The 72,089-nt window shown below is 40.1% G+C and overlaps 1 protein-coding gene across 1 annotated transcript; it reads right to left on the bottom strand.

Annotated features, from left to right (window-relative positions):
• Positions 1–38,020: 38,020 nt before the first annotated feature.
• Positions 38,021–61,981, bottom strand: LOC120538732 (C5a anaphylatoxin chemotactic receptor 1-like). The gene is made up of 2 exons (XM_039768152.1): positions 61,873–61,981; positions 38,021–39,271 (listed from the first exon to the last, which is right to left on the bottom strand). Exon 2 carries the CDS (start codon positions 39,250–39,252, stop codon positions 38,185–38,187), a length of 1,068 nt encoding a protein of 355 aa, XP_039624086.1. The 5' UTR covers positions 39,253–39,271; positions 61,873–61,981; the 3' UTR covers positions 38,021–38,184.
• Positions 61,982–72,089: the final 10,108 nt, after the last annotated feature.

Genomic DNA, 72,089 nt, shown 5'->3' with positions numbered 1-72,089 from the left:
TATTACTATTATTTGTATTTCTTCCTCTATCTAAATTTAGGATACACTCTTAAAAATAAAAGTGCCAGAGTGGTTCTTCAGAGTCATATCATAGGGGAATCATTGCTGGTTTCCTACAGAACCATCTATGGGAAGGTTCTAGAAAGATCCTCTGAAAGCTGTCCTGTCTGGTTCTGTAGGGGCTACCAGGAGAACCTGGCAGATATTGACTGTACAAGACCCAAAGAAAGCCCTCCATGAGGCCCAGTGTGTCAGAGTCTGGAGAGTAGTTGGGTAAAGCTTGATTGGGAAGTGTGGAAGAGTCAAAGTAAAGAGAAAGAGAAGAGTTATTTGTTACTTTATGGGTCTTTTAATCAGGTGATTTGTTTAATAAAAGATTCCTATCTTTAACCTGAGACTGCATCTGTAGCAGTTGTGTCAAGAGTTGGAGTTTGGGGTGCTAAGTGGCCACCAATGAATGAAATGGTTCTTTGTCAAGCAATAGTTTTTTAAAGAACCACACAACCCAGTAAAGTTCTATTAAAGAATCATTATTTTTAAGAGTGTAGTTGCTGTGTTTCAATGCCAATCTATCTATCTATCTATCTATCTATCTATCTATCTATCTATCTATCTATCTATCTATCTATCTATCTATCTATCTATCTATCTATCTATCTATCTATCTATGAATATGGGTCCCAGTCATGCTGACACTTTTTGACCGTGAGCATGTCACTTCACCTGCCTGTGCTCTGGCTGGATAAGACAAAAGAAATGTAACCAATTGTATCTTAAATGTTATATGTCAGTCATTTTCCAACCCACTACATCCTAACACAGGGTCATGGGAGCCAATCCCAGCCAACACAGAAACAAATCCCAGGCAGGGCGCTAGCCCACCACAGGGCACACACACATCCACACACCAAGCACCCAGTAGTAGGATCTCCAATGTACCTAACCTGCATGTCCTTGGACTATGAGATGAAAATGGAGCACCCGGAGGAAACCCACAGGGACAACATGCAAACTCCATGCAGGGAGGACCCAGGAAGCGAACCCAGGTCTTCTTACTGTGAGGCAGCAGTGCTACCCTCTGCACCACCGTGCTGCCCATGTTACATGTCACCTTGGATAAACATGTCTGCCAAATTAGTGAAATATTTTAATTGATTATTGATTGTTTCAAGCTTAGATACACGTTAGCTAGACCGGCGGCTCCCATCTCAATCCTCTGGGACCCTCAAACTGTCCAGTTTTTACCTAGCTCCCAGCGCACCTGGACCAGGCAATTAGTAACAGTGTACTAACTCTTAGGGCCCCATATGATCCACGGGTGCACAGTCTGATGGGTGCTGTAAGGACCACCCATATTTTGGCCTATATGGACACATTTGGCTCCTATATGAGCTTCCTACCTGGTATCCTGTCCAAACTTTAACACACCAAAAATACAATACAGTCAAAGTCTATACAGCTGGATTTTGTATTGAACTATTGGATCCACATCGATTTCTGAGGGAAAGAACGTAGAGGAAGAGTTGAAAAAGAAGAAGAAGATGAAGACAAAGTAGAAGACGAAGAAAAGGCTAATTACAAAGCACCAGTTCTCTTATGAGGCATCAGATGAACCTTTTAGTGATGCACTGAAAGCAATGAAGACGTCCTTCTTCAACAGACATGCAGATGTAACTTTTGCATCTCTTCGGAAGCAGTTTCAGGCTGTAAGTGAGATTGAGAGGAATGTCCTCATCAACTTCCTTGAGCTTGAAACATCCGTGTGCAGCTCTAGGCAGCTCTCCGAGCTAAAAAAGTCAGACAGACCTAAAGGAAGAGAGCTTGCATCAGAATTGTGTCCATTTGAATTCATTACACTTCTACTGTCTTTTTCAGTATTTATTCAAATTCTCTCTTTTACTGAGCCATTTGCTGCAATTTTCTGTTTGAATTCAGTTTATTTTATCTAATACGTTTTTGCACTAATTGCAATTTGATTTTCTCAGTTATTTATTGTATTGTGTATTTATTTATCTGTTTATACTGTGGATGCTAGAGGTGCTGTTGCCCCGTGTAACCCACCAGACAGATGTCCAGGACACACGTTTAAAAGCACCAAGAACATATTGAAATTGAAATATTTTCTTTAAATAAAGTGCACAAAACACCGCACACTCCACAATTCTCTCATATCCAATAATCACCAATACAATAAACAATTCTCCACACCCTGCAGCTTAGTCACCCAACCTCCCAACTGCCTCATCCTCGGTTCTCAAATAGCCTGGGTCATAGTAACAGTAGGAGTCCCCGGGTTCTTTGTGAGCTCCCCCTGGTGGCACCCATGGTACCCAACAGGGCTGAAGAAATTAACTCCATGCCCCAGAATGCCCTGAGGGAATCCAGGGAAACATTGTCGTCCAGGGGAGCTGCCACCTAGCATCCCGGGGGAGTTAATGTCCTGAAAAGGCTGCTCTTCTCCCTTCTTCCTGAACCTCCGGCCGTCCATCACAATGCATTTTTATGATATTTAAGTGTATTAATAAGGAGCTATATTGTTTTATAGAGTCTAATGGTGGCTATTCTGTGTTTATGTGGTCTGTAGCAGAGCCTAATGGCAACTGGACCTTGTTTTATGTGTCTATCTGCATGTGTGTTGATGATGGTTGGTAAAGGGATGCCAGAAGTGGCCTATGCCATTGAAATGGTCAGAGAAAGCCCTCATTATAAATGCAGAACGGTCCTTTCAATGATTTTACTATCCTTCTGAATAATCTTACCTCAGTGAGAGATACTGCAAGGTTTCTTGTCAAATTTGTGCATGTTGGAGCACACTAATGAACAATAAAGACATTTCTTCACAGTTATTTTAGTTATCTTTACAGAGGATGCCAATAATTCTCTAGAGCACTGTAACTGGGAAATCCGCAAACTTCAATGTGGCACAACTTAGAAGGTGCTATGAATTCTAAAAGACAATGTACGCGCCAAAGAACATTTTGAAAGACAACATACTTTAGTATTAGATTCCACATAATTTATCCATCTATGAGGGGCGTGAAAAAAGTTTCCGCACTTTTATATTTTCATTGGAAACAGTGAAGACGGGAGGAGTAGTAATTGGGCATTAAAAAGTTTGTACGACGCTGGGAAAATTGCATCACAAATGAAGGTGACTATGTGGAAAAGTCATGTAATTTGTTTTTGAAATTCTTAATAAAAAGAGCTGCAAATAATAATATAATAAAATGCTTTTGTCTGTGTGGGTGCCTGATCCACCCAAGCAATCTGATTGGTTAGCTTGGCTTTGGTCTGATTGGTCAGTTTAGTTTGATTGCCCAATCAAATGTGATAAGGACAGGAAGTGCAGGACAAGAGAGTTTTTGTGATACATGAGGATACAGAGGAAAGGAGAAGGAGGAATACTGAGAGCTGCCTTCAAACACAGGAAGTATTCATCCATCCATCCATCCATCCATTTTCTAACCCGCTGAATCCGAATAGGGTCATGGGGGTCTGCCGGAGCCAATCCCAGCCAACACAGGGCACAAGGCAGGAACCAATCCTGGGCAGGGTGCCAACCTACCGCAGGACACACACAAACACACCCACACACCAAGCACACACTAGGGCCAATTCAGAATCGCCAATCCACCTAACCTGCATGTCTTTGGATTGTGGGAGGAAACCGGATGGATTGTGGGAGGAAACCGGAGTGCCCAGAGGAAACCCACGCAGACACGGGGAAAACATGCAAACTCCATGCAGGGAGGACCCGGGAAGCGAACCCGGGTCTCCTAACTGCGAGGCAGCAGTGCTACCACTGCGCCACAGTGCCGCCCCAGGAAGTATTCACAAGAACACAAATGATGTTTTCACAATAGGTACTCTGCGGTGGGCTGGCGCCCTGCAGGGGATTTGTTCCTGCCTTGTGCCCTGTGTTGGCTGGGATTGGCTCCAGCAGACCCCCGTGACCCTGTAGTTAGGATATAGTGGGTTGGACAATGACTGACTGACAATAGGTACTGGGAACCCATTTATCAGTGGTTCTCAACCTGTGGTCGGGCCCCCCTAGGGGGGCGCAAAGTAACAAAAGGGGCTAAGATGTGAAAAAAAGAAAACAAGAATCAAAAACCTGAAAAAAACATCTGTTGAAACCAAAACAAATTAATTTAAACTACATTCTGATACTAGAACAATAAATATAGAGTTAGATAAATGTCGATAAATGTTAAGTAGGTATAATAAAATATGCATCTACATTTCAAAAAAATGTTAGGGGGGGCGCAATTAAAACTGTTATGAAAACTCAGGTCACAAATACTTTAAAGTTGAGAAACGCTGCATTTATCATTGGCTGTAGTCAAAAAATGGATTGCAAGCAACATGCCTCGAAATGACAGTTTCTGAGAAGCAAAATGTACAGAAATGCAACTGAGAGAGGAAACACCGGGCAAGATAAGCTAAAACACATGAGGTTACCACTGAAAAGTGTAAGGTACATGTGAGCCAAGTGATATTAAATATCAAATATTTTTTTTAATTTACTCAAGACAGGTACTTCATGAAGTATAAACAGGAATGTCAATTTGGGGCAGCATGGTTTTGCAGAAGTAGGGCTGCTGCCACCTCACAGTCAGGAGACTGGGGTTGGTGTCCCGCTCGCTCCATTTTGTGGAATTTGCATGTTCTCCTGCATCTGTGTGGACTTCTTCTGGATGCTCCATTTTCCACCCATAGTACGAAGACTTGTAGGTTAGGCAAATTGCATTGCTGTTATGTGTATGTGTCGGTGTCTGTGTGTGTGCTTGCTCTGCGATAGACTGGCACTCTGTCCTGGGTGATATTCCACAAAGTCTGCTTATGAAATAAACACTTAGCTGATTATTCCTTGCTTGAATAATCCTCCTTTTACCCTTGGAGCACAGTCGGTTCCATGAATGCAAAGTGTTTATTGTTAACTCAAGACGAGTTTAGGCAATCCAGGTTTATGTGTGCCTTCATGAGATTTAAGTAAACCCGAGAACCGAATATCAATAACATCAATCATGGTTCAAAAAGCACAGGGGGGAGGGCAATTCCTGAAGACTGAGTAGGTGTGTCTTGAAACTGATGGTATATGTGGTGCATTATGGGAAAGTTTTAAAAAGTCACTCAGTCAGTCATTTTCCAACCCGCTATATCACAGGGGTCTGCTGGAGCCATCTATCCATTTTCCAACCCATTGAATCCAAACACAGGGTCACGGGGCTTTGCTGGAGCCAATCCCAGCCAACACAGGGCGCGATGCAGGAACCAATCCCGGGCAGGGCGCCAACTCACCGCAGGACACACACACACCCACACATCAAGCACACACTAGGGCAAATTTAGAATCGCCAATCCACCTAACCTGCATGTCTTTGGACTGTGGGAGGAAACCGGAGCGCCCGGAGGAAACCCACGCAGACACGGGGAGAACGAGCCAATCCCAGCCAACACTCGGCGCAAGGCAGGGACAGCCCACTTCAGGGCACACACACACACACCCACACACCAAGCACACACTAGGGACAATTTGGGACTGCCAATGCACCTAACCTGCATGTCTTTGGACTGTGGGAGGACACCAGAGTAGACACGGGGAGAACATGCAAACTCCACGCAGGGAGGACCCAGGGAGTGAACCCAGGTCTCCTTACTGCGGCCACCGTGCCACCCAGTTTTGAAAAGTTTAAAGTAAAAACATGCAACAGAGACAGTATAAGTCTTTTCAGCAGTTGGCCAGACAAGTTTTCATCCATAATAGTACAAAAAGGAAATGCATCTGCTTCAAAGAAACCAGAAGTGGCTATGTGGCAATTCATAGCAGGCTGATGTTGAAGTACATTATAGTTCTAAAATTGTGTCATATAATAGAAGCTAAAAAAAGTTTCCATTTAATCACCCTATTTGAATGTAAATGTATCGGCTTCTGAACGTCCAACATTTAAAACATTCAGTATTTAGCAGCAGTATGAAGTGCATTTGGGTGTAATTGAAAATTAGATCCAAAAACATGCTTCAGAAGTTCTAGAACATACAGTATGTTTATAAGCACACATATCTGATGCATTGAGCAACCAGAAAGAAAGGTCCAGCTTCTACCAGTGGTGCGATGCCACAATGTCAGCCTGGAATTTACCCACATCAGAAAGGCTGATTGTACAGATTGACTGGCCATATGCGTCAATGTCATTTAAAAGGACTGACCTGTGCATCGATGCCATGGATGATTTGTATTTTACAGAGACGGCCCCTACTGAAGTCAAAGTCAAAGTCAAAGTCAAAGTGAACTTTATTGTCATCTCAACCATATACAAGTATACAGATAGACGAAATTGCGAAGCTCAGGGTCCACAGTGTAACAACATGATGTGCAAATAGTAAATTAAAAATAGAATAAAAATTTTAAAATTTATAATTAAAACACAAACAAACAAGACAAGACATTGTGCAAAGATAGGACAAACAAGTAGCAGCAATATTGATGTGTAAGATATGTAATATAATAAGTAAATAAATAATAAATAATAGATATAGATAATACAGAAATTATCAGTGTATGATAATAGTTGTTTAAGACGTGTGTAAACAATGACAGGTCAGAATGTTTCATAAATCCTTAGAGGTCAGTATGAGATTTTCAGTTCTTTGCAGGATAGTGGTTTTCATGTATAAAAGTTCTGTTTTGTAGAGGAGGTTGAGGCCGTGTGGAAGGTCCCAGGGGGCAGCCTGGTGTTAAGGAGTCTAACAGCTTGGGGTAAAACTCTCCTGCAGCCTCGCAGATTTGGCTTTGATGCTGCAATATCTTCTCTTGGATGGCAGAAGTGTGAAAAGTCCATGTGAGGGGTGTAAGGGGTCCTGCACAATGCTGCAGGCCTTGCGGACACAGCGTTTGTAAAATATGTCTTGTAGTGAAGGGAGAGGCACCCCAATAATGTTCTCTGCTGTCTTCACTATCCTTTGCAGGCGCTTGCGGTCGGATATGTTGCAGTTGCCATACCAGACAGTGATGCAGCTGGTCAGGACACTCTCTATGATGCCTCTGTAGAACATGGTGAGGATGGAAGGGGGAAGACGTGCTTGATTCAGCCGCCTCAGGAAGTGTAGTCTCTGCTGGGCTTTCTTGATTAGTGATGAGGTGTTATGTGTCCACGTAAGTTCCTCAGTTAAGTGCACACCGAGGAACTTGGTACTCCTAACAATCTCCACATCTAAACCGTTGATGCTGAGCGGGATGTGGGCAGGACGTGATTTTCTGAAGTCCACGATTATCTCTTTTGTTTTGTCGACATTGAGAGATAGATTGTTGTCTTCACACCATGCGGACAGCCATTTCACCTCATCTCTGTATGCTCTTTCATCATCCCTGCTTATCAGTCCCAGCACCGTCGTATCATCCGCAAACTTGATGATGTGATTGGTGTTGTGCGTGGCTGTGCAGTCGTGAGTCAGCAGGGTGAAGAGCAGTGGACTAAGCACACAGCCCTGCGGTGCTCCAGTGCTCAGTGTGATGATGCTGGAAGTGTTGTAGCCCATCCGAACTGACTGGGGCCTCTCTGTCAAGAAGTCCAGGATCCAATTGCAGAGGGTGGTGTTTAGGCCCAACCTGCTCAGTTTTACACCAGCTTTGGAGGGATGATTGTGTTGAAGGCAGAGCTAAAGTCTATGAATAGCATCCTGACATATGTGTCTTTTTATCCAGATGTGTCAGGGAGATGTGAAGGGCAGAGCATATGGCATCCTCAGTTGACCTGTTTGAGCGGTATGCAAACTGAAGAGGGTCAAGGGAGGCAGGAGATTAGTCTTTATGTGTGACATGACTAACCTTTCAAGCACTTCATTATGATTGGTGTGAGTGCAACTGGTCGGTAGTCATTCAGGCATGTCACTGATGACTTCTTTGGCACTGGTATGATGGTGGTCGACTTGAAGCATGTTGGGACTGACGACTGGCTCAGAGATGTGTTGAAGATGTCTGTGAGGACACCAGCCAGTTGACTTGCACATTCTTTGAGCACAAGACCAGGTATGTTGTCAGGTCCTGCAGCCTTCCTTGGATTGACTCTGGATAGAGTCCTCCTCACATCTGTTATGGAGAGACAGAGTGCTTGGTCAGTGGAGGGAGGTGTTGCTTTTCTCGCAGGCTCTTTGTTCTGTGCCTCAAACCGTGCAAAGAAGTTGTTCAGCTCATCTGGAAGGGAGGCATCACCATCACTGCTGTGTGGATTGGGCTTGTAGTTTGTAATTGCCTGAACACCCTGCCACATACGACGTGTGTCTCTGGTGCTGCTGAATTGTTTTTTGATCTTCTGCGCGTATGCCCACTTAGCTCTCCTTATAGCACGAGACAGGTTGGCTCTGGTCACCCTAAGGGCGGCCTTGTCTCCAGATCTGAAGGCTGCATTTCTGATCTTGAGCAGCTTGTGCACTTCTCTTGTCATCCAGGGCTTTTGGTTGGCTCTAGTGGTAACATCCTTGGTAACAGTAACATCCTCTATGCATTTGGAGATGTAGCCAGTCACAGAGTCTGTGTACTCCTCCAGATTGATGGAGTCACCATCCATAGCAGCCTCTCTGAAAATGTCCCAGTCTGTCAATTCGAAGCAGTCTTGGAGAGCTGAAACCGCACCAACCTGCCACACTCTGATGCTCTTGCGGGCTGGTTTAGTGCGCTTCAGCAGGGACTTGTATGCAGGAACCATAAAAACGCTGATATGATCTGAACAGCCCAATGAGTTCTGTTTATTGCACGTACGACATTTGGGAAACCTAAAGAACATTATATAGTGTCACTGCTATGGCATTGGATAAAATGCATTTCACAGAGAATCACATGTACAATGGTCAGGCATTTGCTGTGGCAAAGATAACATTGCAATATATGGCTTCAACTAATTTTTTCTTTTTCTTTTTCTATAGCCATCAGGAAATGCCAAGGGTACTGTGTTGACCTTTAACAATATTTTTATAGACAATCTGAGTTCTGTCATTCATGAGATTTTAAAGAAATGGGCAAGCCATGGATGATCTCATGGGGTTGTTGAAAAGAAAAGGACTTGTAATTGTAACCAGAAGCATCTGTGAGAAAATCATCTTTATGAGTACCAAACCAGATTTGAAATTTGTTCAGTTTTACTGGCAGATCCTCAATTACACAACATTTTGGATGTCTAATATGTCAGTAGTTAAAATAATAATAATAATAATAATAATAATAGCGGCATGGTGGCGCAGTGGTTAGCGCTGCTGCCTCGCAGTTAGGAGACCTGGGTTCACTTCTCAGGTCCTCCCTGCGTGGAGTTTGCATGTTCTCCCCGTGTCTACTCTGGTGTCCTCCCACAGTCCAAAGACATGCAGGTTAGGTGCATTGGCAATTCTAAATTGTCTCTAGTGTGTCCTTGGTGTGTGTGTGTGTGCCCTGCGGTGGGCTGGCGTCCCACCCAGAGTTTGTTTCCTGCCTTGCGCCCTGTGTTGGCTGGAATTTGCACCAGCAGACACCCGTGACCCTGTCGTTAAGATATATCGGGTTGGATAATGGATGGATGGATAAAAATAATAATAAGAAGAAGGAAGTGGTCAAAGTCAGCAGCACACTATGGTTGATCCTAGCAGGTCTTGAATTGGAGCATTTGTTCTTGTGCATTGCTTACTTTACTGTTGGGGATTGACTGACTTAAAATGTCAAACACAAGCAGTTGAGGACACTCTTAAAACACTATCACTGTGTGTCGATGCTCTCCTTTCTCATAGGCTTTATGTTTTTGAAATTTTTGATTGAGCATCTGTTTTGATTTATTTTTATAAGCAGATAAAACTGCCATTATTTTCCATTGGTTATCTGAGGCCTGCTTTTGCAGTGAAGTGTTAATAAAAAAAAAATATTACACTGCTTGTTTAAATAGGAAAAGGGACTTTATACTTGAGCATATTTTATAGTAGTGGTTCTCAGTTTCAGTCCTTGCCATCCCCTATGACTGTAGGTTTTTGTCCAAACAAATTTCACACGCACTGAGTCATTTTACCTTTAAATTATCCCCTTTGTTGAACTCTTGCATACATACCTTGGATCACTAGTGACCTGTGATGTCATGTTTACAGCTGTAATGCATTCATATGATCACTTGGTGCCTCGGCCCACCTGCCAAATTGTCTTGCCTGCCAAAGGTAATGTTATCCCTGATGGAGGATCGCAGGAATCGTGGGGTAGAGGGGTCCTTTCATCGGGTTGGCTGGCCCAGCACTGACCTGCCAAATGAGAAGGGCAGCTTGATGGCTGAGGTCTCAAGGACTCTAAACAAATCCAAATCATATTATGTGATATCATCTACTATGAAAGTCTGCTCCGTACTTGTAAATTTTTTATTTTTATGCTGTATTGAGGATTTGTTTTGTTCTGTGTATTGTATTGTATTATATTGATCCCCTTCTTTTTGACATCCACTGCACGCCCAACCTACCTGGAAAGGGGTCTCTCTTTGAACTGCATTTCCCAAGATTTCTTCCATTTTTTCCCTACAAGGTTTTTTTGGGAGTTTTTCCTTGTCTTCTCAGAGAGTCAAGGCTGGGGGGCTGTCAAGTGGGAGGGCCTGTTAAAGCCCATTGCGGCACTTCCTGTGTGATTTTGGGCTATACAAAAAATAAACTGTATTGTATTGTATTGTATATGATACAGTGTGGACGCAATTCCGCAGATATACCTCATTAACTTCATCCCCAACAATTTAGTAACAAAAATATGCCAAAATAGTTTACATTTATTTTATTGAGGCTAGAGATCTGCACTGGTAATCGGAAGGTTGCCGGTTCGAATCCCATAAATGCCAAAAGGGACTCTGCTCTGTTGGGCCCTTCAGCAAGGCCCTTAACCTGCAATTGCTGAGCGCTTTGAGTAACTGATAAAAAAGCGCTATATAAATGTAATGAATTATTATTATTATTATTATTATTATGATCATTTATTTGCTTAAAACATATAGAGTCGCAAGCAACCCTGAAAGCAGTAAAGTGTCAGTATTTTTTCCTGTGCATTTTAAGTGCTGACTGTGTAAACAGCACTCGAATCAAACATGATTTTTTCAGAATGTATTTGTATCTCAATATGTTGTGATGGAAACTGATACCCAAACCCACAAACACAATCACACCAAGAGTCCTGGGTTCAAATAAAGGTGTGTTTATTATACACAGTACTTCACAAGGTTACAAAAGCACACAACCACATGTTCTCTCTCTCCCCATAATAACTCTGTTCTTCTCAGTGAACTGCCTTCCTCTAGTCGAGTGTTGCTCTACGTCCTCCCAGCTCTGACTCCCTGGATAAGGGAGTGTGGTCCCTTTTATTAAGGACCTGGGAGAATTTCCAGTGCCAGGGCCATTGTTCGATGGAAATTCTTCCGGGTCATGAAAGTCCACTACAGCCGGGAATTTCTTTTCCTTTCAGTGGACTCACATGGCACCCAGTGACTCCAGCAGGGCTGCTCTGCCAGACTACATATTCTGGAATGCCCCACTGGCTTTCCACTGAGCACTGATACCCGGAGCCGCTGCCATCTAGCATGCTGTAGGAGTAAAAAGCCCCCAGTGACATCTTCCATTTCCAGTGGGCTGTTTGTACATCCCTTGTGGTACTTCATTCCGAGTCTGATCCCCTTCTCCTCTCTGGCTGAAATGCCTTTCTGCCTGTTCGGAGTAACCCGTCCGGATAAGGAATCATCCTCTATTCTGGCCGGGATGCCCGTCCATCCCATTGGCCATTTACAATGTCTATTACAGCTGCATTTCAATCTTGTTACTTTTTAAGAGATAAGAAAAGAAATGTTGGGATGCTTATCAGCACACCAGCTGTTGAAATACGCCTCGTCGATGATAACAGATTATGCATCAGAGAGAGACAGTAGTGCAGAATGAGACTTCTCATGCCATCAGATCATGAATGTTGCATGCAGGAAATTATTGAGGCGCAGAACTCAGATGGGGAAGAGAATGACGGTGAAGGAGAAAAAGCAGCACAAGCCACATCACATAAAGCAGCTTCATACAGAAGCAAAAGTGAACAAAAACATTGATTATGTTATTACAGCTCTATTTTTTTCATGTTGCATCTTATTTAAGTAATTATAAGTTTAGAGAGATAAGAGAAGTGGTGCTGAAGCTTCTCATGAAAAGGTCTTTATGCTGGTGTAATTATTTCTCTTTCTTTTAATATATTAGTCTTGATGTAAATTGATGTTTAGCTGTTAAATATGTAATCTCTGTGTTGTTTTATTACATCAAAACATTAAATGTTAATATTTTTGTAGAACACTGTTTTCTGAACTGATGTAGGAATTAGTCTGCTACTATAAGAGATGTCCCTTCGGTCTCAGCTTTCAAGTCCCAGCTGAAGACTCACTACTTCAGTTTAGCACACCCTGACTAGAGCTGCTGATTTACTGTACAGACTGCATCTCTGTTGTTAGTCTTTAGCACTAAAACATAAGTAACATGATAGTTAGAATTTGTTACTAACCCTCACCTGTTCTGTTTCTCTTCTCGGTACTCAAATGTGGCACTTGGTGCCACGACCCACCTGCCAAAGGTAAAGTCATCCCTGACAGGGGGTCGGGGGAATCGTGGGGTAGAGGGGTACTTTCATTGGATTGGCTGGCCCAGTGCTGATTCAGCTGTAGAATGGCCAGTAGGGGGAGGCAGCTTGATGACTGAGGTCTCCAGAACTCTAAACAAATCCAAATCATATTATGGGATATCATCTACAGTTAAATTCTGCTCCATATTTGTAATTTTTTTATTTTTATACTGTATTGAGGATTTGTTCTGTTCTGTGTATTGTATTGACCCCCTTCTTTTTGACACCCAATGCACACCCAACCTATCTGGAAAGGGGTCTCTCTTTGAACTGCCTTTCCTAAAACAAGGGTTTTTTTGGGGGAGTTTTTCCTTGTCTTCGCAGAGAGTCAAGGCTGGGGGGCTGTCAAGAGGCGGGGCCTGTTAAAGCCCATTGCGTCACTTCTTGTGTGATTTTGGGCTATAAAAAATAAATTGTATTGTATTGTATTGTAATTGAATGAATTTTAAGTTGGTTAATTAATCATTAGTCTTACCTTTGGCAATACTAGCTGTATTGATGGTTGCACTGTGCACTGTTGGGCCGAAAAATGCAAACATGCCAAGAATCTGAATTGTGTGACAAGCAAACTTGTGGCTGATCTGCACCATCTGATAAGCGTCACAGGGAACATGTAAATGAACTGATAAAGGGCAATCAGCACATTGCTCAGTGAGAAATTGCTAAATAGGCATTTCATAAGAGCACGTGTGTCTTATAGCTATTCTTTGATACCGGTTGATGTTCACAGCTAAGATGAAAGCTGAGAAACTTGAACCGTCAGCATGTTTTGTTGCATCAAAAAATCATAGGTGAGGCATTTCTTTAAAGCGTAGTGATAGAACATTATGAACCAGATCCAGTCCATGGAATATCAACACAAGGATTTACCTCAGAAAACAAATCAAGACACAGGATTCAGGTGGAAAACTCATGGCAAAGGTTAATGGGGATACTGATGGTGTCACCTACATTGATTTCTTGGAACCTGGGACAACAATCATCTTGGAATATTACATTGTTATAGTCAAAGGTTTATAACAGTGATTAAGATGGATTCAAGAGGACAAATGACATTATACAATTCAGCATGACAACCAGAGTGATCTCTATCCATTTTGTTGCCCTGTTTATGCTTTAGTTGCCTCACATTTTTATGTAATCGTTTTGTTCAACCCACTGAATTAAAGCTGAAAGCCTGCACTTCAACTGCATCTGAGTTGTTTCATTTAAAATTCATTGTGGTGATGTGCAGAACCAAAATGAGAAAAAAGTTGTCTCTGTCCAAATATTTATGGACCTAACTGTATATGGGTCTGAATTTAATTGTCATAAACTCCACGTCTGGTGACTATGGTGGAATTAGTACACATAAATGCACAGCTCCTCTCCTCTTTTCTTACTGAAGCTCTCAGGTGGCCCTGAACTCAAATAAAACTGCTCCATATCATTCTCTAAATGTGTAATATTGACCTTAAGTCAACCAGTGCAATTTGTACATTTAACAAGTGCACAATCTACAGTATATATGACAAGTGTAATTTGTATATATTTGTAAGTTACTTTTATTACTATTCCTTTTCTTTGTTTTTAACTCTTATGCCTGGCACTGAGTCGACAGGACCATCAATTTCGTTGTTCCTTTGTAAAAGTGACAATGACAATAAATATTTATTTATTTTATTTATTTATCTAATGATGTGTGTGGGGAACAAAGGCTATCCCAACTGGTCCGAACTCACAGAAGAGCTATTGTGACACAAATTCTTAATGCTGGTCATGAGAAAAACATATCAGAATACACAGTTCATCGTAGCTTGCTGCATATGGGGCTGCATAGTCTCATGCCAGTCGGAGTGCCCATGCTGACCCTTGTCCTCCACCAAAAGTGCCTACAATGGACACATGAGTGTCAAAACTGGGCAATAAAGTAATGGAAAAAGGTGGCATGGTCTAATAAATCATGTTTGCTTTTAGATTATGTGGACAATGGGACATGTTTATTGTTTACCTGGGGAAAAGATGGCATCAGGATGCATGACAGGAAGACAACAAGCCGAAGGAAGCAGTGTGATGAACAGGGAAATGTTCTGCTAGGAAACCTAGGGTTCTGGCATTCATGTGGATTTGACTCTCACATATACCACCTTTCTTGATATTGTTGCTAACCACATACACTCTTTCATGGCAAAAGTATTCCCTAGTGACAGTGGCCTCTTTCAGCACAATAATGAACCATGCCACACTGCAAACATTGTTCAGGAATTGTTTGAAAAACATAAGTAAGAGTTCAAGGTGTTGACTTGGCCTCCAAATTCACCAGATCTCAGTCCAATTGAACATCGATGGAAAGTGCTGGAAAAACAAGTCCAGTCCATGAAGGCCCCACCTCGCAATCTTGAAGATTCTGCTGCCAACATCTTGGTGCCAGATACCACAGGACACCTTCAGAGATCGTGTGGAGTCCATGCCTCCTGGTGGCACAAAGGGGGACCAGCACAATATTAAACAGATTTTTCAATGTTATTGCTGATATAATATGATATTAAATCACAATCATATCCAAGCAGCTTAATATAGTAAATGTATAATACAATAAATAAATAATCATGCAAATCAATCAAAAATACTAATGCAAAAAGTGTAAAAAGAAAAGTATTAAATAAAGCAAGCAATTGAATTGAAACAGAAAAATTGCAGCGAATTCTTCAGTAAAAGACTGAGATTGAGTAAATACCTAAAACAAAGTACTGTATATTCACAAAAATTGACAATGCATTGCACTCATCCATCCATCCATTGTCCTCACTGCTATAACCTAACTACAGGGTCACGGGGGTCTGCTGGAGCCAATCCCAACCAACACAGGGCGCAAGGCAGGAAACAATCCCGGGGCTGAGTGCCAGCCCACCACAGATATTGCACTCAATATCCTTTTAATTAAAGAGGAATAAATACAAAATTGTGTATAGTAAGTGAAACAAATATTACTTTTGGTATTTTAGGACTTTCATTATCTTCAGAAAAATCCAGATGTCAGTAAACTCCTTTCTGAGGAGTCTTCTGTATGCATCTTGAAGTTCATTTTTTGCCACAAGGGGGAGCCTTGCACCAACCATCCATCCATCCATCCATCCATTATCCAGCCCGCTATAACCTAACTACAGGGTCAAGGGGGTCTGCTGGAGCCAATCCCAGCCAACACAGGGTGTAAGGCAGAAAACATAACGTAAATAATTGACATGGTAAGAATTAAATTGGAAACCTTTCAGTTCAGGTTTCAACAAAATATTCTGTGAATTTTTTTTTCCTTTTCCTTATTTTTCATATGCAGTAATATGGCCCTAATTCTGATGCATCCTTAAACGTGGACTATCCTTGATTCTTTCAAAAATCATCCAACATTGTCTGAGACACGTCTCTGTTTAATACTCATCATAGCTAAGCCATTGAGATGAACTTGTGACAATGAAGATCCCAAGTATGTTTTGATGAGCTTCAGTTTAGAGAAACTCCACTCTGCAGACACTGCAGGGACTGAAGCGGCAGCAGTCCTAAAGGTCACCCATATATTTGGGCAGATTTCTTGCAGGATGTTTTTCTCTTGTAAAAAGGATATCAATTCCAGAATGGACATTATATCATTTACAGGCTACATTGCCATTTCTGATCCATTTTCTTTTCCTCTTTCACGTCTGATTGACTTATATAGCACATTGAGATGTGTAGAGCTGCACACTAGCATTCCATGTCTTTAGTGGAAAGCTTATGGAAAGTGCTGGTGTTTTTATTTTTTTAACCTGTTAAGAATCTAGTAAAGGTTCTTTCTGGAAACTACCTGTGGACACTTCCTTTGAGAACCAAACATATTTCCTCTATGGCATTGCTCTGGTGCTTGACATTTGAATCAACAAGAAGGTGAATTTTGCTTTAAAAAACTTTGTACAATGCTCTTCACTTTCGTCTCACCTAAATTAGCTTGACATTAAGGAAAATCCAGGAGATAATATTGAACTGTATTTTCCTTCTACCATTTCCTTGGTTTTCTATACTGTGCTCCTGAAGGCTTTGATTGATTTCACCATCAGTGCTGAACTCCATGTTAGTTTACCCACCAGTGCACAATCCTCTCTCCTCTGAACCTTCCAAGCTCACTGTATACCTGTTTGTGTCCACAGCTGCTGTCACAGGTGTGTGTGTGCAGGGTATGGCTTCTCATGTCAGTCTTGTCTCGTATGTGCAGTCTACTCAAGGCTGCAGTATGAATTTATTTGCAAATGACATATGCTAATTGAATGCATCTTTGACAGAAATTAGATGCCTATTAAATAAGTTTTAAAAAGTCCAGCTTCTTTTGGGTGCTCCTACAACTAGTGGCACTTTATGCCAGGAAACTGCCCTGATGACAACCGTAAGCTACACACTTCACATCTTACTACAAAAGCAATTCACCCTTCTGAATCCACCCTACTGTCCAGACTTGACACCCTGCAAATTTCATCTTTTTCCAAAATTGAAAGACTTTTGTGGGCATTGCTATGCATCCAGTGAAAAAGTTGAAAATGCTGTAAGGACATGGTTGTGGAAAAAGAGTGTGGACGTCCACTGTGGTGGCTTTATAAATTTTATTTATCATTCAGAAAAATGTATACAGTTATTAGAACACTGAAACATCAGAACATGTTTGAAGAGAACATAACAAAGCTTACCAATCCTACCTATCTATTTCTGGGTGCCCCCCACCAGTCGCAGTAATGGAGGAGAGAATGAAGACAAAACTGAATGCCATTATGAACAACGCTGCACATCCTCTCTGTGATACACCAACACTGAGGCCAGTCAAAACGAATTCTATATACAGTGGTGTGAAAAACTATTTGCCCCCTTCCTGATTTCTTATTCTTTTGCATGTTTGTCACACAAAATGTTTCTGATCATCAAACACATTTAACCATTAGTCAAATATAACACAAGTAAACACAAAATGCAGTTTTTAAATGATGGTTTTTATTATTTAGGGAGAAAAAATCCAAACCTACATGGCCCTGTGTGAAAAGTAATTGCCCCTTGTTAAAAAATAACCTAACTGTGGTGTATCACACCTGAGTTCAATTTCCGTAGCCACCCCCAGGCCTGATTACTGCACACCTGTTTCAATCAAGAAATCACTTAAATAGGAGCTGCCTGACACAGAGAAGTAGACCAAAAGCACCTCAAAAGCTAGACATCATGCCAAGATCCAAAGAAATTCAGGAACAAATGAGAACAGAAGTAATTGAGATCTATCAGTCTGGTAAAGGTTATAAAGCCATTTCTAAAGCTTTGGGACTCCAGCGAACCACAGTGAGAGCCATTATCCACAAATGGCAAAAACATGGAACAGCGGTGAACCTTCCCAGGAGTGGCCGGCCAACCAAAATTACCCCAAGAGCGCAGAGACGACTCATCCGAGAGGTCACAAAAGACCCCAGGACAACGTCTAAAGAACTGCAGGCCGCACTTGCCTCAATTAAGGTCAGTGTTCACGACTTCACCATAAGAAAGTGACTGGGCAAAAACAGCCTGCATGGCAGATTTCCAAGACGCAAACCACTGTTAAGCAAAAGAACATTAGGGCTCGTCTCAATTTTGCTAAGAAACATCTCAATGATTGCCAAGACTTTTGGGAAAATACCTTGTGGACTGATGAGACAAAAGTTGAACTTTTTGGAAGGCAAATGTCCCGTTACATCTGGCATAAAAGGAACACAGCATTTCAGAAAAAGAACATCATACCAACAGTAAAATATGGTGGTGGTAGTGTGATGGTCTGGGGTTGTTTTGCTGCTTCAGGACCTGGAAGGCTTGCTGTGATAGATGGAACCATGAATTCTACTGTCTACCAAAAATCCTGAAGGAGAATGTCCGGCCATCTGTTCGTCAACTCAAGCTGAAGCGATCTTGGGTGCTGCAACAGGACAATGACCCAAAACACACCAGCAAATCCACCTCTGAATGGCTGAAGAAAAACAAAATGAAGACTTTGGAGTGGCCTAGTCAAAGTCCTGACCTGAATCCAATTGAGATGCTATGGCATGACCTTAAAAAGGCGGTTCATGCTAGAAAACCCTCAAATAAAGCTGAATTACAACAATTCTGCAAAGATGAGTGGGCCAAAATTCCTCCAGAGCGCTGTAAAAGACTCATTGCAAGTTATCGCAAACGCTTGATTGCAGTTATTGCTGCTAAGGGTGGCCCAACCAGTTATTAGGTTCAGGGGCAATTACTTTTCACACAGGGCCATGTAGGTTTGGATTTTTTTCTCCCTAAATAATAAAAACCATCATTTAAAAACTGCATTTTGTGTTTACTTGTGTTATATTTGACTAATGGTTAAATGTGTTTGATGATCAGAAACATTTTGTGTGACAAACATGCAAAAGAATAAGAAATCAGGAAGGGGGCAAATAGTTTTTCACACCACTGTATCTATCTATTGTGGCGGACAGCCAGGGAGCTTACCTGGCTAGGATGTCTTCTTAAAGGAAGAACTGGTGGGGAAGCATGCACAAGGCATTATTTCCCTGGAGTACTAGGTGGCAGCACCTGACAGAGCTCCATGGCAATGGGAGCTCAGTACAGCCCTGTTGGGTTCCATGGGTGTCATCAGGGGGTGCTGCAGGGACTGCAGAACAATACTTTGTCATGCTAATGGGCCATCTGAAGTACTCCTGGGTGCAGCATAAAGAAGTCAACTACCTTCATTCAAGAAGCCAGAGTCAGGAGGAAGAGGGACAAAGTTTGCTGGAGGAGGAGGAGTGGAGGCGGAAGGACAAAGAGTGACACAGAGAGAGAAGAAGAAGAAGCCATTGCTGTGTACTTATTGTGCTTACTGTGCTTTTGTACTGTGCAGGACAGGTGGGAAACAGTTTGGGAAGCATTTCACGCAAGAAAAATAAAAGTGCATATTGCTGAACTTGTGTCCTGCGTCTGAAGTGCGTCGGGAGCTGAGCACATATTATGGGATGTTCAAAAAGCGAAAAAGATGCATGTGTACTACAGTAGTCATTTCTGCATAGAGAAATATTTGTTCAGTAGTGTCCTGAATTAATAAGAAGTGTGCGTTAATGACCAGAGGTAAGTTTATTTGTGTTTTACTTATACTGTATGTTTGTTATATGTTAAGATGCAAAGTTGCTTAAAGTGTACTGTTTAGGATTTATATGCTGGAATTGTGCCTTACTGTTATTTGCATTCAGCAGTATTCGTTTTTTAATAATAGTTTATGTTGTTATAGTAATGTTTTTACTATAGGTTTGTTAATGCTGTTCACTGATAAACTTTATTGATTTGGATTTCATACTGATGCTAAGCTAGTGCTAAATTTCAGTAATACTGACATCTAGTAGACTTTTGTGTAATTTACTAGTAAGGTTTTTATATTCTTTTTATTGTAGACCACACACACATACCTATTCATACCTATTCAAATACAGGTGTGTATCTTCGAATAAATAAGTCAATTATATTCTGAGCTGCTGTGTGGAATTCTCTGCATCATTTACCAGTGACCTGGCCAACACTCCAGAATGAACACTATAAGTCCTGAACACATTACACATACAGTCGTCCTTTGCCACAACTACACATTAACATAATGTCATTTATGTCTAGTATGTTAGTCTTAACTCTCCATCTCTTCTATTTTGTCCATTCTTCAGTGAGTGTGCAGTGTGGATATGGCTTCATTTCATGAACAGCAGCTTACATTTAATAGAACCTTGTTTAGAAGCGCAGTCTCATCGGCTGTGATCATCTTGTTCATAATTGCTTTATTTTTTTGGAAATTTGACAACACTGCATATTTTTAATGCAAATACATATGAAAGCTCACCAATGTCCACGTCACTGTGTTTTCTCTGTAAGTACGGCCAAAAGAAGACCACGTAAATGGTGTGCTTATAATGCCCCTTTTTTTGGTGTGTTCGCATGCAATGTGTGAAGCACCTATTGTGAAAGCCCATGTCTGTATGTCGGTCGGTCGGTCGGTCTATCTGTCTGTCTGTCCACATAAAACAACCTTGCACCTTGTGGTCCAATGTTGTTGACATGTGGCACACTTATTCTTTGAAGAAATGTGTTGAAACAGTTCAATATTTGTTCAGATATCTCAAACATATCAAACTGTACAAAATTTAAAAATTTCGAAATTGCCCTTTGAAAAACTTTGGCACATTTATGAACTCATCCAGCTTAAAACAGAGAAATGTTCTATGTGACTTCAATTAGAAATCGGTTAACTGTTTTGTTACGGCCTACCAAAAAAGTCTTGGGATATATAAATAGGCCGTACACAAGTGAGAGAGAAAGACGGAGACAAAACACAAAAAGCTAAATAAAAACAGGATCCATTTATTGTCAAAAAAAAACCACAACACACAAAATATGGAGAAAATTACACAAAACAAGCAAAGCAGGAGAACCACACTAACATAGCTGTCTAACTTCACAAAGTTTACAGCAAGATACAACTATTTGCATTTATTACTTAGAAGGCTAGCTTACAATTATATTTCTTTAAAAAGTAACCAAAAACTCAAAGCCAGACCATCCAACCCTAACTCTCCATACCTTGCTCTGTCCCTCTTCTGTCCCTCTCCTCTCACACTCACACACACATGCACACGCACTCGCGCACTCGCACTCACACTCACACTCACACTCGCACTCGCACTCGCACTCACACTCACGCACACGCACACTCTCTTTCTGACCTCAAACCCAAAGAAGCTTAATTTATAAAACCTATACTCTACCCATAACCCAGGTGAGTTAAATAAGCAACTTTAGTGGGTAATTAGGGCAGGACCCTATTAAGGTAAATACCAAATTAGAATATAAAAACTAAAAGTCTAGAGTAGGTCGTAACAGTTTCAATTATATCTTCTATAGTTTGTATATTTTCCTGTTTTATTGGACTGACAGCCACTCGAATGCCCAATGTACGTAAGTCAGACACGGGGCAGTGAAATGGCACAAACAGCTCACACAGCACTGCCTTTCTTCTGTTGTTCTAGGTGTGTTATCTAATAGAGCACAAAAAAGTCACTTCTCTGTAAATAAATGGAATGGGAATGAAAATATACAAGCATATATAAAACTGAACTGATTGAATAACATGATCTGCAGATAGAGAAAAGCCAAGCAAAATGACACCTTTTATTGGCTAACTAAAAAGATTACAATATGTAAGCTTTCGAGGCAACTCAAGCCCCTTCTTCAGGCAAGATGTAAGAAGAAGGGGCCTGAGTTGCATATTGTAATTTTTTTAGTTAGCCAATAAAAGGTGTCATTTTGCTTGGCTTTTCTCTACATTCATAATGGCTAACACGGTACAACACCCTAGTACTACATGATCTGCAGATGCCACTCCGAGTCGCTAAAATGCAAACACCTAACAAATCTGCGTAGGCCTTATAAATGGTCGGATATTTCCATAACATTAAGCTAATTTTCACTCCAAGTTTGGCTGTCATAAATCCTGACTTTTAAGTAAGAAATAGCTGTAAGGTGTAAGGTGTAGGTGTAAGCAAGTTTTATACATGAGTAAAGGCCTTTGTAAGGCCTCACCATTGTATTATATAGCTTTAATTTAATCTAAATTGACTTGCACTCTACACAGCGTGTTATAAGTCTTCTAATGGCTTTTGTTCACTGAGTAGATGTAATGTAGAAAGTAAAGAGTCCACCATAACTCTGAAGTCCTTCTGATAAGGTGTGCTTTCAAATTTAAATTATTCCAATCTGTCTTTAGGGTGGCGCAGTGGTAGCGCTGCTGCCTCGCAGATAGGAGACCCGGGTTCGCTTTCTGGGTCCTCCCTGCGTGGAGTTTGCATGTTCTCTCCGTGTCTGCGTGGGTTTCCTCCCACAATCCAAAGCCATGTGAGTTAGGTGGATTGGTGGTTCTAAATTGGCCCTATTGTGTGCTTGGTGTGTGTGTCCTGCGGTGGGTTGGCACCCTGCCCAGGATTGGTTCCTGCCTTGTGCCCTGTGTTGGCTGGGATTGGCTCCAGCAGACCCCTGTGACCCTGTATTCGGATTCAGCGGGTTAGAACATGGATGGATGGAATCTGTCTTTAAACCTAACATATCTACTGTACTTCCTTATTTACATTAAATTTCATCTACCATAGATCTGTCCAAGCCTGCATTCTATTCATGTTCATCTGTAATTATTTGGCCGAGTCTGCTTTGTCTGCCATTCCATTTCATTTGTTATTACTGAAAAACTTAATCTTATTGAGTGGTTGGTGCTGCTTTTTCATATTTCAATCAAAGCTGTTTTATTTCACATTATTATTTACAACTTCCTTTGCAAAACTTTAATGTAGATTAACCTTGTTCATTTTCAAATCATTAAAGAAGCCTACAATGGGAATGTGAATTATTTAAAGTAGGAGCTTCATTCAGAAGTTGGCCACAGCATTCCTTTTATTGTGATGTTTCACCTTAAAAGCAGAACCTTCATGATTTAGGTGCATACATGAATTTATCACAGAGGGTATTACATCAACTCCTTAATGAAAGACCTGGGAAACAAGACAAAGCAGAAAGTCTTCATTCTGTTTGGGAAAAACCCTCTTCTTCTCTTCTAGGAGGTGCCCTTTTGGAGCACTTTTAACCAACGGCTTATTCCGCCAAGGTGTGCTAAAAAGCACCTCTGGGGTTTTTTTCTGCCTGCTGTTATTAGGCTATTCAGTGCTTCCTCTCGACATCCCAGTCTTAACAATATTATTTATTTATTTATCTACCTATTGACTTATTGAATTATTTGTCCTGTGAGTCTTCATCTTTATTATTTTATGTTTCTGCTGCAGTATGCTTCAAAATCTTCTTTTCGGATTAATAAAGTTTATCTAATCTAATCTAATCTAATCTATTCCGTCCATCCATCCATTATCTAACCCGCTATATCCTAACTACAGGGTCACGGGGGTCTGCTGGAGCCAATCCCAGCCAACACAGGGCGCAAGGCAGGTGTGGGGTACAGCCCGGACACAGACAGGCAGACATGTTGGTTCACCACACACGTTTTATTTATAGTCTTATTTACGGTGCACAAGCCAGTGCCTCAGCACCAATCACCCCTTTCAGTCCTGGCCTCACAACAATGCCTTCTAGTCTTCAGACCGCCTCCACTCCTCTCCTCCGACCTCCGTCCTCTTCCACCCGACTCTCGCCATCGAATGGAGGGAGGCGGCCCCTTTTATGCACCCCCGGATGGGCACCAGGTGCTTCCTGAGGAGCCTCCGCCGACACACCCCCGTGTGGCGGAAGCACCAGCTGAGTAGCCGGAAGCCCTCTGGGTGTCCCTGATCCTCTTCCCCCCAGCACTTCCTGGTGTGGTGGAAGTGCTGAGGTCCAGGGCTCCCTAGGAACTTGGGCACCCCCTGGCGGTGACCACGGGCCCCTACAGGGTTGGGCTTCCAAGCCCTCTACCCATGGCCCCCAACACAACCAGGGCGGTTGCCCCCTCGTGGTCTGGAGGAGGCACAAGCCCTCCTCATGTCCTCCTGGGCGTCCCAGCTGGGTACCACCCCCAGCCATGTGCCACACAGGAAACAAACCCCTGGCAGGGCGCCATTATATTTAAATCTATTTAAACAGAAACCATAGTGGCAATGTGGAACCCATGCTTAACTTACACATTAACAGACCTCAGTATGTGCGTCTTGGGAACTGCAGGTCTGACATTGTGGTCAGCAATACAGGGGCGCCGCAGGGGACTGTACTTTCTCCAGTCCTGTTCAGCCTATATACATCAGACTTCCAATATGACTCGGAGTCCTGCCACGTGCAAAAGTTTGCTGATGACACTGCTATTGTGGGCTGCATCAGGAGTGGGCAGGAGGAGGAGTACAGAAAGTTAATCAAAGACTTTGTTAAATGGTGCGACTCAAACCACTTACACCTTAACACCAGCAAGACCAAGGAGCTGGTGGTGGATTTTAGGAGGCCCAGGCCCCTCATGGACCCTGTGATCATCAGAGGTGACTGTGCAGAGGGTGCAGACCTTTAAATATCTGGGAGTGCAGCTGGATGACAAATTGGACTGGACTGCCAATACTGATGCTCTGTGCAAGAAAGGTCAGAGCAGACTATACTTTCTGAGAAGGTTGGCATCCTTCAACATCTGCAGTAAGATGTTCTACCAGACGGTTGTGGCGAGTGCCCTCTTCTACGCAGTGGTGTGCTGGGGTGGCAGCATAAAGATGAAAGACGTCTCACGCCTGGACAAACTTGTTAAGAAGGCAGGCTCTATTGTAGGAGTAAAGTTGGACAGTTTAACATCTGTGGCAGAGCGACGGGCATTAAGCAAACTCCTGCCAATCATGAAGAATCCACTGCATCCACTGAACAGTGTCATCTGCAGGCAGAGGAGTAGCTTCAGTGACAGACTTTTGTCACCGTCCTGCTCCACTGACAGACTGAGGAGATCGTTCCTCCCCCACACTATGCGACTCTTCAATTCCTCCCAGGGGATTAAATGCTAACATTAATTTTATTTTAATTTTTTTCTTTTTTTTTTTTCATTTATATTACTATTTAATTTAATATTGTTTATTTGTATCAGTATACTGCTGCTGGATTATGTGAATTTCCCCTTGGGATTAATAAAGTATCTATCTATCTATCTATCTATCTATCTATCTATCTATCTATCTATCTATCTAATAGAAAATGTTAGGTGTATGCCAACAGGTGCATTGACTTTAGATTTTTAATTTTTCTTTATTGCATGGTGTATCGTCCTGGGTATGATGTTAAATTGCATCCGGCCCTACAAGCAGTCCCCCAACTTTCAGGGAAATCCTCGATGTTGGAGGCAGGATTGACACTCCATCCACCCTAAAAAAAACTTCTGGCTTCTGGCTCCTCTCAAGATGTTGGTACTAATTTTAAAATTAGAAGTTTTATTAGTATTTATGCTGTCAAATAAATATTATTAGGTTTTTAATACTGGTTCGGAAGGTTGCCGGTTCCAATCCAGTAAATGCCAAAGTGACTCTGCTTCGTTGGGTCCTTGAGCAAGGCCCTTAACCTGCAATCACTCCGTCCTTGGTATGACATTAATCTGCATCCAGCCCTGCATGTAGACCCTCCAACCTGCTGGGAAAAACCTGGGGGTTGGTGGGAGAATTGGTACTCTGCCTGCCATAAAAAAACCTCACACTGGTTCCATTCCATCTGAACTTGTGTGGTGCTGAGGTGTCACCCATTGCATGGCTACACTTGGGTCTCAATCTGGAATCCTGAGCTGGTTCATCATGTGGTGGGTGCAGCAATGCGCTGTATCAGCGAGTGCTCCTAACCTCTCTCTCTCTTTAATACTGGTGGTGGTGATGAGTATTCTGGAAAGTGTAAGGCCTTCTACATTTATTTGGATTGTTTATATGCATTTGGTAGACAGGAGATAGAGAATTATTTTGGGTCCTGGAGCTGAAGAAACTCAGTATGTGGCGTACTTGCTAAACGTGAGTTTTAGGAAGCTGGCTGGGACATGTGCCAAATGTGATGCAAGGATGGTTGATATTTGTTTGTGGTGGGTCAGTCTGGACAAAAGACCATGGCCAGTTTTTTGTCACTGTTCTTCCTTGCTTTGAAGCCAAGAAACAAAAAGGGTGCTAAAAACAGTTTCATTATGGATATTTCCAAAAGCACCATCTTCTACAGTAGAATGATAGATAAACCTGGCTTGGCCATACAGAAGTGTTCATGAACACGGTATTGCAAGTGTCCTTTCACAATTAATATTTTACTAGTCCATGTGGTCATAGATAACTTGAACTTGAAAGCCCTTATTATGGATTCAAATGTAATTAATCCACATTTATTTTCAAAGTGTGTGTTTAAGTTTTTTATTTTCCTTTAGTTTTATTTGGCAGCTCAGCTGTTACTTCTGTCTGGCACTGTTACATTTCTGATTTCACACCGTAGCTTGGTTTCTGTCTATCAGGAGTTTCAAACCTTCTGCCTACCACTTTATGAGGGTCACTCAGAATTTATTATCATATACAAAGACATTTACATTTGGGAACTTGACTGCATTACATTTATCCCCATTATAAACTGGTGCCTTATCATGGTTTGCTGCCTGTGCTTGTGCTCGGGGCTGCCATGATAATCATAGGCTACATGTGAACCTCAACTGGATAACTGAGCTAGAAAAAAGATTTAGAGTTTTCCCAGAAAACATGTTGATTTCTTTTTTGAAAGGATATAACATAGACCTATCCATATCTAAGTGATGAACTTGTAGATAGATAGATAGATAGATAGATAGATAGATAGATAGATAGATAGATAGATAGATAGATAGATAGATAGATAGATAGATAGATAAAAAGGCACTATATAATAGATAGATAGATAGATAGATAGATAGATAGATAGATAGATAGATAGATAGATAGATAGATAAAAAGGCACTATATGATAGATAGATAGATAGATAGATAGATAGATAGATAGATAGATAGATAGATAGATAGTATGGAAAATAAAAAAATATTATATTCCTGTATTAGCATAAATAGATATAAAAACTTACAAGTATTAAACTTAGTGTAAGCAGTAGCACAAATTAGGCATGCCAAGCAAATTGTTAAATAAAGGCAAATGCTTATGTTTATTTTTTATTTAAAGCTTAGCTGGAACCACCAATATCTTAACTGCCCAGAGAATAGAAAAGAAAAGGGGGAGAAGAATAGATAGAGACAGCCCAAGATCGGAGCAAGGGGGGTTGAAAGCTGGCCAGAAAATAAGCGAATCAAAAGATGGAGGTGAATCTCAAACCATGGAGAAATATTGGTGGTTTCCATTAAAAAAACTTGAAAGTGGCCAGCTGCAGAAGGGAATCAAAATAAGCAGCGAATGAGCTGTCTTGAGCGAGGTCAGGATGATAAGAAATGATTATATAAACTGTAACTTTTGGCTTGTTCAAGGCTCAGCTTACTTTGACTTAATTGGGTTGAGTCTGTGTTATTGTTTATTGTAATAAACTAATTATTCTGTTTGCCTGTCCTTTGACTCCTAGGGCCTTCTTTCAAGCTGAGAATCTTTGTCGTATTTTACGCTTCCACAATAGATAGATAGATAGATAGATAGATAGATAGATAGATAGATAGTGTAAAAGGCGCTATATAGGTGCCAGACCCGACACAGCGGAGGCACTTATAAAAACCAAGAACTTTTATTTTTCTTCACCTGTGGGGCACGTCTTCCCTGCCATCCCCACAGGCACAACACAGCCCCCAGTACACAAATAAAGCAGCCAAACTACACTCTTCTCTGGCACTGCCACTCAACACACCCCTGCAGACTTCCTGTGTTTGAATGAATGACTATTGAAAAAGTGCCCTGTACTTTAACTGTCTGTGAATGGTTTAAAAGAAAGTTCTGAATCCATAGTGTAATAAATGGGTTTACATTCAAACTGTTCAATTTCCCAATCAGTATATGAGGCTGTATAGCATTGAACGCTGAAGAAAAATCCAAAGATAGTGCTCTGACATATGAACCAGGCTGATCAAGACAGATGTAGATTTGGTGTAGACTTTCCACACAGTTGAAGTAAAGAGAGTTCTTTCTCACTCAGTAAGCATCTGGAGTGTACTCATTTATTTGCATCTCATTTGTGCTGGGATGCCAGTCCCGATGCACCAGCTGCTTTAGTGCCCCTCCATGCCTGCCTCTTGACTGCAGAGGGATAATGTCACATCTCCTTTACTGACCATACTGGAATCTTGATTAGGTAAAGGAACAGAATCCATCCTGACTTGGACACCAGTCCAATCATCACACTGCTCTTTCTTTTTCCTTTCTCTGTTGTTTTCTGGTATGAAAATCATTGGACAAAGAACAGAGAATGTCCTCTGCTTTTTGCACAGTCCAGAAACCCCTGTGTTCCTTCTAGCTGAATTGCATAGATTATACTTCCAGATAATGCTCACTTTTTCTAGTGATCTGGATGTGACATTCAAAAGACTGAAAAATCAGAAAGAAAATTTTACAAATTGTTAAATATTATGCCATGCTCATTTTCTTGGAAGCCGGCATTATCCATGTTATTGTATGAATTGACCATGTACAGTACTTTTTCAATATACAGTAGACTTAAACATCATCTATACCAGGTTTGTACAGTAACTACTACAGAAATCAGAATTAAGGTGCTTTCCCAATGCCAGACCTCATTTTCATGAACCAATGAGTTCCTGTACAATGTAGACATTGGGTCACTTGTGCTTCCTGGTTACTTTTGTTTGTTCCGTTACCATCTCACAACAGGAACAATAACCTTTCTATATAACGTGCAAAGAAAAGTGATGCAGTGTGAAGTCAGATGTGTTTCGGAGATCACAGGGGACCCCCACTCTTATTGCTTTGACATGCTCTGGACTTTATGGGGGACCCTAGGAACAACTTAGTGCTTCAAATTGGTTGCAACTACATGGTGGAGCTTATTGCTTTGATGCATTGGGTGGGAGATGACTATGAAGAGTGATGTGGTGCAAAGTGCAGCGCAATGAGTCCATGGGGGATCCCACCCTGTATTGCTTTGACACATTTGGGGCTTCACATGGGCATTTCCAGAGCATGCCGGTGTGTAACCAATAATCGCATCCAGCATGCAAAGCCATTACAATTACAGACTTTTATATATTTGTAGTCTTGTTTCAGTTTGTTCAAGTTTTCATGGCATTGCTATGTGATGTGGTTAATTCCAGTTTAGCCGAAAATTACAAAATTTATAAATATATTTAGAAATAAATGTTATCAATTTGGATGGATGACTACAATTGAATATTGAACATCATTAAACCCAAACACACTTTATAAAATATTATAAGATAAGGACAAGAAGAGAGATGGGGTACTGGCCTGATGACACTGTATAACTGAAAGTTTGGACCAAAAACAAAAACATGTTATCAGATGTAAGATCAAAACAGTCCTAACAAAAATGGTGGACTTTCTGGTTCTGAGTCCTTCTGACAGGAAGAGGCAAGTCCAGGTGTACGGACACCTAATGTGATGTCGGAGGTGTTACAGCCGTCACTCATCCAGTCTGCAGAGGCAGAGAAAGAAAAGGCATTAGGACACAGCGCCAGCCCCTGGGACAGTGAGAGAATGACAGTCACTAGATCTCTTTAGGTATCACTTGGCCAATGTGTCCCTGCCTGTGTCCAAGAGAAAAGATCATGGAATTAATCATTCCGAAATATGTAAAAGCATAACTATGCAATGACAGTGTGTTATTTACTGTATGTCTAGTGTTTGATTTTAACTCTCTTTATCTCTTTCAAATTGTCTGTATTTCTGCATACAGTATGTCACTAGTGAGGGTGAAATGTAGATGAGGCTTCATTTCATAAGCAACTTCATTAAAACTGGTAGAACCTGACCCTTTCAGAGTTGTCGCTGCCTTGTTCCAAATAGAACCATGATAGTCAAAAGCTTCCCATATCCTGGAAATAGATTAAGCATTTTTTATATTATCTTATTATATTTCTATGCTAAAAATCCACTCATCCATCCATTATATCCTAACTACAGGGTCACGGGGGTCTGCTGGAGCCAATCCCAGCCAACAAAGGGCGCAAGGCATGAAACAGCCCACCGCAGGGCACACACACCTGCATGTCTTTGGACTGTGGGAGGAAACCGGAGCACTCGGAGGAAACCCACGCAGACAGGGGGAGAACATGCAGGGAGGACTCAGGAAGCGAACCCAGGTCTCCTAACTGTGAGGTAGCAACGTTACCGCTGCACCACTGTGCCGTCCATTATGCTTAAAATGGTAAATGTAATTAATATGAATTGTATAAAACAAAATATGCAATATAAAAGTGTGGCACAGCAGGTCTGCGGCTCAGACAAGCTGGCCATTTAAGCAAATAATAAATGCATTTGAGCTGGGGAGTTGGATCAAATGCGAGCGGTCTGCAGAAGACGCCTCGTCTCCGGGTTGGTGCGAGCCAGTCACCCGTCCATGCGTTGCCTTGCCTTATTATCAGCCCTGGGGGGCAATCAGGTGATCACACCTGCAACAGCTCCCCGGCCTATAAAAGGGAAAGTAAGAAAGTGAGACAAGGAAAGAGAAACGGAACAAAAAGAGAGTGGAGGTTAAAGGACAGACAGACAGATAGACAGAGAGAGAGACGGGAGCAGTAACAAGCCGGTGCCTAGAGTGGAAGCAGGTGGAAGGGGAATGGTGCCCCAGGAGGTAGTGTGTAGCCAGAGCTCAGGAGGGGCCACGAGAATCACACCTGCTGAGCAGCCAGGAGCAGGAGTGATCGTTATGCTCAAATGCAGGGGTGGGCAAAGTCATTCCTGGAGGGCCACAGTGGCTGCAGGTTTTTGTTCCAACCCAGTTGCTTCATAAGAGGCCCTAACTGCTCAAGTAACACTTCTGCTTCATTTTAGTTGTCTCACTCGTTTAGATTTTGAACCCTTATTGCTTATTTTAGTCTTAAACAGCTGTAGTCTTGGTTTTTAATCACCCCTTATTAGCAATCAGATGTAAATGACAAAAGAAATTCAGCATTTCTCCATTAAGCTTGTTTCCATTTACACGTGCGTGTGTTTATCGTGTACTATTTGGTTTAAATTAAATACTTGGAAAGAAAATGAAGAGAAAAAAGTGAATGACTGAGAATTGCTCATCTGTTTAAAACTTCAAATCATTTGGATGATATCCTTAGAAAGGAAAAAATATCTAGGATATGAGAATGACCTGACATAGCATAATTAAAGCACTAACGAACCCTGACATTAAATAATTGACAAGGATTTTTTTTAATTAAGCAAATGGGTTGGATCAAAAACCTGCAGCCACTGCGGCCCTCCAGGAATGACTTTGCCCACCCCTGCTCAAGTGGATCCTCTCGCTGGCTGGAGCTTGTGACTGGCAGCAGTGGGAGAACAGCGCGCTTTTGATGGGTGGATCCTGAATTTGGCGGCGGTGGGCACAGGAGTAGGGTCCGGTGGCTCCCAATGGAAAGCCATGGATTGGTTGGCAGGGATACGGGCCAGTTTTGAAGGATGTCTGCACCTGTTGGTGGACATCTCTCTGTGCTGTGAGGTCCGAGTAGGATAAACTGGAGGGGCGTCGATTTTACAAGAGAAGCACCGAGGATGAGAGTTTTAAAGAATTTTAACTTCGTTTTAATGGATTGTTTATTTATTGGATTTTAACCTCCACTGTACATTCATTTTATGGATTATTTATTGATTTTTTTTAGAACTGCACTACAGTACTTGGATTTTATTTTATTTTTTGTAAATAATAAAAGTACTTGCACTTTCACCATTCCCATGCTTGGTGTGTTTTGTCCACATGCGCTCAACTCATCCGGTTATGCTATCGATGGTGTCGGGTTCAAGAGATTCCCATTATGGAAGAGGGAGCAAGGAGCGGACTCACACTGTCACAGAAAGGTATCACCCTTTTGATGAATCTGTACACCCAAAATGTTTGTCTAAAACATCCAAAAACAGTGTGCTTATTAAAAAAAAGAATGCTTCAACCAGTTGTCATCAGTATGTTCTCTTTACTTGCCATTTTATTCACTTTTTGTCATGTTTTTGGATGTTGTAACGGTTACACACTAGACCTGAGAGAGGCAAGTTGCTGAGGTGTCCACAGAGGGATAGAAGTCATCTTAGGAGAAGCAGACCAAAAATGGAGCCCCTGTAGAGGGGGGCAGACAGAACATACTAACCTGTAAGAATTTTGGAGGTGATTCTCTGCTGCAAAAGTTCAGTGGCCTGTGTGTGTGGCCACCAGCGAAGCTCAGGTGAGGATTCAGACTTGGATTGGCTTACGCAGTTGGTCTCAGCCTTTAAATCCCAGCTGAAGACTCACTACTTCAGTTTAGCACACACTGACTAGAGCTGCTGATTTACTGTACAGACTGCATCTGCATGTTGTTAGTCATTAACACTAAAACATAAGTAACATGATAGTTATAATTTGCTTCTAACCCTCACCTATTCTGTTTCTGTTCTCGGTACTCAAATGTGGCACTTGGTGCCACGGCCCACCTGCCAAGTTGTTTGCCTGTCTATGGTAAAGTCATCTCTGAAGGAGGATCACAGGAATTGTGGGAAAGAGGGGTCCTTTTATCGGATTGGCTGGCCGAGCAACATTTCAGCCATGGAATGGCCAAATGGGGGAGGCAGCTTGATGGATGAGGTCTCCAGGACTCTAAAAATATCCAAATCTTATTATGTGATATCATCTACTGTTAAATTCTGCTCTGTACTTCTAAAATGTATTATTTTTATGCTGTATTGAGGATTTGTTCTGTTCTGTGTATTGTATTGTATTGACCCCCTTCTTTTGACACCCACTGCACGCCCAACCTACCTGGAAAGCGGTCTCTCTTTGAACTGCCTTTCCTGAGGTTTCTTCCATTTTTTCCCTACTGGGTTTTTTGGAAGGTTTTCCTTGTCTTCTCAGAGAGTCAAGGCTGGGGGGCTATCAAGAGGCAGGGCCTGTTAAAGCCCATTGCGGCACTTCCTGTGTGATTTTGGGCTAAACAAAAATAAACTGTATTGGATTGTACTGTAAAAGTGAGGCAGACAGTGTAGCCTTTGACTTCATGTGAAAAGATGCTAGGCCGAGCTAGCGTCTTGCTTTAGCCTTAGCAAAGTTTGTCTGTTGTGCAGCAGTTGGTGTACCTGATTGTTCAGTTGTTGTTCGAGGGTTGCCAGGTGTACGTTTGGCCTGGCTGTTCCATTACGAATCGTGCCAAAAAAACACAACTCAGAAAATAGAAAATTCCAAATAACGGGTGGGGGGCTCCAAGTGGACCCCATTTAAGGCCAACAGATCTAAAAAAAATTAACAAAGTAAAGCAAACAGAAGAGTATACTTCAAGGGGATACTATACTTCTGTGGGATAATGCGGCTCTGGCAGATGTTGTTGAGAATTTTGATCAAGGATCAATGCGCTGCATTATTAGTTTTTGTGCTCTTAGCTATGAAAGGTCTAGTCTTGAAACAACTTTAAAAGGACACCATTTATTTTGTTAGAGAGGCCTCTTGCCCACCTGTCCTTCTTACTTTTTGAGTTTTTGCAAGCTGTGAGACGAGGTCATCATGCTGTCAGAGGAAGCAAGCAGGCAAACTCTGTTCTGAAAAATGTAGGAGCAGAGCTTTTTTAAGACTAAACAAACTGCCATGTAAGGCCTTTGCCTGCGTGAGGAAAGGGTAAGCTCTTAAACTAGCGTCCAAAACATATAAGCAATTAAATGGCATTTAGTAGCATCAGAGCTCATCAATACCATAGGTGATAAAATTAAAACACAATGTGTTATGATATTAGTTAGTTTGAACACTATAGGGGCTTAAGAGTTGATTTTATTGAAAATTGGAGGACTTTTTCCTGAACATGTGCCATGATGTAAGCAGTAGCCTGGCCTCTGTCAGACAACTGGGCAGTTTAACAGTGCTGCTGTCTGCGTTCATGGGCTTCTATATTAGCACTCATATATATATTTTATCAAAGCATTTAAGTTTATATGGCAAATTTTCTTTATACAGCTTATTGATAATAATAATAAGATATAGTAGCACATATGAGTGAGTTTAAAGAAGCAATTGTTAAAGGCTTGTCTTTTTCCTTCTTTATCTTAAGCATGTAGCACTGTGTCACGATTGTTCACAGCTTGACCCTTATCAGTGAAGCTGTGCGCTGCTGCTCACTGGCACAGTCGCCTATTATGTTAGCCTTAGCCTTACAGGATGCTAGTGCAACAAGTAACCATTTATTGAATTATTAATTATTAATTAAGGTATTGATATATATCCTGTAACCTTTTTTTTGTGTAAATATGTATTATCTAACTGCCTTACCTTAACCTTTCTTGTTTCTGCTTGTCTGTTTTATTTCATTCTGTCTGTTATTCGATGCAACTGAGAAGGCAAATTTCATGTTTTTTTGTGTAAACAAGACTAAATAAAGAAACCTTAAACCTTAATTAGGAAGTCTAGTTTTCATACATGGGCCCTTCTGATCTCAGCTCAATTGTTAAGAATTGAATATTTAAGAACTGATTAATTGAAAGGCCATTGAGCTTAACAGCTCAGGATTAGGCCATAAGAATGAAGGATGGGATAATCAGGAGATGCTTATCGCCGGATGGCAAATATGTCCTGCCAGCAAACATATTGTTATGGAAAGAAGATTGTTATGGGGATGTCTTCAGGGGCAAGAATATTGTTATTAAAAGGTCTGGAACATTAATGTTATGAATAAAGGTGCTGAATGGGGACAACATCATGGGATACTCTCTACAGTAGATGTTGGGAAACTAGTCTGGGAAGGGGGGCATTTGGAGATAAGAATTGTAATATATTCGGGGCTCGATGGACACTCGGGGCTCACTTCATGAATTGAGACAGGCTTTATGTGCTCTGCAATTGTTTTCTATGCTGTGCAATAAAGTCTTAAATTGTGGCTGCCTTTCTGAAGACTCTGCGTGTTGTTTCTGAGATTTCTCCACAACAATGTCAGTCCCAATAATAAATGCTGACTTTCTGCTGGCTCTTTTCCTTTATACTAGGGGCGCGCTACACTCCAGCCACTTCACGTCTCTGCCGCTTAAAATTTTAGGGGTTCTGAACACAAGCTAAGGAGATGCGGACAGATCAGCCGCTGGTTTTCTGCTGCTGCAGCCGAGCTGCGTGTTCTGCTTGTCACGCTGCACGTCGATCATTTAAAAGCCTGACCGAGGGCTGTCCTTTTGTCTCACTGCCTTATCTCGCGGGACGTCAAAGAGTCTTCCGAGAAGATCACGTATAGACCCAACATTTTTTTATTACAATAAGAGAGATAATCCAGGTTGGAAGAGGTGGAATTTATGAAATAATCTGGATGTGAGGTTGCTGGTCTTCTGTGGATTCATCCACTGCTTTGGGGTAAGAAAAGGAAGGGACCTATAAAATGTGAAAATGGATGGAATTTTCAAGTGAAAACAAAATTAATCTCCCTGCCATTTCTTTCCTTATGGTGTAGCACTTGTCTTGCTGTTCCTGTTCCACCTCCTCCATATCTCCTTCGTTCCTTGCCTATTCCACATATTGTATTTAATCACTTTGCTGCTATTTTTAATTTTTTTTGTTTGTATCAGTTCATTATTTGATTATTTTTTTGCTGATTTTACTTCCCATTGCAGTGTAAATTGCTTTTACTCCGTAGCGTGACAAAGTAGTTGTTGTTACAACCTCACACCTTCAGCAGACTGAGGTCAAATCCCACCCTGATCATTATATACAGTATGCTTAGAGTTTGTATTATATCCACAGGTTATTATTTATTCTCTTTTGTATATTTTTAGGTAGAGACTCCTTGCTATCTTTTGCATCAATAAAGGAACTCAAAATGGAAATGTATTAAAAAAAAGTCTCACATTGTTTCTACAGTTCCATAACGTCCAAAAGAGAATGAACCCATGACCCTATCTACGTTCAACACACAGTGGACTAATAGAACAGACAAGTTACACACACAGCCTATAATGCATTTAATTTCCTACTGTCTTTCTGGAAAATATGTATGAAATATTTCTAGTTATTTTATGACCAGCAAGCCCAGATGTGCCCAGATGTACCTAAGTCTCAAGCCAGTTCTGAGGCTTATTCTGTGTCGTTACTCTATAGCATATCAGAACAGGCCTTTCAACCCAACAAAACCAGGTTTACATCCCAGGTTGATCACTGTAAATGCAGAATTTGTTGCTTCTTACTTTCAGATTTGTTCCTCCTTTTGTATTATTTTTGGAGAGATGGTCCTTGTTATTTTTTGCATTATTAATAAAAATTAAAATAGAAAAGTAATTTATGAAAAAGAGGAGCTTCATTCAGATCTCAATCACAAGGTTTGCTGCTTCACCCTGTTATGTCATAAAAGCAGAATCCGACACAAATATTCATATGTCAGGTGCAGCAATAACAACAATAACAACATGTATTTATATGGCACATTTTCATACAAATAATGTAGCATAAAAAGTGCTTTACATGATGAAGCAAAGAGAAAAAAAGACAAAGTAAGAATTAAAATAAGAGAACACTAATTAACATAGTATAAAAGTAAGGTGCGATGGCCAGTGAGGACAGAAAAAATAAAAAAACTCAAGACGGCTGGAGAGAAAAATAAAATCTGTAGGTGCATACAGTGATCCCCCGCTACATCGCGGATTTATTATTATTATTATTACTATTATTACTAAGGGGCTCCACCCCCTGCTCGCTTCGCTCGCCTACCCCGGGTTTGGTTTACCGGATAAACAATTTAAAGAGATTGTTATTTTCATGGGAATTGTTACATATGTATTATTTTCATTTTTACTTTAAAACTTTTGTAAAAACAATATTTCTCCTTTATTTCCTGCACCGGGCGTGGTTAAATCTTTCTCACGGTAATTATAACGGGGGGTACTGGGGAATCTGAACGCACGCTAAAGAGATGCGATCGGTTCAGCTGCTGTCTTTCTGCTGCTGCTGGGCAGCTGTGTGTTCTGCTTGTCGCGTTTTGCGTCAATCACTTACAAGCCTGTACAACAGCTGTCCTTTTGCCACTTTGCATCTCTGCCACTAGCGTTCTGGGAATGGGGGCGGGGGTCAGTTTGGAGGGCTCATATCATCTGCTGGCTTGCTTGCAGCTGCAGTGTTCTGCTTGTCGTTGTTTTAAGAGCTGGGAGCACCTGAAGCTTGTCAGCCGAGAGCGTTCCAACAACTGCTAGGTAAGATGTCAGTGAACTTGTTTAAAATTGTTTCTAAGTAGGGCGTGACGTGCAATAGTCACCGTCTCACGGGTTTTGCTTCCTAAGGTTGTAATGTCTAGTCTTGCGTGTCGTCAAAGTGTCTCTCCGAGATGATCGATTGCTTGCCTGTTCTGCTTGTCGCTCTGCGGGTCGATCATTTAAAAGCCTGTACAGCAGCTGTCCTTCTGTCTCACTGCCTTGTCTTGCGTAACGTTAAAATGTCTCTCGTGGGATGTCAAATTGTCTTCTGAGAAGATCAAGCCTCGTCTCCCTGGCAAGATTTTTTTCATAATAAAGAGATGTTACTCATATCCTTAGCCAGACATCCACATATCATATGTGTTTACAAAGTGTGTTTAAAGTGTGTGGGAGAGGTATTTTAAGGCTTAAACTGTAAAAAGAGATGTTTGTTTATATGGTCTTTCTATATCGCAGATTTTGGCCTATTGCTGATGGGTCTGGAACGTAACTTCCGCGATAGGCAGGGGATCACTGTACATGTATTTGTCTGGCATGACTTCAGAACGAATGTTTGGAGAAAACGAAAGCAATGAGGCCTTCATTCTGTTTGGGGAAAAACATCCCTCATCTTGTTGGCCCCAATCTGTCTCATGGCAGCACTCAATGTCTCTTTCACAGTTGTGACAAACATTGTTAAGGCACTATATACATGAAAGAAACAGGCATTGGCTGATGGTGCACTTCATCCTTCTGTATAAATGACAGCTCATGCCTCTGTCACTCTGTTTTTTTCCTCTTCATCAGATATGAGCTGATTGATCACATATTGAGGAGGAATTGGTGGTGAAGGTTACCACAGACTGAGAAGGCACTTCATCAGTCATGAAGTTTTCCATAACACTCTCCAGGGGCTTGTACCTGGGCTCCTTGAAGGCCTGGCCCATGCACACATATAGAAAGGGCTTGATACAGCTGTTGAAGTAGGCCAGAGTGACCACAAACAAATCAATGTTCGGTAGGATGGATTGCCAAGGGTAGGAGAAATCGATGAAGGCTATCAGAAAGTTCACTATGTGATACGGCAGCCAGCAAATAAAAAAGGAGGCAATCACTGCACAGCCCACCAGCACCGTTTTGCTTGACCTGTTACCGAATACTTGGACTTTATTACTCACTCTCAGGAATATGAAGAAATGGAAAATAATGATGGTGCCAAATGGGAAAAGGTAACCCATTAGGGACTGATAGATTATTATTACTAAGTATGTCACTTTGTTTTCACCAAAGTCAGACACACAGGAGATGATGTCACTATGAGGATGTTCATATTCTTTAAAGTGAATAAATAATGGAAGAGCAAGGAGTACGGAAAGCACCCACACCAGCAAGCAGAGCAGGAAGGCACGAAGGGTGTTCCGGTGGTTCTGACACCATACCGGTTTGGCCACTAGGAGGAAGCAGTCCAAGCTGATGACAACAAGCAATAAAACACTGCAGAACATGTTAACGAAGATGAAGCCAAACACTGCCTTGCACAGGTATAATCCAAAGGGCCAATGCTGGTCATGAATAATTGTATAGATCTGAAAAGGGATGCTGAGGCAACAAAGGAGATCAGCACAAGCCAGATTTAGGAACCAAACTGAACTGACAGAGCGCTTCATTTTAAATCCTGTAAGCAAAATGACTACAATATTGCCTGGAATACCCAACGTAATAATTAGAGCGTATAAAAGCACATAAATGACATGGTGGGCGTGCAGCTCCTTATGACTGTCTCCAAACCAGTAAGTTGAAATCCAGTAAGTTGAATTCCAGTCAGTAAAGGTCTCATTGAGAATGGATGATAAATCATATGTCTCCTCCATTTTAAGATTTGAAAGTCAGCTTTAGGGAAAAAAAAAACAAAAAGAAGTAAGTTAGGACTTACTTAAGTAAGCAACAATACTTAATACAGTACTTAAGCAACAATTATTTTATTCAAAATATGCTGTTTAAAACGTTGAGTAAACCCTTCAATAGAATGGAATTAAGATTTATCTTGGTCAGGTCTCCACCTTTCATGTCTGACTGCTGGGAAGTGCTGCTGCTCCCACTGACCGTTATCATTACTGCTGCCGTTGATAGTTTCACAAGAGCACCATCTGCTGGTGAATAACATTCTGACACTGTTAAAGAGAAAACTGGAGATTTTTGGCATATTATTTTTCAATTGACTGATCGGTCATTAATTACTTGAACCTGAAAGCCTTGTTCAGGCTATAATGCAATTAATTTGTATATTTCTTCATTTTGCCTGTTTAATCTATTTAAAAATATTTGTTTTTTGTTGATGATGCAGTCCTAAGTGTTGCCTCATGACTCTACGGTCAAGGGGTTCACATCCCAGCCTGGTTACCATCCATGATGGGTTTTCCACATTGTCTTCATCTAGGTGGTTATACCGCTTATCCTGTTACACATTGCAGACAAGTACATTAATGGCTCCCTACAAGTGAGTGCAGGTACTTGCATGAAGTTTTCAATACGATGGACTACCATCTCATCTGGGTTTAGTTGCTGTCATAAGCCAAAAGCTGCCAGGATAAACACAGACTTTGTGCAATTACAAACTGGATAAGCAGGTAAAGGAGGGTTGAATGGATAGTTGCCCCTGTGTAATTGGGTTCTCTTCACTCTGGTAGCTTTAAATTCAAATGTAGTCCACATTTTTTCTTTTTGTTCTTTTAGTGAATTTATTAAAAGCATATAACATTCCATACAATCAAGTCAAACAAAACAAAATTGAAATCACTCCCCACCCATGAGAAAGACAGGAAGGCCAACAGCCAGCATAAAACTATTGAGAGTAATAAAGTGAGAAAGGAGTCTAACACCCCCACCCCAACCCAATATAAATGCTTATTCTAAAATAAATACACATTTTTATCTCAGGGTGGAAATTTAGGTTGACCACCCAGCCTTAAACACCTCTCCCTGTCATCACAGAGTAGACCTTCATCAGCTCAAGTGACAAATTCAGCATCTGACTCACAGGATAATGGCTCTCCTTGCATTACAGGCCACTGGCCTACCACCATGCACACTGCACATATTAGCCACAATAATAAAACCACTGACAGGTGAAGTGAATAACATTGATCATCTCTTTGCACCCACCAAGAGTGGAATATATTAGGCAGCAAGTGAACTGTCAGCTCTTAAAGGTGAAGTGTTGCAATCAGGAAAAATGGGCAAGTGTTAAGATCTGAGCAAAGTTGACAAGTGCTAAATTGTGATCGCTAGACAACTAGGTCAGAACATCTCCAAAATGGAAGGTCTTGTTAGTTGTACCCAGGATGCAGTGGTCAGCACCTGCCAAAAGTGATCCTAAGAAGGTCAACAGAGCACCCAAGGATCATTGATACACTTGAGGAGTGAAGGATTGTCTGTCTTGTCTCATCCCATAGAACAGCTACTATAGCACAGATTGTTGAAAAACCTAATGCTAGCCATGACAGAATGGTGTCAGAACACACAGTGCTTTGTAGGTTGCTGTGTTTGGGATTAAGTGTACCTACAGACTGGTCAGAGTGTTCATGCTGACCCCTGTCCACCGTCGAAAGTGTCCACAATGGGCATGTGTGTATCAGAACTGGACCATGGAGCAGTGAAGGTGGTGACCTAGTCTGATGAATCATGTTTTCTTTTAAATCATGTGGACATTACTTTTTCTTTTTCTTTTTTTTTCTTTTCTAATTACTTCATCTCTACCCTAAACGAGACTGTTCAATATCATACCCTTGGTTTACTGTTATTGCTATTACTGCATTAAGACTTGTTATGCTTATTTTGGACACATCTTTAACACCATCACCTGGGTTTATTATCTGGGCGTATCATCTTAATGCACTAAAATTACTGAAGACTATATATATATTTTAAGTGCAAAATTCTTTTTTTTTTTTTTTTAAAGACTATATTGGTAACAGATATCTCTATCTTTTAACCCTAAAGCGCCACTGCATGGGGACTTGTTGTGCTTTGGACGTGCTCTGTCTCTGGGTATGTCAGAGGACTGGGACTGCGTGAAGTGGGTTTTAGCCTCACTTGGGGAGGCAAAAAGGGAGGGTGGGGGTTAAGGGGGGGAGAGAAAGAGAGCAGGCTTGATCTATACCTAATCTATCCTCTCAATCTTTATAATTATAACTATCAACGTAATAATAAGCTGCATGGCAACAACTCTTGGGGAAATAGGAAATTAAGACCTAAACTACCTCACTTCCAGTTAAGACTATAAAATGACATCAAAAACTCAGAATCAGTGTCTCCATGATGGGACAGTTAACTTCGTAAGCTGGAATGTTAAAGGCCTGAATCACGAATTAAAGAGAAAGAAAGTACTTTCTCACCTAACAGGTCTAAATGCTAAAATAGTATTTTTACAGGAAACCCACTTACTAAGCAAGGATCAGTTCCGGCTGCAAAAAGACTGGACTGGCCAAATGTTCCATTCTAGTTTTACAAAGAAAACTAGAGGGGTGGGAATTCTCATACATAGAACAGTACCATTTGTAGCATCAGATGTAGTATTGGATCCTGAAGGGAGATATGTGATGGTCATGGGAGACTTATCTAACTGTAAAATGATTTTGATAAATGTTTATGCACCTAATGTTGATGATAAGGAATTTATACAAAATTTATTTGCATCCATTCCCAATCTGAACACTCATAAAGTTATAATGGCTGGGGACTTTAATTGTGTTTAAATCCACTTTTAGATAGGACTTCCTCCACAGGGGAACGCATCTAACACTGCAAAGATAATTACAAAGTTTATAACTGATCACAACTTATCAGATCCCTGGAGGTTTTTAAACCCAAATTCAAGAACATATTCTTTCTACTCACCAGTACATCATTGCTACTCAAGGATTGATTACTTCTTTATAGACAATAACTTCTTGCCTAAGATTAAATCTTGTAAATACGATGCTATTGTTATTTCAGACCATGCACCTATGATCTTGGAGCTGAAATTACTAAGCCCCATACACTCACCCCAGATGGCGCTCAACCGCTTCTATTAGCTGACGAGAATTGTACTGAATTTATATCCAAACAAATCAAATTCTTTCTAGAGACAAATACATCCCCGAGATCTCTGCAGGAATACTCTGGGAAACTCTTAAGGCCTTCTTAAGAGGACAGATTATCTCATATCTTTCCCACAGAAATAAATCCGAAGCGAAGAAAGTAGCAGAGATAAAAAGCAAAATTACTAAAATAGATGAAGAACATGCCAGACTACCAAGCGAGACTCTACATAAGAGGAGGCAGGCTCTACATTCAGAATTAAACCTCTTGACAACTAAAGAAACTGAACAACTAATTTACAAATCCAGACATCATTACTATGAACATGGAGAGAAAGCTAATAAGCTTTTAGCTCAACAAATTCACAAGCAAGAAGTGCAAGCGCAATCTCGTAATCACTAACACGAAGGAGATAAAATCATCGAACACAAAAATATAATGCACACTTTCAGAGACTACTATAAATCCCTATATACTACTGAGTTTAAAGAAGACAATATACAATCTAATGCATTTCTGGATACATTACAGATACCACAAATAGACGCTTTTAGTGTGGAGGAACTTGATAAACCTCTGTCATTATCAGAATTACTAGATGCTATAAAGTCACTCCAAGGTGGAAAAGCAGCAGGCCCTGATGGCTACCCTGCAGAGTTTTACAAGAAATTCTCCGCTCAGCTAGCTCCCCTCCTATTAGCAACATTTACAGAAGCCAGAGATAACCAATCTCTTCCACAAACCTTTCGCCAAGCACTAATCACTGTCTTTCCAAAACAAAATAAGGACTTATTACAATGTGCATCATACAGACCAATTTCACTTCTGAATAACGACGTTAAAATACTCTCTAAAATCATAGCTAGAAGGATGGAGAAAGTGCTCCCTCTGTAATATCACAAGACCAAACTGGATTTATTAGGGGCCGACACTTATCTTCAAATCTTCGACGCCTGTTTAATGTAATATACTCACCAACTAAATCAAACACCCCAGAAATATTATTATCATTGGATGCAGAAAAAGCATTCGACATGATTGAATGGAAATACCTTTTACTATTTTGGAGAAGTTTGGGTTTGGCCCGAACATTTGTGCATGGATTAAATTACTGTATACTAACCCAGAAGCTTCAGTTTGCATCAATAACATTTGCTCAGACTACTTTAAACTAGAACGTGGCACTAGACAAGGATGCCCTTGTCACCGCTGCTGTTTGCGATTGCCATTGAACCACTGGCAATACATTGTCGAAATACTGATCAGATAAAGGGGATTAGCAGAGAAGGACTGGAAGGGAAAATCTCATTACAGTAATCCCTCCTCGATCGCGGGGGTTGCGTTCCAGACCCCCCCGATAGGTGAAAATCCGCGAAGTAGAAACCATATGTTTGTATGGTTATTTTTATATATTTTAAGCCCTTATAAACTCTTCCACCCTGTTAACATTATTAGAGCCCACTAGACATGAAATAACACCCTTTAGTCAAACGTTTAAACTGTGCTCCATTACAAGACAGAGATGACAGTTCTTTCTCACAATTAAAAGAAAGCAATTCAAAGGAGCGCCATCATAAAGGAGCGCCGTCAGGAGCAGAGAATGTCAGAGAGAGCGCTCGCCAAGAAAAGCAAACAATCAAAAAATCAATACGTACTTTTAAGTATACAGAAGCACCGCGATAAAGCGGCATTTTGTAGAGGAGCGCCCGTGTCCTCTGTGCAAACAGCCCCTCTGCTCACACCCCCTCCGTCAGGCAGAGAGAGTGAGAAAGATAGAGAGAAGCAAACAAGCACCGCGCGGGAAGCATATCTTATGGCATTGAGGAGTTTTAGTTAATATGTAATACATGCTCTGATTGGGTAGCTTCTAAGCCAACCGCCAATAGCATCCCTTGTATGAAATCAACTGGGCAATCAAACTGAGGAAGCATGTAACCTCAATTAAAAGACCCATTGTACGCAGAAAGCGGCGAACCAGCGAAAAATCTGTGATATATCTTTAGATGTGCTTACATTTAAAATCCGAGATAGAGTGAAGCCGCGAAAGTCGAAGCGCGATATAGCGAGGGATTACTGTATATGCAGATGACATGGTACTGTATATTTTGGACCCAGAAAATTCTGTGCCTACAGTCTTAGCAGCACTCACAGAATTTCAAAAGATCTCTGGTCTCAGAATTAATCTTAATAAAAGTGTACTCTTTCTACCCTACCTTTTATGATTGCAGAACAGTTTAAATACCTAGGGATAAACATCACAAGTAAACATTAAGCTCTATATCAGCAAAATTTCGCCGTCTACATGGAAAAAATTAAACAATACTTGCATAGATGGTCAACTCTTCATCTCACTCTAGCTGGAAGAATTAACACTGTTAAGATGAATATTCTTCCTAAGCTCCTTTTTTTATTTCAAAACATCCCAATATACATTAATAAATCATTCTTTAAGCAATTAGATTCAACAATAACCTAATTTATTTGGAATTCAAAACATCCACGCATCAAAAGAGCGACCCTACAAAGACAAAAGGCAGAAGGTGGCATGGCTCTACCTAACTTCCAGTTTTATTACTGGGCGGCAAATATACAGGCGATAGGAACCTGGACACAAATAGAAGAACATACACAGGCATGGACCGCAATAGAAGTAAAATCCTGCAGTACTTCTTTGTATTCCTTGCTCTGCGCTCCAATAAACACACGCTATCGGCAATACACAAATAACCCAATTGTGCTCCACTCACTTAGAATCTGGAACCAATGTAGAAAGCATTTTAAGACGGAGAAGCTTCTATCTGTGGCACCCCTGCAAGAGAACCACCTCTTTCAACCTTCACAAACATATGCAGTTTTTAATATCTGGAAAAAATTTGGAATTAACTTGCTTAGAGATCTTTATATAGACAGCATCTTTGCTTCCTATGAACAATTACATTCCAAATTTAACATTCCAGCTACACATTTCTTTCACTATCTTCAAATCAGGAACTTTGTTAAACAGAACCTTCCAGATTTTCCTCATCTTGCACCCTCATCCATGCTGGAAAAAATATTGCTCAATTTCAAGGAATTAGACTCCATCTCTACAATATATAAAATCATTTTACAATCCCTTCCTTTCAAAGATCCAAGAGGACACTGGGAAAAAGATCTCTCAATTAATATATCAGAAAAGGAGTGGAAAGTAGACATGCAGAGAATTCACTCGAGCTCCATATGCGCAAAGCATACAATTATACAACTCAAAATTATATATCGAGCACATCTGTCTCGACTAAAACTCTCCAAAATGTTTCCAGGGCGAGATCCAACCTGTGAACGTTGCAACCAAGCCCCAGCCTCATTGGGTCACATGTTCTGGGCCTGCACCAAATTAACATTATTCTGGACAAAAATTTTTAATTACCTTTCAGACAGCCTTGGACTCACAATCCCTCCTAACCCATTAACAGCTGTGTTTGGGGTTCTTCCAGAGGGCTTAAAGTGGAGAAAGACAAACAAATTGTGATTGCATTCACTACACTTTTGGCACGCAGACTCATTCTGATAAACTGGAAGAACCCAAACTCTCCTCTTTAAGTCAGTGGGAAACCGATGTGTTATATTATTTGAAATTGGAAAAAATCAAATACTCAGTTAGAGGATCCGTACAGACTTTTTTTTCAAAATATGGCAGGATCTATTCAGTAATATTTTAAAATAAGTTCATAAAGCACAGAGAATTTATTAATTTAGGTACGTTTACAAGCCTTAAATTTTACGCCATTTGGCTTGCTCTCTCTCTCAGGGGTGGGGATTGATCTGTTCTTAACTCAATTTTTCTTTTTGTAAAAATTGATTGCTTTGTATGGATTGTAATAAAATTAATAAAAAATAAATAAATAAATAAATAAATCATGTGGACAGTGAAGTGCATGTGCATTGTTCACCTGGGGAAGGGATGGTAGCAGAATGCACTATGGGAAAAAGCCAAGCAGGCGGAGGGCAGTGTGATGTCCTGGTATTAATGTGGATGTCATTTTGACAAGTACCACCTGCCTAAAGATGGTTGCAGACTTCATACACCTTTTCATGGCAATGGTATTCCCTGATGTCAGTGGCCTCTTTGAACACAAAAATGAGCCCTGCCACACTGCAGAAAGTGTTCAGAAATGTTTTGGGGAACGTGACAAAGATGTTCAAGGTGTTAATTTGGCCTCCTAATTACCCAGATATCAATCTTACTGAGAATCTGTGGAATGTAATAGAAAAGCAAGTCTGATCTATGGATAACCCACCTCATATCTTACAGAATTAAAAAGATCTGCTGCGAACGCCTTGGCACCAGATACCACAGGAAACCTTCAGAGGTCTTGTGGAGTCCATGCTTCGAAAGGTCAGAGCCGTTTTGATGGCAGAAGGGGGGACATTCACATTATTAGACAAGTTTTTTTAATGCTGTAGCTGAGCAGCGCATGCTACACAGGACCGCAGGCAAAGGCACAGTACAACAACAATCCCACCACCCCGTGGCATGCAAGACTATGCTACAGTTAGTACAATTAACACTTAACTTTTTTTTTTTACTCCTCAATTTAATGTGTTTTACAACATAACACTCTAGCACCATTGCTCCTGACCTGAGAGAGATACACTCCTCCTCAGATGGTCCAAACCTGAAGGGATGGAGCTACCTGGAGAATCCATCCATAACTGCAGCTACTGAGAGTCAGAGTGGTGGAGCACAAAGAAATCTCTTAAGTATACAGTAATCCCTTGCAATATCACGCTTAGACTTTCACAGCTTCACTCTATCGCGGATTTTATATGTAAACATATCTAAATATATAACGCAGATTTTTCGCTGCTTCGCAGGTTCTGCGGACAATGGGTCTTTTTACTTCCTGTACGTGCTTCCTCAGTTGGTTTGCCCAGTTAATTTCATAGAAGGGATGCTATTGGCGGATGGCTGAGAATCTAACCAATCAGAGCACGCAGTTAAGTTCCTGTGTGCTGAATTGCTCAGCTCGGAGCACCGAATTCGATTCTGCGGCGTTAACCAGGAAGTCTCGTCTCGCTCATTCAGCATCAATGTGTTTCGCTGTGTAAAGAGTTAACTTTTGTGCTCTTTTGTGTTTATCTTTGTGCATAGTCAAGTCCTTCATTTTGGCTCCAAAACGATCTGCTCCTGCTACTGCTTCAGGGGCCGTGCCCAAGCGCCAACGGAAGATGGTAACGATTGCCGAAAAGGTAAAAGTTTTGGATATGTTGAAGGAAGGGAAAAGCTACACCGCTGTAGGACGCCATTACGGCATCAATGAGGCTATGACTCTTTTTATTTGAAAAGTAGGAAAGGAATATAAGATCTACAGCCGCAGTGTCCTTTTAACCAGGGTTTAAAATGAGTTGTAAGTGGATGTAATAAGGCAGTAGTCTGGATGGAATCTGCTTTAGGGATTTGGATTGAAGAAGAAGAACAACGGTGGTGCTACACAATCGCCTGAAGAGGCTCCTTTAGAAGGGCTGTAACGCTCTCCTTTGTTGTGCAGTAAAATTAAACTCATTGTTATCGGATAAGTCATCGTGTCATTGTTGGTGAGTAACCATAATTCATTTTCTACTTACAGTACTTAGTACATGTACGTACGTTTAGTATCAATGTACACACATTTACTGTATACAATTTTTCTTGCATTGTACGTATTTATTGCTGGTGGCCAGTCTATCGTAATGGCTGTAACATATGTGATATCGGAGACACTCGATATCTTTAAAATAATATTTAGGTTTTACTGTATATAAACAGTGTGTTTACATACATAATTTCAATGAATCTTACCTAATATCTAAGAGAATACAAAGGGATTATGCTGTATAACTGTGCGGGGAATATTTATAAACAGTGTGGGAGAGTTTATAAGGGCTTAAAATATATAAAAATAACCATACAAATATATGGTTTCTATTTTGCTGATTTTCATCTATCGAGGGGGGTTCTGGAACGCAACCACCGCGATCGAGGAGGGATTACTGTAAAGCACATTGAATACGTCTAAGGGGCTGTTAAAGTCCATTGACCTAGGTGTATGGCTCCTGATGAGTCTTGGATTTGGACCCTAGCCTTGGGTCGGCTCAGAGCAAAGTATGGAAGATGGGTTACATCTGACTTGGGACAGCAGTGTGTGGTGGAGTTGACAGCATGTATGTGGGGGTACAGGGATGAAGCAGATGCATTGAGGAGTGGCTGAGGAAGGAAATAAGCAGGTCAGGAAGAAACCAAAGGTTATTTTAAGGGCCAGTGTTTACTTGTCTACAAGAAACACTAAAAGACACCCACAACCACACAAAATGTTTCTGTAAATATGTTAAAATCCCAATATTAGGAGGAGGGGCGGGAGCTAACAGTTTAACATTTAAACAAAATGGTGGTACTTCAAAATGTTAATCTGTGAAAACATTGAACGACGGCGAAAAATTAACAGACTGTATAAATGAAATATATACCAGGCTGTCCATGTGGCATTTGTGTGTCTGAAAGAGAATAAAATAAGTGGTGATGTGCAGACTTCTTTTCGTGCTTTTCTCACTGTTGTAAAGGCTGCTGCTTTCCTTAATAAACAAAGACACAGCGGTGTCACCTAAAACAATGAGAAGGACAGGCTCATCTTTAGAAAAGGATGCTTTTCTTTTATGACATACCTGCCAGTCATTTCTTTTGCCTTCATCTTAAAAAGAATGCATGGCTATTTATGCTTATTTATTCTCTTTGTCAAATCTGGTTATTAAATTATGATGTCACGTTTACTTTATATTATTTTTAAAAAATGTGTTTCATTTCACTAAATGATGAATCAAGAAAAAGTATTATAACTATCTGAGTTAAAGACTTTTTTTTGTTGAAGAGTTTAGGGTTGAGGTAAACAAAGTAGTGCTTAAAGTTTCCCCTTAATAAGGGTATAAAAAACACATGAAAAAGAGTTACATCTTAAAGTTGCATGCTAATCGCTAAGATTTGTTGTTTTTGGGACATGTAGCCCAGCTCCTTGCAAGACTGTGGCTTAGAAATGCTTCCCAGGTAGTAAGCCTGTTTGTGCCCCCTATATGTTTTATACTGGTGGCCCATATAGGACCCATTAAATCATGCACCCAAGAATCACATGGGGCTCACAAGTGTTAGTACACTGGTACTGATTAGCCTGGTACAGGTGTGAGGGACCAGGACAGTTTGGGGGGCCCTGAGGACTTAGTTGGGAAGACTGTGAAAGGATAATTTAGAGGCAACAGTATTTTGCTTTCCAGTGCACAGTGAAATACATAAGCATTTCTTTTAAGAAATGCCATGAAGAAGAACTACTGAAAAGGTTAAGTACACAAAACATAAGTATAATATCACATACAAAGTGTACTCAGATCAGCAGATGTCCTGTGAACAACAAATGGGCAATTGTAACATACACAGAAATTTCAAGAATAATAGCTAAACCTAAAGATATAGGAATAACAACAGTACAATAAAAATATACTTTTATTTTCTAAGACAAGGGTTTTCAAACTTGGTCCTGGGGACCCACTGTGGCTGCAGGTTTTTGTTCCAACCAGCTTCTGTCTCTAATTGTACTCCGGGGCTAATTTAGTGAAAACTTTATTTCCCAGATTCTGTGTTTTGGGAGCAACATAAGAATTCTAAAACTACAGCTGGCAAATTAATATATATATATATATATATATATATATATATATATATATATATATATATATATATATATATATTTATATTTATATATATATATATATATATATATATATATATATAAATATATATATATATATATATATTCAGTGGAACCTCTAGATACGATCACCTCTGTATACGAGAAATTCAAGATAAGAGGAAAGTATGGCGAAAAATTGGATCTAAATACGAGCATTGGCTCGTAACGAGCCACGAGCCAGGCTGTGGTTATGCGTGACGCGTTTCCCGATCCGCCTCGACTCAGGGATTCACCCAAGCTGACGCTGCCAGCCAGTCAGCTCACTCAGTGTTCCTTGTTCGCCCGTAGCATGAGGATCTACGCGTTTGTGCGCTTGTGATTTCATTGTTTCGCTGTAGCAGTTCGCTGTATAAGCGTATCCAAAAATATCACGGACATGCAGACGGAGAATAGGAGACGATTGCCCTCAAGAGGAGAGAGAGAGAGAGAGAGAGGCGCGAGCGAGCAAGAGGAGAGATAAGGAGAGAGAGAGAGACGCGAGCGAGAGAGATAAGGAGAGAGAGATGCGCACGAGAGAGAAGAACCATCAGCTCAGTTATGCTCATATGACGCTCAGCAGACAAAGTGTATCCATACTACTTGTATTGCAAGACATCGCTCGTTTTATCAAGTCAAAATTAATTAAAAAATTTAGCTTGTCTTGCAAAACACTCGTAAACCAAGTTACTTGCAAACCGAGGTTCACTTGTATATATTATTTATCAGTGTTATTTGTTAGGAAAATTGATTTTTATGTTGATATTTTTGAGGGTGCGGAACGGATTAACTCGATTTCCATTATTTTCAATGGAGAAGTTTGTTCTAGATATGAGAAATTCGCTATACAAGCTCAGTGCTGGAACGAATTAAACTTGTATCTTGAGGTTCCACTGTATATAAATAATAATACTAGGGGGCTTACCCCCTGCTCGCTTCCCTTGCCAACCCCTGTGGCCAGTGATACATGCCAGCCACTTCGCGTCTCTGCTGCTCGTATTATGAAGAGGGGGGCAGAACGCACCCCGAGGACACACGGTTGCTCCTCCTAAACGTGATACAATGGGAAGCAAATAGTTTTTTTTTTCTAACCTCCTCTTTGCTCGATCAGCTGCTGGCTTGCTGCTGCTGTCGTGCCATGTGATCTGCATCTCATACACCACTTCAAACATTTTAAAGCCTGTACAGCAGCTGTCTTTGTCATCTACTTTTATTTCTGGCCCCACGCGTGGTTAAATCTGTTGGCACAGAATCTCGTCTCGTGGGATGCGAGTTCTTAATATTTTAGTTTATAATGTAAAAACGAAAACAGACTCTGAAAATCTAACAACATCACATTAAAGTCTGATAAATTCTGAAAAGAATGATACCAAACATATATATGTAGGTTTTCAAATAAGCCCAATTTAAAGCGTAACAAAAAACTTGACATAAAAACATCATATAAAATCGTTGCAAAAAATCGTTGCACTTGACAGTAGATATATTAAAATGTATTAAGTCATTATATGGGAATAATGCATTTTTTTTTCTTTTTAACAATATTTTCATCTTGATTTTCATTCTACTTTTCCAGGTGTTCTAATTGTTTAATTAAGCCACAGTGGGTCCTCAGGCCCCGAGTTTGCAAACCCCTGGTCTAAGACATCTGATGTGTAAACCACTGAACAAACCAGAGTACAATGTATGCATTGGTTGACATTGTATAATTTAATTGTTTGTAAAACGCACCTTTACCCTTTGTTTGTTGATCATTCTGACTATGCTGTAGCAGACTGCTGTGATGGATGCTCCCTCTTTAGCCTGGTGCTACAAGAGTAATAAATGACACAATGGACAAGTTTTTCTCTTGCCTGATTATTGACTCAAAAAAGGTTTGTATCAAACTTGTCCTGGTAAAGAATAAGGTTCTTTCTTTATTTAATATATTGATTTCTACCACATCCCCTAGTCTGCATATCATATTCCTAGGCTTGAAACAATCATTTAAATTAATAAACAATTTATTAACTTACATTTACTTATTTTGCTGACACTTTTATCCAAGGCAATCTACACTAATAAAGGGAAAAGCCCTCACTGACTGACTGACTGACTCACTCGTCACTAATTCTCCAACTTCCCGTATAGGTAGAAGGCTGAAATTTGGCAGGCTCATTCCTTACAGCTTACTTACAAAACTTAAGCAGGTTTCATTTCGAAATTCTACACGTAACGCTCGACAACATCCGCCATGTTAAACTTTCTTATTTATGGCTCCATCTTCACGAAATTTGGTAGGCGGCTTCCCTGCGCTAACCGAAACCGATGTACATACTTATTTCGGTGGTATGATGCCACTGTCGGCCGCCATATTGAACTTTCTAACGGTCTTTGTTACTTATGGGCCCATCTTCAAGAAATTTGGTATGCGGGTTCCCAACGCTAACTGAATCCTACTTACAGTACGTACATATATACGTCCATAGACTGCAGCTCGGTCGGCGTGTGAAGCGGCATTGGGTTCCCAATCCCAATAAATAAATATACACACATATATATATTAGAGGTGGTACTCGATTAAAAAAAATTATTTAATTAATTAGAGGCTGTGTAATAATTATTCTTGATTAATTGTATGTAATCACAAATGAAAATTTGCCCCAAATCGCAAATGTTTTTTTTTTTAATTTAAAAGGGTTTCAGTGGGCGACAGAATCAAATAATAGATATGGACATGAATATTGTAAACTCAAGCTCTTTTAATTTCAGAAAAAAAAATGCTTTTAAACTGCATTTCAATTCAAAACAGAAACAAAAATATCATCCCAGGCTAAAATTGGGCAGACTTAAAAATAAAGTGGTATTTTAAGTACATTTTCAGAATGGTATTTGTCTTTAAATAATAATAAGAAAAATTTCAACATAAAGTGCAGTTTTTCTTCTTAAAAAAATAAGGCAGAAACATAAAAGGTAATTTGACCAGCTTCACCTTTAAACTCTGAGTAACCTCAGCCAAAATTATTTTGTACATTAGGCTAAAACAGTGTGATCATTGAACATTTTGTAATTAGATGTAATTAGAATTACTAACGGTCACGGAAGTCCAATGATCCCCAGTAAGAGCCACAAAGTCCGCTTTCTGTAATGCATCTAATTTTGCTTGCTTTTCAGTGTGCACAAAACCATGCTTTTATCAAGGCTTACCGGGTAGTCGAAATGATCAGTCGTAGGAACGCGCTTTATTCCGACTCTAACATTTTTGTAGCTCTGATGTGTGCATCAATGTAATCGATGTACCAGGAAATCATGCATTGACAAAAGTTCCCCTCTGCTTGGAATTGAAAGTGTGATTAAATGCGTTATTTTTTTAACGCGTTATGGAGTACATGCATTGAAGCTTCTCAGCTGTACTTGTGCTAAGAAAAGGGAACATTTTAAAAATAACGTAACATGATTGTCAATATACAGTAATTGTTTTGTGTTATGAGTGTTGCTGTCATCAAGGATTTGATTATCATTATTTCTTTCAATCAGGGTCGTATTTGTAGGATGTGTTGTGTTCAAGTTACCTTCCATGTTTGTCAATCGTTGTAAAGATGACAGGTTTCATTCATCGATTCGTTTCTTACTGTATCAATAAACAGCTCGTCTTCCTCTTTATCTGAGATGTGACACACTGCAGGCACGGGTTTTTTTTTTTACACTGTCTTCCTTTAGCGGGACATTGACTTTTTCCACCGTGTGCTTTGTTTCCGCAGTAGCTGCACTTATGAATATCCTTGTATGTATCACACGCTTCATATTTTTTTGCTGCCTTCTCAATTGTGTAATTCGGTTTTTGTTCAGCACTCTTTGGAACTGTTGCTTTTTGTCTGTGCATTGCGTCATTTCATGTGAGCCGCTCAGTGTACATGCATCGAAGGTTCACAGCTGTGCTGGTGCCATGTCGTGTGATGTCCACAGCTGTATTTAATGTTCGCTAAGACCCGGCACTTAAAAGTTTTTCTTGCAGTTTCGCTGAGTTTGTGCCAAACACCACCCTGACCATCTCATCTTTGTCTGCATAAGCACAGTCCTTCACCCGTGAATATTTAGCGGCAGTGTTTCTATTGGATTGCCGCTGATGGACGGCCTTATATGGGCAGGCACTAAATTACGTGGGAGGCGTAACTCCGCCTCCCACAGGCATCAAGCAGAAGTCTATTATAGTATATGGACGAAAAAGTAGGTTCCAGTTATGACCGTTACACGTAGAGTTTTGAAATGAAACCTGCCCAACTTTTGTAAGTAAGCTGTGAGGAATGAGCCTGCCAAATTTCAGCCTTCTACATACACGGGAAGTTGGAGAATTAGTGATGAGTGAGTCAGTAAGTGAGTGAATGAGTGAGTGAGTAAGAGAGTGAGTGAGGGCTTTGCCTTTTATTAGTATAGATATATATATATATATATATATATGCTATTCTACAGCTTGATTAGAATCGTCTGAGTATTAAAGGTGTATGTCTACTTTATAAGCATAATTTATAACATCAATGTTAATATAGAGCATAACTATAATTATTATTATTCTATATTGGCCTTTATATGAACGATTTGTGAAATTAATGTTAAGAATTAAAAAAAAGCATACCAGTCTCTTGTTTATACAGTTACAAATATATACAATTTTTACTGCAGTAATTCATTAACAATTATTGGTCTTTATAAATCAGAAAGACTTTCCTAGGGTCTTTTGTATATATTGTTGATTTAAAAAAAAAAAAAGTTTTAAATTGGTAAAGATGAAGTCAAGAAAAAAAACCTTTCACTTCCTATGATTTGTATTTTTATAATTATAGAGCACTTCATATTATTTTTTAAAGCTCACTCTGTAAAATTAAATTGATTATACAATTCAATGTTTGTTATATTTATAGATTATTATATCTGTCTTTACACGTGTTGCACAAATATATAATAAATGTAATAAACTTAACCAAGAATGTTTAAAAAATCATTCAAAAAATGTGTATGTGAATGTAAATACAGTATATCTGCACAAACCGACACTCTTGAAGTAGGTAAAAAGAAATATTTGGAAATATTGCAAAGGGAAATGTTTATATACTTAGTGCAAAATAACTATATCTGTTCTAGCAAACAAGCATACACACCACTTAGTTAATTATATATATAAGTATAATATATATAATATAATATATATATATGCTATTCTACAGCATGATTAGAATCATCTGAGTATTAAAGATGTAGGTCTGCTAAATAAGCATACTTTAGTGTTAAGTATTTAAAAAAAAAGCATACCAGTCTCTTGTTTTTACAGGTACATATATATACAGTATATATATAATTTTTACTGCAGTAATTCATTAACAATTATTGCTCTTTATATACCAGAAAGACTTCCCAAGGGTCTTTTGCAGGAAATATGTACACATAGTTGATTTTCTCTATGATTTGTATTTTTATCATTTTAGAGCACTTCATATTATTATTTTTAAAGCTCACTCTGTAATATTAAACTGATTATACAATTCAATGTTTATTATATTTATAGATTATTATATCTGTCTTTACACGTGTTGCACAAATATTTAGTAAATGTAATAAACTTAACCAAGAATGTTTAAAAAAAACATTCAAAAAATGTGTAGGTGAATGTAAATATACTGTATCTGCACAAACCGACACTCGTGAGTAACATTTTTAGACAGTTTAAAAAGAAACGCAAATCGTAAAGCGTCTGTGTGCCGACTCGGAACAAGCTTTTGCAGAATACCTTAACTGACAAGAGGCTGGCCCGTCCTTTCCGAGTTTTGGTAGTCGTGATTCGTCAATTCTTGGTAGCCGAGTGAGCCGTCATTGGCCAATTCTTGGTAGCCGATATGGGCCACGATTGGCCCGCGCTTTCAATTCTTGGTAGAAGCTTGGTAGCAGAATTACCTCGACTCCCGGATACAATTGGCTCGGAGGCGCCACTGTGCCGCCCGCGTTGACGAGTCTTATTGAATATAGTTAACTGTTCTTGGTAATAAATGTTATTTATATGACTCTCTAACGGTATGAGCACTTGTTTTAAATGCTAGACTTGTGCTTTACCGTTTTATATTTTACCGTTGTTTTCCTTCGCTGTAAAATTAACGAGTTTTTACGCTGAACCGTAATGTATCAGTAAACGGTATGTACCTCATTTTGAAGGTATATATATATATATATATATATATATATATATATATATATATATATATATATATATATATATAAAATGCTTGAAAAAATTAAAGGAACACTTTGAAAACACATCAGATCTCAATGGGAAAAAGAAATCCTCCTGGATATCTATACTGATATAGACTGGGTAATGTGTTAGGAACGAAAGGATGCCACATCGTTTGATGGAAATGAAAATGATCAACTTACAGAGCCCTGAATTCAAAGACGCCCCAAAAATCAGAGTAAATTATGTGGCAGGCTAGTCCATTTTGCCAAAATTTAATTGCAGCAACTCCAAATTGTACGCAGCACTTTGTATGGCCCCTGTGTTCTTGTATACATGCCTGACAACATCGGTGCATGCTTCTAATGAGATGACAGATGGTGTTGTGGGGGATCTCCTCCCAGATCTGGACCAGGGCATCACTGAGCTCCTGGACAGTCTGAGGTGCAACCTGGTGGCATTGGATGGACCAAAACATAATGTCCCAGAGGTGTTCTATTGGATTTAGGTCAGGAAAGTGTGGTGGCCAGTCAATGGTATCAATTCCTTCATCCTCCAGGAACTGCCTGCATACTCTCACCACATGAGGCCAGGAATTGTCGTGCACCAGGAGCCACTGTACCAGCATAGGGTCTGACAATGGGTCCAAGGATTTCATCCTGATACCTAATGGCAGCCAAGGTGCCTTTGTCAAGCCTGTAGCGGTCTGTGTGACCCTCCATGAATATGCCTCCCCAGACAATCATTAACCCACCACCAAACTGCTCATGCTGAATGAGTTACAGGGCCCCTAAACTGTGGAATGGTCTTCCTGCTTCCATAAGAGATGCCCCTTCAGTCTCAGCCTTTAAATCTCGGCTGAAGACTCACTACTTCAGTTTAGCATATCCTGACTAGAGCTGCTGATTTACTGTACAGACTGCATCTCTGTTGTTAGTCATTAACACTATAACATAAGTAACATGATAATTATATTTGAATACTAACCCTCACCTATTCTGTTTCTTTTCTCGGTACTCAAATGTGGCAATTGGTACCACGGCCCACTTGCCAAGTTGTTTGCCTGCCTATGGTAAAGTCATCCCTGATGGAGGATCACAGGAATCATGGGAAGAGGGGTCCTTTCATTGGAGCAACGTTTCAGCCGTGGCATGGCCAAATGGGGAGGCAGCTAGATGGATGAGGTCTCCAGGACTCTAAAAATATCCAAACCTAATTATGTCATATCATCTACTGTTAAACCGTACTTCTAAAATTTTTATTCTTATGCTGTATTAAGGAATTGTTCTGTTCTGTGTATTGTATTGTATTGACCCCCTACTTTTGACACCCACTGCACGCCCAACCTACCTGGAAAGGGGTCTCTGTTTGAACTGCCTTTCCCGAGGTTTCTTCCATTTTTCCCTAAAAGGTTTTTTTGGGAGTTTTTCCTTGTCTTCTCAGAGAGTCAAGGCTGGGGGGCTGTCAAAAGGCAGGGCCTGTTAAAGCCCATTGCGGCACTTCCTGTGTGATTTTGGGCTATACAAAAATAAACTGTATTGTATTGTATTGAATGATGTTACAGGCAGCATAATGTTCTCCATGGCTTCTCCAGACCCTTTCACTTCTGTCTCGTGCTCAGGGTGAACCTGCTCTCATCTGTAAAAAGCACAGGGCACCAGTGGTGCATCTGCCAATTCTGGTATTCTATGGCGAATGCCAATCGAGCTCAAGCTGCTATATATATATATATATATATATATATATATATATATATATATATATATACACATACATACATGTACATTTTACAGAACTTGGCTGTTAAAAATAATGCAATGTATTGTTTAAGATATACTTAGGATAACCTTTATATTTTACTTTCACCATTTACCGTATTTTTACCGTTAAATAGAGTGACGTTTTAAAGGAAGTGAATCCAGGTTCCCAAAATAAAATCAGCTTTATTGTTGTGAAGACAGGGCCATTCTCAAAGCATTTATTCAAATGGGAGCGGTCACTGAAAAACATGCAGCACGCAAGCAGGAACGATGACGTCATCCTGCTTTCGCTCCCTTCTCCGCGCAAAAGAACAGAAAGCCTTCCTGCACAAACGAGGAGACAGAAAGTGAGCACACGGCCAGGACAGCGCCCAGTTTTAAATGTTCCCAGCATTATCCGGTGGGTGACAGACACGTTACGTGGGGAGCTCGTGAACTTGCAGTTACACCGGCATCGGACTGGGGTTGTCAGAGTCTCACAAATCTCACATTATGATTACACTGGATGTCAGTTGTTGTACCTTTGTTCATTTTATTGTATATGTGTAACATCACTCTTAACACTGATTCTTCAGTGGCATTGGTTCTTTACTGGGTCGTATGGTTCCTCATACAACTATCGCTTGACAAAAAACCGTTTGGTTCTGAGAATGGCTATTTGCATATAAAGTTGCTTTACTTTGCTTTATGCTTTGAAAAACTTCTTAATATGTAGGAAACAACTAAAATCTTTAATGTATAGAAGGCTATTTAGCAGGACACTAAGAGATTAAGAAAACCTGAACTTAGCCTGATGTGTTTTTTTATGCAGCAACCGTCCTTTGAAAATCATGAGTCATTGGTATTTCACAAATCTGTAACCCTCTATTAGTGGTTATTTACTAAATGGATCTAAATGAATAAAGGATCTCTCTGTAAACTTAATTTGGGTGAGTCTTTTGGAAGACAAAAAATAGTTCCTCATGGTACTGCTCTGGAGGACCACTCTGGCACATTTATTTTCGAGAGTGAACGCCTTGTTTTTGTACTTTCCTTCTACAAATAATGGTTCTTAGGAGTGATGAAATAAAAGAACCTTTTTTGGTTCCCAGACAACCCATCCACATGAAGGTTCCAGAAAGAAACTTTTATTTATTTAAATCTGTAATAGGCTCCATCATAAAGTACCCATGTAAAGAGGTAAATAGACTTGCGAAATACCAATGGATGATGATCTCAAAAGGACTCTTGCTCTTACAACGACACAAACTAAGTCCGTGTTATCTTACTCTGTAGGTACCATACAGTTTAGATTTCAATGCTGTTTTTTTTCCTACATATTTTTTTGGAAGCACAAAGAACCAACTTCACATGCAGTGAAACTTAACCAGATTAAAACGCAGTAGTTCTTCGAGAAACCACACAATCCAGTAAAGAACCATAAAATGCAATAAAAAAAACGTTATTTTTGGAGTGCACGTCAACAACAGCTTTTCTCCAGAGGCGGCCAGGCTGCTCACCAGCTGCTCGTACTTAAGCGACACGGACATTTAGTTTATACTTCGTCTGATGCGATGACGCATGTAATGGTGCTGTGCGGAGTTTGGCATTTAGACTTGAGAGGGCCAGGCGACCCATAACTCAAAAATGCTTTCTCAGAGGCGCAAGAATACTGCTGCATATTTACATCTTATCGCATTTCAAATCGTAAATTTACGATATCAAGTGCGCCTCTCCTATACAATGACACATGGAAAACGTGACTTTTATGAGAGAGTGCAGGGACTTCCGTCAAATAATGACAGAAAACGTTGTTTTTTAAGTTGTCTCCGTATTGTAATTAAGACAAAATAAGCACGTTCTTATTCAACAAGTCAGAAAATGCACGCATAGCGTAAAATTCGGTGCGTTTAAAGGCTTAATTAACTTAGTTGAAAGTTGGGGCGTTTTCTCATATTTATTTATATTTAACTGCTTCATTAAAGAGACACACATTTTCCAAGAGACAGTTGCTTTTGTCAGGACGGATCATCGTTTGGGGCAGCACGGTTGCGCAGTGGGTACACTTCCCGGGTCCTCCCTGCGTGTTGTTTGCATGTTCTCCCCGTGTCTGCATGGGTTTCCTCCGAGTACTCCGGTTTCCTCCCACAGTCCAAAGACATGCAGGTTAGGTGCATTGGCGATTCTAAAAAAGAATTGTCCTGCGTGCGTGCCCGGGGTTTGTTTCCTGCCTTGCGCGCTGGGATTGGCTCCCGTGACCCTGTAGTTATAGGATATAGCGGGTTGGATGATGGATCATCGTTTGTGTTTTAAAGTTTTAAGTCCCAGACAGGAACACACACACACACACACGTCTCTTTACTGTGAGAGCAAACCCGCAGGGAGCAAGCGCTTAACACTGCGTCATCATGCAGCATATTCGTTGATTATTAATGTTTCTTCATCATCTATGGCTTTAAAAAAATAATGGAAAACTGCGCTTTACACAATTAAAAATAGAAGTGCCAGACTGGGTCTCCAGAGCGATAGTATAGGGGGATCATGTTTGCTTCACAAAAGACCCATCCACATGAATGTTCTAGAAAGACCCTTTATTTATTTAGATCCATTAACGGACTCCGTAGAGTAAATAACTATGAACAGATGGCAATACATTTATGAAATACCAACAGCTCATGATTTTAAGAAGACTATTGGTGCATTTAATAACACAGTCTGGCTTTTTTAGTCTGCCCCGCTAAAGCTGACCAAACAGATTTCAGTTTTTTTCTAGATATTAGAAAGTTTTTCAGAGCTCAAATCAGTAACTTCATATGTAAAGAACCCTTACCAGAAGAAAATGGTGCTTTGTCAAGCAATAGTTCAATGAGGAACCACACAACCCAGTAATGAACCATAAAAAGTGCCATTAGAGAACCAGAATTCTACAGAGCGACTTGTTTTAGTAACATACTTCATCCATTGAGGGTCGAAGGGCCAGACCCCTCCTCTCTACCCCTTAAACTCTGCCCATAATGATATTGTAAATCTATCATTAGTCCACGGGAAACACAACATAAGATAAGGAATTTGATCGATTGTGAACCAATCAGTTAATTATCGACCTCATCAATGAATAATGTTTTCCTTAGCTTTCTCTGTGGATCGGACGTCCCAACTATTATATTTATATCAATGTATCTGACGGAAACCCTTTCTTAGAAACATTTAAACATGGGGATATGGAGATAATAAAAATAAGATAACTGCTTATATATTAATATTGCATGCGAAGCGCAAGGCACACGAGAAATACACGCATATTACACAGAAGAAGTTGCTTGTGGACCCTTTCCATTCTTTCTGGATTTTTACATGCTTTATAGTTTAGCGTTTCTCATTTGGATCTGAACGTGGTCGTCACAGCTTCCCTCCCACTCTAACGCGCATTCATTGGTGGAAGAGGGCCGAACAAGATTTTCGTCTCCAAACTTGATAAAAATGTATAAAGAAGAGATGTTTGCCTGACGCAATTAATAATTATTTGCATTTATATAGCGCTTTTCTCACTACGCAAAGCGCTCAGAAATTGCAGGGGGCCTTGCTCAAGGGCCAAACAGAGCAGAGTCCCTATTGGCATTTACGGGATTCGAACCGGCAACCTTCCGATTGCCAGTACAGATCCCTAGCCTCAGATCGCGAGCTTTTTTTAAACCATAAGAATAAAATATGAGAAAATCAGGGACCAATCCACCTACTTACTCGGCACTTCGAGTTCCAACGGATCCTGTAATGCAGTCATACAAAACCACAACTTTAACGAGGATATCCGCCGCAGTATGGTGTTGTCTGCTTGTGTCAATAATATCCACATGCAGAGCCACAGCATCATACGTCACCGCAGTTGTAGACCAGCAGTTACAGACCCGGAAGTGACGTCTCTGTCGTTTCAGGACTGACTTCGTGAAATTACTTTTGGAAGGTTTCAGGGTCTCGGCAAAGCCCTGAAAGTAACGTCGGGTAAAGAACCCGTTCAGAAATTAAAAATGAGAAGGAAAAACAGTACATCAAACCAAATAATACGCATCATTGTGAAGTTCAGAGGGTTGGATCATTTCTGTGAAATACACTATTAACATTTACGTTATGTTCGGGTCTGTGGGAACCATTTAACATGTCGACAAAATTAAAATCATCAGGATCTGAGTTAATTGAAAATAGTTTTTTGTTTATATTCATGAAACGAAATATACAATATAATTACAATGTTTGCACCACGTTAGAGTTTAGTAAAACGTTCATAATAAAAGTGATTACTCATTTTAAAATGTACCATGCATGTGTGCAATGTTGTTCTAAACCAATTTAAAATGAACATTTAAGCCAATCTAATATTTTTAAACATGTATGCGAAGAAAACGGCAATACATAGTCTACACTGAATTATGCTATATATAACAACAAACATTTATTTATATAGCACATTTTCATTCAAACAGTAGCTCAAAGTGCTTTACATAATAAAAGAATAGAAAAATAAAAGACACAATAAGAAAAGCAAAATAAATAAACATTAATTAACATCGAATAAGAGTAAGGTCCAATGGCCAAGGGGGGCAAAAAAAACTCCAGACGGCTGGAGAAAAAAATAAAATCTGTAGGGGTTCAGACTATTAGACTGCCCAGTCCCTTCTGGGCATTCTACCTAACATAAATAAAACTGTCCTCTTTGTATTTAGGGTTCTCACGGAAGGACTTGATGATGATATATTCAGTGCCTTAGGGCATCACGGTGGCGCATGCATGGGTAGCAGTTAGGAGACCCGGGTTCTCCCTGCGTGGAGTTTGCATGTTCTCCCCGTGTCTGAGTGGGTTTCCTCCAGGTACTCCGGTTTCCTCCCACAGTCCATAGACATGCAGGTTAGGTGTATTGGCGATACTAAACTGTTTCTTGTGTGTGCTTGGTGTGTGTATGTGTGTGTGCCCTGTGGTGGGCTGGCGCCCTGCCCAGGGTCTGCTTCCTGCCTTGCATCCTGTGTTGGCTGGAATTGGCTCCAGCAGACCCCCGTGACCCTGCAGTTAGCATATAGCGGGATGGATAATGGATGGATTAATTGCCTTATATAGAACTGTTCTAGTTTTTGTCACTTTTTTATTATAAACGATGTGCCATCAAAAGAAAAAAAAATACTAATAAGAACACAATTTATTTATATAGCACCCTTCCTATGCCCAAAATTCAGAAAGAACAACAGGACTGATATAACATTGGCTACAAATAATATCTTCACTAAATAAAGATAAATACAGGATGTATAAAACATTCAAATAAAGTAAAAGACAATAATTCAGACTAAAATACAACAGATAATACTGCAAAAAAATGTTGAACAAATAACATAAATTGTGATAAAAATGCAGGCCCTGAGTATCTGGACAGATAAAGGGGGTAAACTGAAAGAAGTAACTGTCATCCATGTGAAAGTCAAGAAATGCACACTCCAGACGGAATTACAGTTTATCTCTAAAGATAGTGCATTAATTTGCCCATCAAATTATTATCATGCCCTCTTTTGTCCAAGTTTAATTAACACATTCTACTATGAAAAGAAATGTGCAACTCAAGCTGATGAACGTTTTTAGCATTACAGATGCAGAACAGCCCCTTCATTGTCACAGGTCTGGAAAAGTAAACTTATAACACATTGTTATAGTTATGAATGCTTATTTTTTATTTGCATTCATGAATACAAGAAGTATATAATTAGACTCTTTACCATCATGTCAGACTTAAGTACAAAACTGAAAGAAATGTAAGTAAAAGTTTGCAAATTATACCATTTATGCATGTATACAATATTCTTTTAAATCACATTTATTATATTTAAATCTACAGTACCTTCCATAATGTTTGGGACAATGGCACATTTTTCCTTGATTTCCATCTCTGTTCCACAGTTTAAAAAATATGCATCAAACAGTTCAGACATTATGATTAACATTGCAGAATTTCATTTAATTTGGCCCTACGTATTAGTGGATTTGCACACATTTAGGCCACACCATGTACAAATAAAACTTTATCTATGTGGTCCCCCATTTCAGGGTACCATAATGTTTGGGACACAGCAATGGCAGGTCTCTTAAAGCCATTATATTTAGGACTTTGTCACATATCCCTTGCATACAATGACTGCTTGAAGTCTGCAATTTATAGACATTGCCAGGTGCTTAGGGTCTTCTCCGGTGATGCTCTGCTAAGCCTCTAATGCAGCCATCTTCAGCTTCTGCTTACAGTATTTCAGGGGCTGGTCTCTTTTACGTTTCTCTTAAGTATATGGAAGATCGACTTAATTGAATTTAATCAGGTGATTGGATTGTTGCTTTAAGAATTTTCCTTTTCTTAGCTTTGAAAAACTCCTACGTTGCCTTAGCATTATGTTTGGATCATCATCTTGTTGTAGGATGAAACACCATTCACCTACTAGAACAGATGTTTCTGTACACCTCAGAATTCATTGTGCCATTGATGTCAGCAGTTCCATCATCGGTGAACAGAAGTGTGCCAGTACCTGTGGCAGCCATACATGACCAAGCCATAACAACCACACCACCATGCATAATAGATAAGGTGGTCTGCTTTGGATCTTGGGCATCTCTGTCTCACCTGTCAACAAGACCCTTTTCCAAAATTCTGCAGGCTCCTTTAACTTCTTTTTTACAAAATGTAATCTGGCCATCCTGTTTACGTGCCAACAAGTAGTCTTATCATACAGTGTGGTCTCTGTGTTTCTGTTCATGAAGTCTTCTGCTGATATTCATCTCTGACACATCCACATCTACTTCCTGAAGACTGTGTCTGATCTGTCGGATAAGCATTAGGGGCTTTTTATCTATTTACAGAGTGAGGATTCTTCTGTCATCAGCAGTGGAAGTCTTCCTTGGCCTAGCAGTCTACAGTCAACCCTCGTTTATCGCGGTTAATCCGTTCCAGACTCTGCCGTGCTAAATGAATTTCCGGGAAGTAGGATTCTTTATTTATAAATCAAATATTTTCGCAGTTAAATCATAGAAAACCTGTTTACGACCTTCTAAATACATTTTCTAACATTATTAGAGCTCTCTAGACATGAAATAACACCCTTTAGTCAAATGTTTAAACTGTGTTCCATGACAAGACAGAGATGACAGTTCTGTCTCAAAATTAAAAGAATGCAAAACATATCTTCCTCTTCAAAGGAGCGCCGTCAGGAGCAGAGAATGTCAGAGAGAGACAGAGACAGAGAGAGAGAAAAGCAAACAATTAAAAATCAATAGGGCTGTTTGGGCTTTTAAGTATGCGAGGCACTGCCGGACAAAACAGCTACAAGGAAGGCAGCAATGTGAAGGTAGCCTTTCAGCATTTTTTAGAGGAGCGTCCGTATCCTCTAGGCCAGTTTGCGAACAGCCCCTCCGTCAGGAGCAGAGAATGTCAGAGAGAGAGAGAGAGAGAGACAAGCAAACAATCAAAAATCAATACGTGCTTTTTGGGCTTTCAAGTATGCAAAGCACCGCACGGGAAGCCATCGTATATCATTGAGGAGTTTTATTTAATATGTAATACGTGCTCTGATTGGGTAGCTTCTCAGCCATCTTGCAATAGCGTCCCTTGTATGAAATCAACTGGGCAAAGCAACTGAGGAAGCATGTACCATAAATTAAAAGACCCATTGTCTGCAGAAATCCGCAAACCAGCAAAAATCCGTGATATATATTTAGATATGCTTACATTTAAAATCCGCGATAGAGTGAAGCCGCGAAAGTCGAAGCGCTATATAGCGAGGGATCACTGTATTTGTGTTTACCGAGCCCAACTGTGTGTTCTTTCTTCTTAATGATATTCCAGACTGTTGGTTTAGATAATTCTAAGGTTTTACTAATGACTGCAATGGTTTTATTCTTGTTTTTCAGTCTCATAATGTCTTCTTTGATTTTCATTGGCACAGCTCTTGTTATGTCCTCATGCTGGCAACTACAGACTCCAAAGGGCAGAAGCAAGCAGAGGTGTCTTATGAAGCAATGAGACCAACCTGAGTGATCACAAACACATATGACGCCAATTGCCCCAAACAATATGGCTCCCTGAAAAAAAGGCGGCATGAAGAAAAAGTGTTGATGACAGCTATGAAGAGGATGAAGGATGGACAAGCTGTTGGTCCAGATGACATACCTGTGGAAGCATGGAGGTGTTTAGGAGAGATGGCAGTGGAGTTTTTAACGAGATCCTTTAATGGAATATTGGAAAGAGACAGGATGCCTGAGGAGTGGAGATGAAGTGGACTGGTGCCAATATTTAAGAATAAGTGGGATGTACAGGACTGCAGTAACTACAGGGGAATAAAATTGATGAGCCACAGCATGAAGTTATGGGAAAGAGAAGTGGAAGCTCGGTTAAGAAGTGAGGTGATGATTAGTGAGCAGCAGTGTGGTTTCATGCCAAGAAAGAGCAGGACAGATGCAATGTTTGCTCTGCGGGTGTTGACGGAGAAGTTTGTAGAAGGAGTTGCATTGCATCTTTGTGGACCTGTAGATAGCATATGACAGGGTGCCTCGAGAGGAGTTGTGGTATTGTACGAGGAATTTGGGAGTGGCAGAGCAGTATGTAAGAGTCATACAGGATATGTACGAGGGAAGTGTGACCGTGGTGAGGTCTGCAGTAGGAGTAACGGATGCACTCAAGTTGGAGGTGGGATTACATCAGGGATCTGCTCTGAGCCCTTTCTTATTTGCAATGATGATGGACAGGTTGACTGACGAGATTAGACAGGGGTCCCCGTGGACTATGATGTTTGCTGATGACATTGTGATCCACAGTGAGAGTAGGGAGCAGGTTGAGGAGACCCTGGAGAGGTGGAGATATGCTCTAGAGAGGAGAGGAATGAAGGTCAGTAGGAACAAGACAGAATACATGTGTGTAATTGAGAGGGAGGGCAGTGGAGTGGTGAGGATGAAGGAGTAGAGTTGATGAAGGTGGATGAGTTTAAATACTTGGGATCAACAGTACAGAGTAATGGGGATTGTGGAAGAGAGGTGAAAAAGAGAGTGTAGGCAGGATGGAATGGGTGGAGAAGAGTGTCAGGAGTGGTTTGTGACAGACGGATATCAGCAAGAGTGAAAGGGAAGGTCTACAGGACGATAGTGAGACCAGCTATGTTATATGTTTTAAGACGGTGGCACTGACCAGGAAGCAGGAGACAGAGCTGGAGGTGGCAGAGTTAAAGATGTTAAGATTGGCATTGGGTGTCATGAGATTGGATAGGATTAGAAATGAAGACATTAGAGGGTCAGCTCAGGTTGGTCAGTTGGGAGGTTTTTTTTTTGTTTTTTTTTTTCCATTTTTATTACTATTTAATTTAATATTGTTTCTTTGTATCAGTATACTGCTGCTGATGTGAATTTCACCTTGGGATTAATAAAGTATCTATCTATCTATCTATCTATCTATCTATCTATCTATCTATCTATCTATCTATCTATCTATCTATCTATCTATCTATCTATCTATCTATCTATCTATCTACCTATCTATCTATCTACCTATCTATCTATGTCAGAGAGGCGAGATTTTATTTGGTTTGGACATGTGCAGAGGAGAAATGCTGAGTATATTGGGAGAAGGATGTTAAGGATAGAGCTGCCAAGGAGAAATAAACAGAGGAAGGTCTAAGAGAAGATTTATGGATTTATGTAACAGAACAAGATGCAGAGGATAGAAAGATATGGAAGAAGATGATCTGCTGTGCCAACCCCTAACAGGATCAGCCGAAAGAAGAAGAAGAAGAAGAAGAAGAAGAAGAAGAAGAAGAAGAAGAAGAAGAAGAAGAAGATTCATACATGATGTGACCAAAATGTATGCAAATATCCTTAGATGACGATCTGCAATATGCACTTTAATCACAATGTCTGAATTGTTTGATTTGTAATTTTGAACTATGGAGCAGAGGGGGACATCAACGATAAATGTGTCTTTTTCCCAAAGATGATAGAAGGTAATGTATATTTTTAAGAAAATAACATTATATATTCACTGACTTACAGTACACATGATTTCTCCAGTTTTTGTCACTTAGTTTTTTTGTTTGGTGGCTTGTCATTTGTCTACTTTTTCTCATAGCACTCATAGCCTCACTGAACCCTGTTTTTTGAATGCCATTTTGAAAACTGTGTGTGTGTGTGTGTGTGTGTGTGTGTGTATGTGTGTTAAATAGTTATACGCCACCTGGTGTGAGAGGATTGTTCCTTTCTTGACCCATGGTTATTAAAGCTTAGAGTTTGAACCTCAATAGATAGAACAAGCGCAGTAGAAGTAAGACCTTGTTGGTTGGTAAATGACATTTAACCAAAAATGTGTTGAGCCTTTGTGTGTCTCTGGGACACCCGTACGTTTGTTAGTGCTGGTGACAGCTGAGTCCCTAAGTGGAGTACTGTGGAGTGACTGGAATTATGGGTATCAGCTACATGTACCCATATGCATGGAGTTTTAATGAGTCCTAGGCGAAATACTAAGCAATGACTGGCAGTGTAGGCATCACCTATAATTAATTCTTTTATTGATAGAAATGGTGAGTTTGTGTAAGTTTACAGATGCAAAAGTAGACCAACCCACATTAAATTTCACCAACAGTATTGTCAAAATACTAAATGTCAAATACTCATATTGAAGGTAGTCTTCTTTCAGTAGAGTGGCAGAAGAAAGAAGGCTAAAGTAGGAAATGGAAAGCTGCTGTACAGATAGAGAAAGCAGAAGGTTTATGCCACAAAATTGAATGTTGCTGTATTCTGCCCAGAGGCAAGAGAATATGAGAACATGAGAAAATGTCTAGAATGTATAAATGAAGTAAGGGTCTGAACCAAGAGAACAAAAACGACAAGAGAAGAAGAAGGTCAAAAAGGAGTGCAGTGACCAAAATCAGTAAGAAAATATAAATATTGTCGCAAGAAGGCTTTTGAAATCCAAGTAGCTGGATAAGGAAGAAAACCTATCCTGATGAGGAATGACTGACAGGATCATCACAAACTCTGAAGCCACGTCCCTTACCAGGCAAAAACTGGCAATTAGCACAGCTGAACAAAATAGAAATTAGCTGCGGAAAATGGCCCAAATCAAAAAGACCTTCAAAACAAAGCATTGAATTAAAGAACAAATAATTTTATTTGATCTCTCAGTGTCGAAAAAATCCTATAACAATATATATCTCCAAACTATAGCCAACAAAACAACCTGTCAAAACTTTACAAAAAGTTCAAGGATCCTGATAAGCTGGAAGAATTAAAAGTAGGAAAATAGAAATCAGGAGTAAAGAAGACAGCTGCTGGGTTACTGGCATATTTTACTGGTAATAAAGAAGAACAGTAAATGGAAAATTATAGGAAAGTGGAAAGTGGTGTTTAAAATTGGTGTCGAACAAATGCAAAAATTGGCATGAAAAAAATGTAAGGTGAGGGCATGTATAATAGCCGCGGTTAAAGCAAAAAGAAACGAAAGCAGGGGGAAAAAGGAGAGTGACTTACCCGTGGTAAAAGTTAGGGCAGTAATAAAAGGATCTGAATGGGACCCTAAAGTCTGAGCTGGGGGCCTTCCCTGAGGCCAATAACTCAGTTAAAGAGTGGGAGTGTGAGTGGGAACAAAAGAGTGGGCTAAAAGGAGGAATGAAAGAGAAAGGGCATTTCCTTCCATTACTGCACTACATTCTGTATCCAATATTGAAGTCCATCCTGGTATATGCTACTCTGAAAGCTGATTCACAACCATTAGGAGAGAAAGCCAACAACTTAAGCAAAAGAAGATTAAGAGGTGACATGATTGTAGTGTTTAAAATTATGAAGGGAATTAGTACAGTGGATCGAGACTTTAAAAATGAGTTCATCAAGAAAATGGGGACACAGTTGGAAACTTGTTAAGGGTAAATTTCGCACAAACATTAGGAAGTTTTTCTTTACACAAAGAATGAATGGAATAAGCTACCAAGTAGTGTGGTAGACAGTAAGACTTTAGGGACTTTCAAAACTTGACTTGATGTTTTCTTGGAGGAAACAAGTGGATAGGACTGGTGAGCTTTGTTGGCCTGAATGGCCTGTTCTCGTCTAGAGTGTTCTAATGTTCTGATAATCAGTGCTAGGATAGAATTTGATGTAGGAGAAATAAATCAAATAGAAGGCAGAGCAACTGTTCAGTTTGGGAGCCCATTGCTCACTGCAAGGCATGAGCCAAATAGTAAACTCTGAGAAGAAAATGAAGAAAATGTGAAATTAAAATAAGAGAAAGTCAAAACAAAAGCAATGCAAGTGGTAGTGTGTAAAAGTTCTGAAAATACTAGTTTGAAAGTGAACAAGTTGGAAAGGAAAGTTCACCGGTTTCTAGGGTGGTCTGAATAAAACAGAAACAAATCTTTGGTAAGGGTTCTGTTTAATGATTGAAAGAATGCAAAGTATGTATGAAGGGCAGGGAGGAAGGAGAAGATAAAGAATTGGACTCAGCTTCTGAAAAACAGTCACTGCACTTAGAAGGGAAAGAAGAGAAATCACGCTGAACAAACAACAGAAATCCGTTTTAGGAAGCATACAAACAGTACTTGGATGCTGGAGAGGTTTTAGCCCACATTTTTATGTCACAGTTAACATAAGACATTTGACAAACCAGGGGAGACCATTCAGTCCATCTAGCCTATTTGTTTAGCTAATAGCTAAGCTGTCCAAATATTTCATCCAGATTACCCTTAAAGGTTGTCAGAGTTTTTGCTTGATCTCCATGTCTCTGTAGTTTGTTCCAGAGTCCCACAAGACTTTGTATAAGGAAGTGTTTCCTGGCTTCAGTTTTATTATTTTTTTATTTTTATTAATTTTATTACAATCCATACAAAACAATCAAGTTTTTACAAAAAGAAAAATTGAGTTAAGAACAGATCGATCCCCACCCTGAGAGAGAGAGCAAGCCAAATGGCGTAAAATTTAAGGCTTGTAAACATACCTAAATTAATAAATTCTCTGTGCTTTATGAACTTATTTTAAAATATTACTGATTAGATCCTGTCATGTTTTGAAAAAAGTCTGTACGGATCCTCTAACTGAGTATTTGATTTTTTCCAGTTTCAAATAATATAACACGTCAGTTTCCCACTGACTTAAAGAGGAGAGTTTGGGTTCTTCCAGTTTATCAGAATAAGTCTGCGTGCAACAGTGTAGTGAATGCAATCACAATTTGTTTGTCTTTCTCCACTTTAAGCCCCTCTGGAAGAACCCCAAACACAGCTGTTAATGGGTTAGAAGGGATTGTGAGTCCAAGGCTGTCTGAAGGTAATTAAAATTTTTGTCCAGAATAATGTTAATTTGGTGCAGGCCCAGAACATGTGACCCAGTGAGGCTGGGGCTTGGTTGCAACGTTCACAGGTTGGATCATGCCCTGGAAACATTTTGGAGAGTTTTAGTCGAGACAGATGTGCTCGATATATAATTTTGAGTTGTATAATTGTATGCTTTGCGTATGGAGCTCAGTGAATTCTCTGCATTGCTATTTTCCACTCCTTTTCTGATATATTAATTGAGAGATTTTCCCAGTGTCCTCTTGGATCTTTGAAAGGAAGGGATTGTAAAATGATTTTATATATTGTAGAGATGGAGTCTAATTCCTTGAGATTGAGCAATATTTTTTCCAGCGTGGATGAGGGTGCAAGATGAGGAAAATCTGGAAGGTTCTGTTTAACAAAGTTCCTGATTTGAAGATAGTGAAAGAAATGTGTAGCTGGAATGTTAAATTTGGAATGTAATTGTTCATAGGATGCAAAGACGTTGTCTATATAAAGATCTCTAAGCAAGTTAATTCCAAATTTTTCCAGATATTAAAAACTGCATATGTTTGTGATGGTTGAAAGAGGTGGTTTCTTGCAGGGTGCCACAGATAGAAGCTTCTCCGTCTTAAAATGCTTTCTACATTGGTTCCAGAT

Source organism: Polypterus senegalus, chromosome 11, assembly GCF_016835505.1.
Source record: "Polypterus senegalus isolate Bchr_013 chromosome 11, ASM1683550v1, whole genome shotgun sequence".
NCBI lineage: Eukaryota > Metazoa > Chordata > Cladistia > Polypteriformes > Polypteridae > Polypterus > Polypterus senegalus.
Note: the sequence above shows the minus strand (reverse complement) of the source record. Positions and strands in the feature narration are given on the sequence as shown.

Excerpts from the sequence above, each read along its gene's own strand:
- LOC120538732 (XM_039768152.1), bottom strand. The coding sequence starts at position 39,252 with ATGGAGGAGACATATGATTTATCATCCATTCTCAATGAGACCTTTACT.